The following is a 72,089-nucleotide window of genomic DNA, read 5'->3' as shown; positions in this document are numbered from 1 at the left end:
AGATGAATGATATGTCTGTCACCATAAGGGTTATTCATGTTGTCCTTCTCCAGCCACACTACTTTCCTCGAACCCCCAGCTCCCCATTAAACTCTCATAACCATCGATTGTTCTCTATTCCCATAAATCTGTCATTTCAAAGATATTATATACATGGAATCATAGCATAGGTAACATTTGAGATTGCTTTTTTCACTCAGTATAATTCTCTGAGATCATGCAGATGGCTATGTGTATGGATAGTATGTTCCTTTCTTACTGCTGATTAGTGGTCTATGGTATGGATATAATAGAGTTTATTTGATCATTAACAATTGAGGGACATCGAATTATTTCCAGTTTGGGTATATTATGGATAAAGCTGCTATAAACATTCATATATAGGCTTTTGTGTGGCCATAATTTTTTTTTCCCCCTCTGGCATAAATGCCCGTTAGTACAATTGTTTGATCACATGGTAGTTGCATGTCTACATTTCAAGAGTGTATTTCAAATGCTTACTGGGAGTTATTATGCCATTTTATATTTCCACCAGTAATATATGAGTGATCCAAGTTCTCTGCCTCTTCATTAGCATTTGGGGTTGTCGTTTTTTTAAAGCCATCTGATAAAGATGGAGTGATAACTCATTGTGATTTTGATTTGCATTTCCCTAATAGATGGTGATCCTGAATATCTTTCATTTGATTATTTACCATCTATTTATTCTGTTCAATAAAATGTATTTTCATATCTGTTGGCCATTTTCTAATTGAACTATTTGTGAAGTTTGCTGTTCAGTTTGGACAATTCTTTGTACATTCTACATATTAGTCCTTTGCTTTTATGATTTGCAAATATATTCTCCAACTCTGTAGCCTGTTTTGAAAAGAAAATTGACTAGGTTTTTCCCTTTTATTTAATATGAGAAAACTGACACTTGGCGAGGTAAGATGATTTTTCAATATACATGAAATGAAGTAGCTGAGGTATGGTTTGAATTAAGTTCACTGTTTTTCCACCTCACAGAGTTCCCTTTTGCAGAAGTCCTAAGGGATAGATAAAGAGAGAGATGGGGAGAGAGTACTTTCCGTTACAATTCTAATCATTACCTATAAAAATTTCATCCCCATTCATAATCTGAACAAGTCGATATCAAAACACTTGGTCCTCAGCCCTGTCTGCTTAGTTGAAATAACATGTTCTTTTTGGTTTCTATTATTTTCAAATGTCTAAATTAAGAGATCTAATAAATATATCCTACAAATCGTTAGTTATTGATAATATAGTGTGTATTTAAGCACATACACCCCCTACACATACATATGTATGTGTGTACACACACACACACGCACACAAGATGCAAAAAATGTATACACATTTTAAGAAAGGAAAAAACTATATTACAATTATGCTGATGGTAACCACTTTGAGCACCTCTTGCAACTACAGAAGTCAAAGGTGACTTGTATTTATCTTTTGTTATCAGTATGTATTGAGTATTACAGTACGTACTGAGTATTACAATATATATATATACACACATATATATATACACATCTTTTGTTATCAGTACGTATTGAGTATTACAGTACGTATTGAGTATTACAATATATATATACACACATACATATATATATATATATATACACAGACATATATATGATTTTTTGGTTCTGATAAAGTATTTTATATCAAAAAGCAAGATACAAAACAGTGTAGTACATTATACAATATTAGTAATGTAAATAAAATAATCTGTGTGCACACTGGACTATGACTCATTTTTTCTAGAAGAAATCTTCATGAAACTTTTTAATGATGTTTATTTTTGGCGAGAGTGAGAATTGCATGTCTGTTCCTTTCTTTTCTCTTTGGATTATTTTCTAACCATATTCACAAATTACTACTACTCTGTAAAATATTAAAAACCTAAAAATATAAAACATTGCATACGTAACGAGCAATAAATATAAACTGCATTTCTTAGCATCAGAATTTTTTAGCATAACTTTACCTAAAATGTGAATTTCTGTTAGATGAATCTTTCAATAACTTTTGGAACAGAGTAGTGATGAGATGTATAAGAACCAGTATGTTCGGTGAACACTAATGGTAGACCCTTAGTTTATAAATGAGGAAACAGGTTCAGAGTGATCAGTTTTCCCTATTCACACTTGTATTAAATTATAGACTAGAAACTGTGCCTAGATCTGAAGGACTACCCAGTTCCTGCTCTTTCCTATTTCCCGCCTTCCATGAATCTTTCACCTGGAGTGATGTGCTTCCTGTACAGTAACTTTACCAAGCGGTGCAATTTTCCAGTTGTTTACAACTGTCCAGCTGATATAACTTACAAGAATCTTACCAGTTCATCACAAATGGGCCCAGGTTCATCTTTTCCTGTAGCACTGTTTTTTTTTTTAACCTAAAATTATATGTTGTAACTGGATAATTTCACATGTTTATTCATCTACAGAGGCATTTATTCTGAGGCAGTTTCAACGTATTTCTTCGTTCTGTGGTAATACACACCGGGGATTAATATATTCCCTTGACATTAGATGGAAAAATGCAAAACTTCTGCATTGAGTTCTACCCAGGAGAACTGCCCTGTTACTAATAGACAATAGCTCTGGACTACATTCATCTTCAAACATTTCTCAGAGTAGAGGATAAAACACTGATCCCCTCTGCCTTACTGTGGTTTCCAGATTTAACAGTTTTATCTTAGATAATGTGGGAAAAGATTTACAACTGTTCTTATTTAAAATTTATAATTGGGAAATACATATAATTTTCCTCATTATATGGAAGAGTTAATGCAAAGGATTAGGTGACTTTTCTGAGACACTAATACTAGATCTTGAAATTTGTCCCAGCTCTCTTACTTGCACATTAAATTTTTCTCCAAATTAGCACTGTTCAGACTATTGTTAACCCAATATTAAAAGTTGGTAATAAAGCAGTGCAATTGCTGGAATACGTATGTGGACTTATTTGTTTAGACTTCGTGATGTCGGGTTTCTCTTTGTCTCAACTGCCAGATCACTTTACCATGTGTCTCAGATGGGAAATGAGAAGTTCAGATTCAGCAGAAGATTGCAACTTACCTGTGTTATAAGCTTAACCTATAACACATTTTGAGTAAACTCATTTAAAAAAAAATAAAAAGTACAACTTAAATTTAAATTTAAAAACTGTTGCCTTCACATTCAAGCTCTTTCATGTATCAGCATCCCAAATAATAAGAAATGAATTTCAGTTTATTACCTCTTAGACTTCAGTTTATTTTCTCTCTACCAGATGGAAATGCCACGAGATAAAGGTGCTAACCACATGCAACATTAGTATGTGAATGACAAGTAATTATTGCTTTAGCTCAAGTGCTCATATAGTAATGAATTATCGACAGTTACTGATATCATTATAATAGAGCAGCAGGAAAAATTGGTTCCAAAATCCCATATTAGATTGGCTGCAATGAGATATAGAATTACCTCCAAGGATGAGATATATCATTGTCACCCTGGCCTCTTATTAGAGTGTGAACACAGGAAATGACACACATCAAGGGAAAGTAAGAAATAACCCTAATGTTTGAAATATCTGTACAATGTCTATATGCTGAGGGAACCAAACCAGAAGATTCTTGATAAAATATTATCACCTATGTTTTCACCTATATTTGAAACGTGGAACTCCATATACTTGTTGGAACCATTTTCTTGTATGCAGCTCACCCTGTGAACTTCAGGACACAAACCTAAATTAATTAACAGATATATGAAATTAGAAGGAAATGTAAAGATATTCCCCTTCAATTCTGTCATTAAATGAATGAGGCTGCTTTGTAGTCCCATCCTATAAACACTCTGAATTTATACCAGTGCATGGCAGTTCCAAGACCTCAATCCTAAATTCATCGCTTTTGAAGTAGTTGGCAGGACTTCCTTGTCAACTCCTCTGTGTCTCTTTTGTATTGTTGTAGACTTTTCATTTTTGTCTTTTGTGACCAGATTTCCTGCGAATCTGCGTCCCCTACTGGCTCCTCGCTAAGGAAGCGGATTAGAAATGGGAAAGCATCTAATCAGGCTACACACTATTTATTAGGACATATTTGTTAATAGATCAGTACATAGATGCTGTTTCCTTATATCTGCTACTTCTGGGAATGGAATGTTCTACGACCCACTTTTTATGTTTGTATCTTATTAGAGGAACTTTATCACAGGTTTTATATTTTAGGGTTATATAAAAGATTTGTTAATTATGTATATTAATGGGAACATTTATTCCAAGAGAAGATGTTTAGAATTGCATTGAATTGGCAATTGTTTGAAAGCCCCAGTATAAAAATGGAAGGGAGACATTGTTCCACAAATGATCCCAAAACTTAGTGGTACTAAACAACAATTTGATTACGCCTACTGATTCTGTGAGTCAGGAATTTAGTAAGGACACAGTGAGGTCAGTTTTTCCCTGCTTCGATGTATCCTCAAATGATTGAGGGTGACTCAACTCCTTGGGGGCTGGAACAGCAAGGACAGTGGATCTATTTACTTGGTGGCTTTTTTCCTCACATGGCTGATGCCTGAGTTGTAATGGCTGAAGGATGGTCTCAGGTGGAACTCTTAAGCAAAGCACCTACATATGTTGTCTAGGGTATGGCAATCTCAGAATAGTTAGACTTGCTACTTAGTGGCTTGTCAAACTCCAAGAACAAATTTTACAGTAAACGAAGTCAAAGCTATATGACTTTTTATGATCTAAGTTTGGAAGTCATCTAGCTGTATTTTATGGACTGAGGCAGTGATGAGACCAACTAGATTCAAGCAGATGGGATAAACATTTCATCCCTCAACTGAAGAATGTCTAAGAATTTGTTTAGCTATTTCGAAACCTTCACAGACATGTAGATCTTATTCACAAAAGAAACTCAAGAGAGAGAGAGAGAGTTTGTGGGTGGATAGATAGATAGATAGACATTATATGTAGCTATATATTGGACATGCTGATATTAGCAATGCAAAATAAATAACTCATGACAAACTATACACGTTCATGTATGATTACAGTGAAAATTATAAAAGGATAAATACCACACAGTTAAAATATGATTACTTATTGGTGTAAGGGACAGAAAAAAATTTTTTAATAACATTATAATCAAAAATGAAAAACTTTATTGTATTTATTACATTAGTCATTTCAAAGTGGTGATGCCTAATGAATCTTTGAGTGTGGCCATTCACATTAACTGATGAGTGCTGATGAAAGTGATCATTAGCACAACTCTTTTAGAAAGTGAGTTTGCCAGATAATATCCTAAAACAGCCCTACATTTTGTCTCAATAATTCTGATAATATAATTTTAATATAGACATTATTTAATGTACATAAATGTACATTACTGGTACATTATCTATATTTTAAAAATTATAACCAACATTTCAGATTCAGAATGATGGTTCAATAAATAATTGTAGCTATTAGTAGATAGCATAGTCATTAAATATAATAATTATGAATACTTTTAAATCACATGGTAAATCTCTACATTGTAATTTTGTACTGTTTATTACAGTAAAAGACACATTGCCATTCATCTCCCTCAAAATACTCCCCCTCACTTTGAGCACACTTATCCCATTGTTGTTGCCACTTTTTGAAGCAGTTCTGGAAGTTCTCTTTTGTGAGTATCTTTAAGAGTAACTTTCGTGTAACTTTCTTGAGTTACGCTGTTGTGATTGCCTGATTGTACTTAATTGATTCAAAATGTTTATCTTTCATGATCATTTTGACTTTGGGGAAGACCAGAAGTCGCACAGTACCAGATCTGATGAATAAGGTGGATGAGGAGGCCCCGTAATATTTTTGACAGAAATGCCATATACCAGAAGAAATGTGTGACACGGAGCTTTTCTGTCGTGATCAAGACATATAGTTAATACTACTGCCGAGTACCATCCAACAGAAAGGCAGGGGTCTTCAATATGGGAAGCAGCATGTGGAACCTTAGTGACAGTGTGTGACAAGTTTCAACTTGTTCGGTGCAGTCAGTCAGGTGTGAGCTATGGTTGAGAGAAGGTGTGTTTTAAAGTGTGCCGTAAATCATCCTTCATCATGACAATGCTCACATATGACAATGTCATACATCACTTCTGGTATAGCAATTTATGTCTACTAAAAACATGTTGTATCCTCATCCACCTTATTCACCGGATCTGGTACCAGGCAACTTCTGACTCTTCTTCAAAGTCCAGATGATTCAGGACATCGGGGCAGCCGCAACAGCGCAACTAAAGCCACTCATGAAAGAGGACTTCCAGAACTGATTCAGAAACTGGCAAGGGCGATGGGATAAGTGTGTTCAAAGCGAGGGGGAGTATTTTGAGGGGGATTAATGACAATGTGTCTTTTACTGTAATAAATTGTTGTTGTTTTTTAATTCAAACATTCACCATATATTTTGATCACACCTCATAATTAGAGAAATTCAGATAAAGGTACGTATATAAATAGGTAGGTAGGTAGGTAGATGGATAGATGATAGATCTATAGATAGATAGATGATAGATTTAGTTATATGTATGGCAGATGATTTTGGTTGTTACCATTGAGAAGAATAATTCAATAATAATTATGCGTCACCTCCAGAGGGTATTGCTAAGACATGCTCTATTCCTGATGGGGAAGCTGACGTAGAATATATCTAAGTTGTTTTTTTTTAATTAAAATCTATGTGAGGTCAGTAGGGTGACATTATATCCATGATAATAATTCTGACTGTAACATGGGTGGCATATTGCAGCTATGACCAACTACCTAAGAATTTTAACAACTATCTTTGAGTTCATTATATTTCAGAAGCAAGAGCATCTCTTACTATTATATGCTCTCTGATACGTTCAGCAGATTTTGTATAGAGATGTTACTATTAAAATATGAGTTACTGAAACAAGTAATTCATTTTTGTATCCCCAGGACCTAGCAAAAATATCCCTGGGATAGGTTTCAATGAAAGCTTGATAAATAATCAATGTTTTGATGTATTGAGCAACTGTTGAGCCAATGGACAAATTTATAGGTCATCTTGGATCTACCTTAAGAGTACCCAACATCATTCACTAGTCTGGTATGCTATTTTGTTATGAAGGCAACTATATTATAAAACTTTCCTTAAACCACGAGCATGCTTTGAGCTTCCATTCAACACTAAAACATTAGTTCTACTAATCCTGAGTTTATTTATAAGGGATAGATAAGTGAAATCTATTCTGTTCTCTTGCAAGCCTACTCAAATCCTCTAAGCACTGGTTACCTAGATCACACTTGTGGGTCTTGAGCTATTATTAATTCCTGATATTTTGCAATGGAAACTTCAACTAGACAGAATCTAGAACCCTTTTACATAAAAAATGCATACAACATTTTATTTGAAACACCAGAATCACCTGTGATTTCTGATGATTATTTGTCCATTTGGGCTCTGTCTTATTTTAAAAGGAAAAAATATCTGTTTTCACAGAGATATTTACAAAAGTGTATAACCAAAGCAGACCCTGACAACTAATCAAGAAATTTAAACTATATAAGATATAAAAGTCATATATTTAATAGAACAAATTAATCTGTATGGGAATATTTTTTTGAGTGTATAGACTAGTCTCATTTATTAAGTCTTAGAAAAACATGTCAGATACTTAATACTCTAATCATATGGACAATGTTCATTTTTTTCTTAATTGTAAAGGGGGTTCACAGTAAAAGCTATAACTTATAATATGGTTTATTATAACTTACAATGTAGTTTAACTTATAATACAAACTGGACCTTTTCAATTCTAGAAATACATATTTTTATACTCAGCCACATAACCCAGATCAGGGCCCTACAGAATTTATGTGAATTTTAGTTTCCTGTTTCTTTAGTTTGTTTAATCACACCAGTACATAGGTTGTACTCTTTTCATGGGATACGTAACAAGGATGCATTCCCACCACTCTCCCCTTTCAAGTTGTTCATTGTGAATTAACTATGATGCACAGATGTCCCTGCCTTCACTCCACCAGTGTCAGCATGGCTTGCCATACCCTGAAATCCCAAAAGGTACTATGCACTCAATGTCTTCTTTTGTATATTTCTTCTTTCAGTGTCTTTTTCTGAAATTTGTCAAACGATAGGTCATGTTTTGGACACACTCTAAAATTTAGCTCCAGGCTTCATCTAAGTGCTTCATCTTAACATCCTTCTTCCCCAGATGGTATTCATTTTCATATCTAAGGTAAAGGACATCCCTTCCTTTCCACTCGAAACTCTGAAACTCTGAATAAATATTATTTGGGGTACATTGGGAATGTTTTTCTTTTTTAAATTACTTATATATAAATATATAAATTACATATGTATAAATATATATGTAATTTAAATACTTTAAAAAATATACATATATTTTTATACATACACATGTATATATACATACACATGTATACACATGTATATATACATACACATGTATACATACATGTGTATGTATGTATTTCAAGCCACCACAACTCATACCTAATTTTAAAGTTGACTTCATGTTTTTTGGCGGGGTAGGGAGAAGTCTGTCATTCACAAGCTTTATTCATATCAGTAACTAACATCGATATATCTTCAAGAGCTGAAAATATATAAACTCAAAAGCCCAGAAATTCCATTTAATAATGTTACTCAATGAAAATTCATGAGTATATTTACGAAAACTTACATACCAGAATGTTCACAGCAGCATTAGTTATAATTATCAAAACCGGAAACACTCGTATACCCGTTAACAGCAGAGTAAACACATGAATCGTGCTTTCTGTACACAGTAGCATACTCCAGGGGATGAACAAAAGACAGCTGCATATTTACAGGTTGGTATTAGAGATGCTGATTAGATCAGCCCTTGAGGAAAGAAAGTCAAGGGAGGAAGCAGGATTCGATAGAGGATTAAGCTTTGAGCCAGTCCCTACAGATCCCTTGACCAACGTGGCAAAGAGTTTTAAAGAAAGGATGGCCCATCAGAGATTTCTAGAAAGGGGCAAGAGAGCTGACCCTAGGTACACCTACATGGGTCAGTCATTGGATGCTGGCCACTTTGGAGAGTGGCCAAGGCCAAAGGTGAGGTGCCTTTTCTCGGTTGAGTCAATTTCGGAAGGAAGCTAATGGCTGAGGGTTGTCTGCTGACAACACTCCCCCAGCTGCTTAGATAATAAGCGTGGGTTGTGCATCACAGGATCCACTGCCCTCATGCGACAATATCGGTATATCTCAGTACACTCCTGAATAAAAGGCCTTGGGTGCACATGAGAAATACCATATAATTTCATTTACACTGAATACATAAATAGGTTAAATGATTGTATACTGTTAGAATTCAGGATAGTGGTTAATGCTGAAGTTTAATAAACAGAAGGTGCATTCAGTCAGTATGTAAGCACTATTTGAGCTGTATACCTAGGATTAATGAATCTTTCCATGTGTTTCTACTGGGGCAAGGTTGGGATGTTTTCTATAGGAAGGCAGGAACGTGTACCTTTTTTTAAAAATTCTGTGTACTCATCTCCTGATCTACCATTTAACTATAATGTGTGCATGTGTGTACTACGGGTGGGAAGTAAAGTGTTTCTTTTATTTCTACTCTTCATTGATATATTTTTAAACTAACATTTACAATGTATTCTGCTCTTTCTGCATTTTCCATTCTTAGATGCAGCCAAACCAGAATTTTCTGCCCTGCATACTGTTTTAGCCTAAAGTAGGTCAATATCAAAACTGAGAAAAATTATTTAGGATTAGAAGAAATTCTGGTTCAAATTGAAAAGATCATCTCCAAAACTTTGAAACACATTCTTCCCTAAAGCCTCACCTAGGAATAAGTATGTAAAAGAGAGACTTCAGGATTAGAGAGATGTGAATAATATCCCATATTAATTTTCCTGGATCCAGGAAATCATTATATGTATGCCTAATTTTACAAATGCACAAACACACATACACACACACATACACACATAAACACATATGCACATTATGTAGTCTGTACATACACTAAAGAAACAAAAATGAATATGTTTTATAGTTGAATAACCCTTATCCGTTCTTATTCTCTCCCACAGGTGAGACAGATAGGTAAAGAGATAATTATCATATCATAGAAGAACATCTTAATCTGAAGTTTACTGACCCTTAAGTGGAAAGGAGGACTCTAGCTGCCATCTGTGTTTTTATCAAAATATCATATTAGCTTTCTAAGAAGTCTTGCCATACTACAAGCAAATCATCTGTTTAGGTCATAAATATTTTGCCTGTCTTCTAACCCTCTTAACTGGAACACACACACATACACACACACACACACACACACACACACACACACACATACACACAGCATATAATGGTAAAATGGATTTGGGAAAAATTGGTTCATGTAGCATTACATTACTATGTATAAATCACAGCAGATCCAAATCGTAACTCAGACTATTGGAACGCTTTCTTTGTAACTGGCCTACCTCTATAATGCTTGTCCAAGATACTATCCATATATCTCAGCTATCTAAATCCTGTTTGTAGTTCATTAATATGGACAACTCTAAAACTTTAACAAACACAAAGCCTGTTTACTGGCAATCTTCTTATCAGTGCCCCTGGTAAATATCACTAATGATCAAGAAACACTTGTTTAGCCTTAATATACTTTCAAAATCCTTTTCAACTCCATGCATTAGTTAGGCCCAGCCCATTGATCAATGTTGGCCCATAATATGCAACCTGTTGACCATTACTTTTATTCATGTAAGAAACATCGGGACTTGTAAATAATTTTTACAAGGTTTTATTTGAGCCAAATTGATGACAATTGCCAGGAAGCAAGATCTCACGTGCTTTGAAGAGTGACAGTTTTGCAGTTTCTTTTATGCATTTGGAATTAAGAAGGGAACATAAGGAAGATTATATGAATGTGGGAAAAAGCAATGTGGGGATTGGATTATGGGATAGTTAACAAGATGATGTGCAATGTGGGGATTGGATTATGGGATAGTTAACAAGATGATGTGCTCTCTTGGTTCCAGCTGATGTCAAAGGTGTGTTAGCCTAGATGCACAGAAACAATTGACAGGGCTTGTTTTAGGCAAAGGTAAGCCTTTTACTAAAGAAGTTATGGGCCTGGGGCATGTCTACCCACCATTTCCTGCCCATGTAGGAATTTATGATCACATCCCTCCAGGAGGTTACTTTGCATAGAACCCCTTTTTCATCTACACTTCTCAGTTCTGGGATTAAGGAAAGCAAATTCCACCTTTAGGAAGTGAGTATGGATTTGAGAATGAATTATGAGTGGATTATCAAGTAAGCATATTCCTTTCCTAGTAGAAAGAAAACATTTTTTGAGCCCCAGATGTTTGAGGACATTAACTTATAGGAATGTATTTTATAAGCACTAAGTGTTCTTTGTCATTTCCCAAACCTCCACGATGTGTCAGGCACTATATCAGCTCCTGAGCAGATGAAGAAGAAAAAAGCCATGCCCATGACCTTAAAGACCCACTGTCTCACAAGTGAGGCAAATAAGCCCATAATCATGAGTCAGTGATATGGATACTTTCAATATGCATTGGTAATTATGCTCTGTTATGCACTGATGATAATAGGGTGCTGAACCCTGTCTAGGGGTGAAGATTTTGTTGGAATCATTATGGAATACTTTACAAATTTGACTCCTAAACTGTCTTGAGAGTTAGATAAGAGGATAGAAAGAGGGAGGGAGGGAGGAAGGAGAGACGAGAGAGAGAGAGAGAGAGAGAGAGAGAGAGAGAGAGAGAGAGAGAGAGAGAGAGAGAGAGAGAATGGAGTCTAGGCTGAGCCTGGAGGCAAAAGGGGGACACGGACATTCAGTCAATCATTCAGGAAGACCTGGATGCAGAAAACTTGTCTGAGCCCACAAATTTATACTCAGCATAAAACTTGAGAAAGTCACCCTACTTAAAGCTCTGAGTACATGTCAAAACTGTACTTCGACTTCCTTCTCCTGGACAAGTTGTCTTTTCCCCAGTGGCTGAAAAATTACTTTCTACAGCTTTCTTTCTTCAGTATTGACAAATGGTTAAATGGAAAGGGAGGTCAAAAAAGAAAATCGATGTGATTTTACACAGTCCTCATTACTAGGTCAACCATGTCTTCTCTGTGCATACTCAAGCTGGTTTCCTTGCTTTGAGGAAGGCTTTTAAAAGGTGGCTTGCTGGCTGAACTGTCAGCGCAGGGAGAGAAAAATTAGTTTTCAAGATCTAGCTACAATAAAAAAAAAAGTAAAGGAAAACTTTCTCCACCACATCTATGATTCTATTTTTAATTATCATCATTAATGCAAAAATAAGGAGGAAACACTAATTGTCTTGGTCATTTCCATTTAAAATAAAGAACCCTAAAGATTTGCAGTTGAAAGGGTCTTTAGGGATCATCCATGTCAAAGTCGTTTCTCCCTTTATTTTATAAAAATGGAAATCGCTGCACCTGCACGGAGAAGTCAAGTGGCTTGCCCAAGGTGACAAATTAAGCTAATGGCTGAACCTGAGCTTGGTCCCAGCAGAATGAGTTCAGGAGCTAAGGCATTTGTGTCTACAGAGCAAGGGAGGAGAATTCATTTTGAATTACAATTTGTTTTTCCCTTAAAAAGAAAGCTTTATTTAGAATACTGCTTTTAAATGTGACTGTGCCATGGTATCTAGTTATTTGTGGCTACCTCTGGGTACATATTGGGGTGGAGGCCATATACTCTCCATTCTTTAGAAACAGCATTAACAACCTAGTGGTTCTCAGCACAGGCTGCACATTGAAATCACTTGAAGGGCTTAAAAAAAAAAAAAAAATCAATGTCCCGTCTCCACTCCCTAGAGATTCTAATATAATTGGTCTAGGATGGTGTCTTAAGATCTGTATATTTAAAGTCCCTTAGGTGATTCTAATGCAGATTCAGTACCAAGAACAAACGCTCTGACCCAGTATCATCATCAGGATTCAGTTGTTCATAAACCTCCCCATATTCATTTGGTGTCTCTCCTGTTAACTATTTAACATTTTCCTCACATTGACTCATATTTAATGTAAGTAAATTTATTTTTAAAAATATAAATTTTGGGGCCGCTCAGATGGTTAGAGCTCCACTCTCCTAACTCCGAAGGCTGCCGGTTCAATTCCCGCATGGGCCAGTGGGCTCTCAACCACAAGGTTGCCAGCTCAATTCCTCGAGTCCCACAAGGGAAGGTGGGCTGCGCCCCCTGCAACTGGTAACGGCAGCTGGACCTGGAGCTGAGCTGTGCCCTCCACAACTAAGATTGAAAGGACAACAACTGCCTTGGAAAACAAAAGTCCTGGAAGTACACACTGTTACTCAATAAAGTCTTGTTCCCCTTCCCCAATAAAATCTTTAAATAAATAAATAAATATATATATATATATATACACACACACACACACACACACACACACACACACACACATATATATATATATAAATTTAAAAAAAATAAATTAAAAATTTAACTGGTAAACTGTTAACACCTATTTAAAAATGAAATAAACATGACATATAACCAAGAAAATATTATTAAATATTGGGTAGATACCTTTACTTCTCTGAGATTTTCAGCCTAAAGCCTACTTCTTTGCTAAATGTGTGTATAACACATATAAGGGAAATGTTTCAGTCAGTAATGGGACACCGAGGCACCCTTCCGGTTATAAATGGACAAATAACAGAAAAGTAAGGGGTGTGCTTTTCAAAAAGTGCCTGGCTTCTGTTAATATAAAATCATTCTACCTAATACCAATGACAAATGTCCCATACTTCGAGAATCTCTGAATATACACAAGGAAGCATGGGATTTTGACTTTATTTTTTGCACATGCGTGCATAACAGGGGACTCACCTGCATCTTTGTCTTCTCTGCTGCTCTCAGTGGGGTATGAGACACACTGCACTATTTAAGGTTTGTGATTTCTGTGCAACACTTAACTCCCTGGGTAAGTGGGTGCCTCTTTCATGAGGAACCTGTGGCAAAATGCGGTACAGCATTTCCACTCTTCTTACTTCCCTATACCTCTAGAGTTTCCAAAAGTGGCCCAGTAGATTCATCAAGTACATGCCAAATGGTTTACAGGTGAGTTTGAGAAATTCTAGGGAATACAGTAGCTGAACACAGGAAATGAGAAGTCAAGTTTATAGCTAAGTTGGCTCTTTTCTGCAGGATCAATTGAAGATATTTAATGAATAGGCCTCCAATAAGAAGGAGGAGACCTAGAATTAAGATCCTACTAGAAAAGGAATGCCAATGAATCAGTCACCAAATCCTAAAGAGGAGGGAAATGATAGCTCAAGTAACTTGAAGGTGTTAAGGGGAGGGCAGTGTCAGACACTAGTGGAGACATGTCACATACATACATCACAGTTATACTCTCAAAGCTTTTTGGAGAATGAATCAATAATGGAAGTTTTGTACTTGGAGAGCCCTTCTCAAGGCAGCTGGTCAGCAGACCGGCCTCCTTGTGGCTGCAGCTAGTCTGTTCACAAGACTAGTCATTTCCATACTCTTTGTGGGTTGTCTTTTCTTTTTGTCAGCTCTCTCTCTCTCTCTCTCTCTCTCTCTCTCTCTCTCTCTCGTGTTTTTACTTTTGTTACTTATCCAGTTTCCAAGCCTATCTCTTGCATATACAAACAATTGAATTGCCTCTTGTTACCTTTGAAAGACATATGTACATCCTCACCCTAAAAGTCGCCCCTCCCCCCACCCACTCTTTCACCATCAAAGACAAGATCAGACCCCCTGAATCATTCTTTAATCCTGTAGGAGCTGTTGTGCATTGTGAATGGTGCTCCACAGGCTTAGGGTGGGCCGGCAAGACCGTGTCGTTTCAGATTGTGGGGAGCAAAGTGGACAAGAACGTTGGGACCATGTCCCATTTACAATGGTAGATATGCCATCACATAGCTTTGTTTCCTTTTCAAACGTCCCTCCAGGTAGATCCTCTGGCTTGCCAGTTCCTCAAACTCTCGAACTTTTTAAGTAAACAATCTTTACAAGGATACAGGAGGCTGAACTCCTTTTAAGGAAGGGGACCATCTCACTGCTGCCAAGGTACTTGCCTCTAGCTTGGGGCACTGGTTCTCCACCTTGGTTGTATGTTAAAATTACCTGAAAAAACATTCCTAATAACTAATGATTCTAGCTCCATTAGAGATATATTCAGTTTGCATATTTTAGGGCACAGCCTCGCTTAATGTATTTTTAAGCCATTCATGATTTAAATGTGTCATAAGTTTTACACCTACTGTGCTTTGGAATAAACCTCCATTATTACCCATTGAGTCCATTTATTTATTTATTTATTTATTTGGTTTTCTTAACTTTTCTTTTTGGAACTTGAGGACAATGTATGGAGCTATATGGGCTTTTTTGTTCTAGATTCGCAAGAAAGGGCTCGAAGCATTATATTTTGAATGTATAAATAAAATTTAAGATCCAGTGGTGTCCTCTGCGTTTGGAAAATCCAGTAATTTTATGTGATCTATTTCTCCAAACTCAGTTCATATTCCTTTTTTTTTGTTGGGCTCCAAACATCTAGCGTTATTTTATTTTGTGGAAAACTAAGCACCATATAGTTTTAAAGACATTTTTCATGCTATCCCATTGGTCTGGATAGCTACACCATCCTATCCTTCCTAAACACACACACACACACACACACACACACACACACACACACACACACACACACACCCTTTGGATGATCAGAATCATTTTCCAAGTCTCAACTTAAATATTACTTTCTCAAAGGTCCACCACTGTCCCCATGTTTTCCTAACAGTAAATTACAATATGAGTAACAGCAATCTTTCTCACTGTATCACATCCCAATATTACAAGCATCAAGCACAGAAAAACTGTTTTATAGATGTATTTTTAGAAAAGGGGTAACAAGCATACTCCATAGGGAGAGAAAAAGAGAAAAAAGGAAAGAGAAAAAAAGACAGATAGAGATAGGGAGAGAGACAGAGAGAGAGAGACAGAGAGAGAGAGAAGTCAAGCAAGCATATTAGTGGAATAAAGTACCTACCCCAAAACAGGAAATCCAAAATGTCTTTATAAAACACAAAAGCAACAAAATAACACTTTATTTCCACTACATCATCTATTCTGAAAACGTGATGTTTTGGGGACGTAACAGTAAATCTGTATAAATCTCCACACCCAGACATTTCAATAATGCAGTCAGAGTTTTGAACTTAAAATAGTTTTGAATATTTTACATTGATTTGATTCTTTATTTATGGTGACCACTATAACTATTGCTTCATTTTTCATTCATTCATCCATTTTGTAATACAGATGATAGATAGATAGATAGATAGATAGATAGATAGATAGATAGATAGATAGATTATATATATTACACTTTATCACATGCTACTCATACTTAACAGATATAACTTTAGCTAATAGCATTAAATCTAATAGCAAATTTGGGGAGAATAAAGACAGAGAACCAAAGTGTTTAGAATCCTTTCATGATAAATAAAGGTGGTAGTATATTTGGCTGAAATACAGGCAAAGGCAAGCTATTTATTAAAAATCTGATACGTCATATGGCTTAAATAAAGAAAAGAATTTTGATGTTGATACTTATTCATATGTTGGCCAAATAGTCATCAGTACTGATGACCTGTTACTGTAGATAAATGAAAATATTAATTGGCTTGCAGCAAATTGAAGCATTCTCACCAGTAAAGTGAAAAATAAAGCATAGAAATACCACTTTCAAATATTTGTACATGGGAAGGGAGAGTGATGGGGATTGCCCTGTAGGGACAAGGGTTTGCTAAGGGAGGAACAGCTATTAAATGCAGTGCTGCAATTCTGTGAAAATATTTTCACTGTGAGAGAAAGATGAGCAGGTTTATGGCATACAGAAAAGCAGCTCTATTTTTTGTTTCTTATAAAGAAATTGTACCACTAATGCTCTTTCCCCTTGCCGTCTGCCTCTGAAATCCCCTTATCCTCTTCTGATAGACAGACACAAATTGAATTACCAAACAAGCTTTTTCTTTTTCTTCTTTTTTTTTCTTCTTCCCTAAACCTAAGCACCAAGAACCTCTATCATCAAACCCTGTCTTGCCACTGCCATCTTGTGGGCAGGATGCTACCATGCAGTTCTTCTGGCCAAACCAAGAACACAAAGTTACTGTGGTGTCTTCTCAGGAGTGAGAGTTAGAAACTGCTAACCAATAGACACTCAGAATGAACTATGGACGCCTCTTCTGCTGAACGTCTACTGAGTGGCATCAACTATTTATATATATATGTATGTATGTATATATATATATATATATATATATATATATATATATATATATATATTTATTTATGAACTTATATATATATATAAATTCATTAAATTTATCATAAACACTACAATATGACAATATGAAGTGATGTAGTATCACGTTACTTTAAAAATTCCAAGAAGCTATATGCCTAAATATTGCTTGTGATTTGATAAGGGTAGTAAGATTATTGGTGACTTATTTTTCATACGTAAAACTGCCTCATCACCTCTCACCTTAGTCTCTTCTCCACTCTTTTCTTTTCATCCTACCCCTGTTTCATCCTGTGTACCAATTAGATAATTTAGACTAAACTGTCAACATCTTGTCTATGGGGAAAATGTCCTGGTTCCCTTTGCCTACTGAAAGACATATTTAATTTCAGAATTCTAAACCTTCCATCTCACCTTAAGCGCACTCTTGGAAGTGGCATAGCCATCGCACATATTAGACTCCAGAGTGCGGTTTCCTCACAGGGGCACTGTGGTCATTTTGGATGAGATAAGGCTTTGTAGTGGTGATGGGGCTGTCCTGTGTACTGCAGGATGTTTGACAGGATGTTTGGCCTCTCCTACTAGATGCCAATAACATGCCCATTCTCATCTCCAGCATGATGACCAAAAATGTCACCAGGTTCTGCCATATGTCTTGGGAGGGGGTGGGGCAAGGAGGTAAACCATCCTTGGTTGAGAACAGCTCTTCTTGAAAAATGAACTTACAGCCATTTTCTTAATAGATCCAGTTCTCTTCTTTATTTTACCAACCTCTCCTTGTGTTTTTGCTTACACTTTTCCCCTCAACTTCAATGCAGAAACACTTAATTCTTGAAGATCCATTAATAGCCATAGTGTTTTTTTATAGAACTTAATAGTTGATTGTATATTCTTGGAATATTTTTGTTTGATTTATTGGGGTGACAATAGTTGGTAAAATTACATAGGTTTCAAGTGTACAATTCCATACTACGTCATCTATATATCACAGTGCTCATTTCTCTTGTTAGATAGTAACATTTTTATGAACCAAATAGAAAGAAGAAAACAAAGTTGGGGGAAGACTTCCTCTTTCTCCCTTTTTTCTAAAGCGGCATTTCCCAAAATTTATTATGAAGCCCTGTCACTAACCTATTGATATTTGTCAGGTTGTTGTGTGTACCCATGTGCACGCTTGCACTCATGTGCGTGTAAAGATTTTTAGAGTTTGAAGTTTAGAACCCCCCCATTGTGGACTCTCACAGTGTACAGTTATATATAAAAGACTGTAGAAATACTTTCATTAGCATAACTGTTTAACAGAGTTGTTTTTCCCCCTCAAATCTATTTGATTATGTCTATGGATAAATAAATTTATCAGAGAGGTTTGATTAAAGTGTATGCTAATTCATATTTTTTTCTCTTGACTTCTGAAAGATCATTAGAACCTTTTTATTTACATTATATTCATTTCTGTTGGGTGAGAGCCATGGGTCACTGAACAGGGAAGCAATTCCATTGCTACTGGTCACTTACAGTGCAAGATTAGTTTTTAACCATGACTGCATGTGTAAAGGAGATAATGGAGTCATAGGTGGGGTGGAGAAAGAGAGGATGTGGAATTACTGAAGGTAGTTGACTCTGTCCACATGTGAAAAAGAAATTTCCAGATCATAGGGTAGTGGGAAAAAGATTAGGACAGGTGTCCAGATAACTTGTTTATAATGAAAACTCTGGCTACGAATGGGTTAATAGTGGGAAAAAACTTTTTCTGGGGGTTTGCCATCTATACTATGAAGAGATTGGAATGATCGTTAATTCAAGCTGTTCTGACAGGAAAGTTGATGTTGGGATGTTTGAGATGGGAGGACAGTTTGCCCGAATAATTCTGCCCTTTAACTTGTGTTTTCAGTCTTCGTGAATCACTGAATGGGAATATTCTGCACTCGTAGGAGGTAACTTTACATTCAATAAAATGCTATAGTGGGCAGATATTTGAGAAAGAGACTGTGGATAGAGGGAAAAATGAGAGATGTGGTACTTGTAGGTGTGGGGTAATTAAAAACTGGGATGGAGTACACCAAGCAAACCTGAGATGCAGCTACTTTTGTCTTCCATAACCCCATCTTTCCATTTAGATAAGAAATCTCTATTTCTTACCAAAACTTGACCTGAAAAACATATGTCTGGCTAATAACATTAAAGGAGAAGTCAATAATATTAGTTTACGGGGACTCTTCTTACGTCAAATTAAGGCTGAAAGTTTTCAACTGAAGGGGGCAAATGACAACTGGTGGATTCTCAAAAGAAATGGGAAACATGTTTATTGAAGTAGGAAAATTCTACTTCACCTGCTCAGCCCAGTAATTACAACACAGGAAGGAGATGTCTGTATATTCTGTGTTTTTTTTTATGTTTTTTTTAATGCAATTCTTATCTCTGTTTTCATCCAGGGACACAATGAAAATGGGACACAATGCATCTTTGGTGTCACTTGCAATTAGTACTCTGGTGAATTGCTCATGATGCAACTCCAGCTCCAAAGAGGCCTTTTAAATAAATCTAAGAACACATCACATCTTCACACATTGCTCTTATAATTAATAAATACATATACATGCATATGAAAACGAAATCTGCAAATAAGTCCTGAGCAGCTACCATGTGCAATCTGGGTTCAGTGCTAAGAATGAGGCAAGCAGGAAGTCTTATGGTCCTGGAGGTCACGGAGCTTATTAGAATCAGATACAGGATGTCTGACAATAATATTGAAATAAGGAGAAACCAAGTTCTGTTTAAGGAACAGGCTCAGAGTTGATGACAGGACAGGGCATATCAGAAGTGTGATTGATCATTTCTCACAGATGGGTCAAGCTGGTATTTGAAGGTGTACCAAGATTTTCATAGGTAAAATGGGCAAAGATACGTATTTGAGATAATGGAACTAGTTGGAACAAAAGCAAGAGGGTGTAAAAGAAGTTTGAGGAATAAGAGAACCCCTCTGTGAGTCCACAGAATGCTAGAAGTCATTTCATAAATGGTGGAGCCAAAGAAAAAATTTAGGCCTCAAAATAATTTTGAAGGAAATGTTGCAATGTAGTGAAACGTGGTCCATAGGCTTTTGTAACTGATTATAATGATTGCAAAATGGAGGTCCTACCCTGAACCAGTTACAACATAAGGAAAAGGTGAAATCATACAAGATTACATCTTAAAGTTTCAATGTTGAGAATCCCTTTGGATCATCTCTCATTTCAGAGCTGCATTAAATTAGATGGAGACATAAAACTATAAGCAGGGCTGTCCAATAGAAATATGTGAGACAATAATATAAGTCATATATGTAGTTTCAATTTCTGTAGTAGCCACATTAAAGAATTAAAAAAAAAGAAACAGATGAAATTTAACTGCAAATTTAATCAATAAAATATATCTAAAATATGATTTTTTTACATTAAATAAATGTGAAATCATGAAATATTTTACATTCTTTTTTCAAAGTAAGTGATTGAGATCCACTGTGTGTTTCACACAGTGTGTCTTGATCTAAACTGGCCACATTTCAAATTCTTAATAACCACGTGTTGCTCTTGATTTACTGAATAGTACTTGCTCCTGATAGTAGAGAAAAAGTGATCAAAATTCACTATTCGTGATGATGTTGACTACATTCATCTTTTCCCTTTATACACTTAAAGTTATTCTATTCTAAATTTTGAAGAAATATATTTCCAGAATGAGGATAGTTTTGCTATAAATGAGTGTTGAATTTTTTTTAAAGGTTTTTTCTCCCTACGTCTGTAACTGGAAAGTCCTTCATTTGCTATCTTTTCCCCTTTAAGTGTTTGATAAAATTTAGCTGAGTTATAAAAAATATTTGTAATTGTGTACTCTTTCTCCATATTAGGGAAATGTTTGGGTAAGATCAGTACTATTCCTTCCATAAATAATTGACATGGATCACATATGAATCTAATCTGGGATTGGAGTTTTCTTTGTAAGGTTTATAATTAGACATGCAAGTTCTTTAGTACTATTATGATCCCTTTTATCTTATATTAGTTTTGTTAAATAGTGTTTTTACAGAATGTATCCGTTTTCAGACTCTGGAAATGAGTACTATGGCTTATTCATTGTAACAGGCACCATAGTCAACCCCCTCTTTTTTTTTTTGAGATTGTCTATCCATCAATATCCTAGGACTCCATCACCTTGGACCAGGCCCATCAAAGGCTCTGTTGGCAATGTCATTGGGACGATTTGCAACCTAATTAATCTATCTTTATGGTGCTTCAAAACAGCATACCCACCTCCTTAATTGCTACAACCTCACCCCCACTGGGGACCACAAACAGAGAATAAGCAGACTCTGATGCACCCTGCAACTCCTGTATTAGCATCATTTACTGAAAGATTAATGAGAGAAGCTGAGAAAGGCAGAAGTGCGGAATAAAACCATAGGTTTGGGTTTTAGAAAGCTTCTAATGCCACTTAAATAGAGCAACTACTAAACTCTTAATATAGTCCTTCGGATAATATTAGGACTTCTATTTTTCGTTACATCAGATACATTTCTTATCTCAATGAACTTTACAAAGCTTGAAACCTGAAAATAGCATTGTTCAAAATGAAACCTTAAAATTGAAAACTAATTTTTCTTTAAATATTTAAAGTACAAGTTTATGTAGAGTAATCCAATCCAAAACATACATATATATATTTATTTTGTTGAAGATAAAATTTATTATGTTTAATATTCGTATGTCAGATGTACTGAAAGAATTTTAGATCTTAAACATTTCTTAAAATAAATACACTAACAAATGCCATGGCAAAGAAGAAAATCATTAACTACACAGTAAATTCAACCAGAAAACACCTACAGACAAATCAATAACAACAACAAAAAACCCACAAAAAAACAACAGTAAAATTTTCGAGTACTTGACTTGAAATCCAGGCTCCTGGAATGTGAACTATTGTCATGTCAACATTTAAATCTTGTTAAACTAGCTGTGTGTGTGTGTAAAATACTAAAATAAATGTGATATAAAATTGTACATACAAAATACACAGTATTATAACATAATACTGTATAAACAAAAACAATATAAGTATGTTTCAATTATTCCAGTTATCAAAAAACAGATATTTGTACTACATAAAAATGTACTTATTCAGTCCTCGAAATAAAATAAACCCTTATTGTAGCATGATTCAATTTTACTTGTGAAAAGTCTACGACTTTTTAAGGAGCATATACAGAAGGTGCCAAAAAACTGTATATACATTTTAAGAAAGGAAAAAAAACGTTATCAACATTATGCTGATGGTAACCATTTTGAGCACCTCTTGTAATTGCAGAAGTCAAACATGACTTATATTCATCTTTTGTTATTGGTATGTATTGAGTATAACAATTTTAATACAGTTTTTTCCTTTCTTAAAATGTGTATTTTTTTTGGCACCCTTTGTATACAGAATAAAGTAATTTCACATGTAGATTGCAGTTTGCAGACGGAGTTTGAAGAATACAGGATCCAATGTTCAGAGTCATGTGTTGAACTGTAACTTAGGTTCAGATCTCTAATGTTGTTTGAACAGGCAGGTAGAGGAGAAGGGATCCTATGTCTCCATAAGGATCACATGGAGAATGAGGGCCGATGTAATTTGAAACCATGGGGTCATTCAAAAGTGGCCATTGATTTTTAAACCCTCTTGATTCCTCAAATGTACACAGATGGAGATTAGACCCCACCTATTATCAAAAGTATAAGTTAACATAGGTCAAATGATACTAATCTGTAAATAAGATTAGATGATTCCAGTGGTAACTTTTAAGATGCTTATTATTTGTTTTTCATTATAAAATCACGATTATATGATATATACAATCTCTGAAAGGTAAATAAAATAATAAAGCAGATTTTTAGTTCTTAAATTATGTGAGCAAGACAGTTAATAATCAGATTTAATAAAGTATGGAAACCTTGGAGGTTTCCACAAGTTTTGTGAATGTTTGTGGAGACCAAACCAAAGCAAATTACAAGCCCTTATGAAGAAAAAACAAAGAAACAAAACAACAAAACCAACGTAACAAAAAACAAACAAACAAAAACAACTAATATAAAAGAGCTTATACTAACAGAGTTTCTTTGTATATGCACACAAACACATAGAAACACACAGAATTACTGGTGAATCAAATTAAGTACGGTGTTAGATTTCATTGAGCTTATAGACAAGTGAGAGAGGGAGAGCAGAACAACAAATGATGATGATTTTCGGTGCTTTAAAAATATTGAGACAGAATAGGTCAAGTCCTTTAAATTTTAGTGACTAAAAAGAGGGATGCCATGTATAGTGAAGAGCGCGTTTCAGTGGATAGAGTAGTACTAATGATGGTGCTTGACAAATTAGTGATCTATTTGAAAATAGGCAAGGAATTTGATTTGGCAGGAAGGAGGGCCTAGAGGAAGAGTGAAGATTGGGCAAGGAACTTAATGTAACAATACAGTAGGTCTTATATGGTATTCTATGAACTTAGTAATCATATTGTGGTCAGAAGAAACCATTAAATGGCCCCAATACCAGTTTCATGTCTGGTAAGAACATTTTTGTCTTCTCTGTGGAGCAGAGATTTGGATTAATAAGACAGAGAGATACAAGATTATTAGATGGCTATTTCAGTAGTTTGGATAAGAATTGATGTTTCTCAAAGTGATAGCACACAGTAGGATAGAGGTTAGCAAATATATGTGAATTAGAATGATCCATAGAACCTAAACAATTGGATACAGGGTGAGAGATGAATTATTAAAGATAGCAAGCACATCCATCCCTCTTCTGAAAGAGATCCTTTACATGTTTGATGAGACTACAGGTACGCGTTCGATTTGGTGATACTCCAACAAAAAATCTTCTGCTAAATAAACACATTCTCTTTGAATTAAACCAAAAATTCTGAAATAGCTGTACGCAAAACTACATCCTCATGCTGGCTTACAAAGGTGATTTCCTCTCTTAGAACTAGAGAATCCAAAGCATTTTTTATTGAAATTACTGACCTTTGCCATAAATTGTTTTAGAAAATAATCAGTCCTCTAAAAAAAAGTTGTTTTTTTTTTCTATCTCTCTGTCTTTCTTTTTAAATGCAGCATCTTCTGAACACCAGCACAAAAATTACATGTCCCATATAATGTGGGTGTTCTGACAATACAGTCAAGGTAAATTGTAATAAACAAAAATTGTCACTAAAGCTCTCAGCTTATGCCATCTAATACTGTGTGAATACATTTTATTTCCTAACATTATGAAACAGCCAAGAGTATAATAAATTACTTACCTAAGCCCTTTGAGGATTTTTGCATAATTTACCAAAACAAATTGATTTTAGTGGAAAAGCTGCTAATTTACATGAGTAGGAAGTGTTTTCCTTGGTGTGATGAATTTAATTTCAATTTCCCTGTTTGCATGAATTCACTCCAGTAATTCATCACTGTTAGATTAAACTACAACTATGTTTTACTTGATTAGGTCCCTAATATTGAATATATAGGAATGAAAATAAATTGCCTTTGTAGTACGGCTATATAGTATATATAACACATGATTGTTAAGGTACCTTTTTAATAGAATGAATACACTTTAAAATTGATAAACAATGACATGTGTAACTGTACATATGAGCAAAATAGTTTTGTATTCTTATAAGTGATATCGTGTGTATGTATGTGTTTATATATGTGTATGTGTATATATATTTTATATATATATATATATATATATATGAAGAAGAAAGAGACACATTTATACCAACTTATATCCTGGATATTTCCCATGTGTCATGTTATTTTTCTAACATCTCTATGAGTTAAGATTTATTGGTCTCTTTTGGAATTAAATGGATCTGAATTTAGGAAAGGAAAAACTCTTAACCTCATTGTAATAGAATTGGAGACTCATTGAGTCTTGCCATCTGTCTGTCTTGAGTTACATGGCCTGTCTTTGCTCAGATAATATATCAGAATACTTACCATTTGAGGTCCATGAAATACCATTACACATATATATGCATATTTATTAACACACACGAGAGTGTATATTTGTATATATTTATATATACATTGATATACCTTTTTTTTATAACAAAATATTATTTAGACTTCATGGATCATTCTTGGGGAATGATAGACCTTGAACACATTCTTGTGACATGTCTCTTAAGACTGATTCCTTAAATTTTTACTCTAGCACTATGCTGGTTACTGCTAAAATCAAAAACAAAAACAAAACAAGACAAACACACTTAAAAGTTAGTGGCTTAATTCAACCAACATTTATTATCTCACACAGTTTATGGGAGACAGACACTGGAGTGGCTTAGATGAGTGGTTCTGGTCTAGAGACTCTCAGGAGATCGCAGTTAAGCTGTTGGCTGGAGCTGCAGTCATCTCAGGCCTTAACTGAGTCTGAAGAATTAACCGCCACGTTCATTCTTGTGGTTGTTGGCAGGTCGTTCCTCCCTGGCTTTTGGCCATAGACCTCTGTTCCTTGTCATGTGAGCCTCTCCATAGGAAGCCTAAGTGTCCTCATGAGATGGCAGTTTTCTGCCCAGAGTGAGTGATCCAAGAGAGCTGCATCGCAGGAGAGCATCCCAGGCAGAAACTGTAGTGTTTTATAACCTAATCTCAGAAGTGACATACTATCACTTCTGCTGTGTGTCATTGGGCACACAGACCAATACTGACACGATGTGGGAGGAAACTATAAGGAGATATAAACACTGGGAGCCAGAGAGTACTGGAGGCCATCTGGGAGACTGGCTACCAAAAGTACCAAGGACATGCATTTCCACAGCAAAATAAAAACACCATAGCTAACATAAAATAATCCATAAGAAGAAAGTCTATCTCTAAAACTGCCAGTCTTTAGTGGTTTAGAAATAAAGTTGGTCTCACAACATGTAAGATCGGGACCATAAACGTAATGTCATTACTGAAATGTGTGACAATGCATGTTAGCTCTGAGACAGACTTTTGACCCCAAGAGATCCAAGTTTTCTAGAGGCTCTGTTCGAAATACTTCATAAACTCAGTCCATCGCTTTCATCACCTTGATGAGCACAGAGCATTTTAGATAATTCCGATGGTACCCTCTTTCCCGGAAAATAAGACCTAGCTGGACCATCAGCTCTAATGCATCTTTTGGAGCAAAAATTAATATAAGACCTGGTATTATATTACATTATATCATATTATTATATTATATCATATTATGTTATGCTATGTTATATTACATTACATCACATTACATTATATTAAAGACTGGACTCATATTATAGTAAAATAAGACCGGGTCTTATATTACTTTTTGCTCCAAAAGACACATTACAGCTGATGGTCCAGCTAGGTCTTATTTTCGGGGAAACATGGTAATACGACTTCACTGTCAGGGTAGCTCCACCATCATATCAGGGAAGAATGCTTTTGATTTCAGCTAATGAAAAACGTACTTACAGTGGTTTAAACACCTAGAGGGAGACAGGTGACTGTTGGTTTGGGTTCAACTTTTGATTCTCTTCAATTATCTTGAACATTTCCCCAGGGCTTGTATTTTCATAATGTCCATCTCATCTGTTACAGCTGCAGGTCTTTTCAGATTCACTGCTGACATTGGTGAGGCAGTGTAGTGTCAGCTACAACTTTTGATCATATTAGGAAAGTGAAAGCTTTTTTTAATGTCACAGCAGATTTCTAGTTAATTCTTCTTTGTCAAAATTAATAACAACAGCGAATGTTATAATAATAGCTTATATGCATACAACACATAGCATGTGCCAGGCACAATTCTAAGCATGATGTATATAATAACTCATTTAAATATCTACCTCACTGTAACCATGTGAAGTAGATACTCTAATTATATCTATTGAACTGAAGGAACTGAGGCACAGGGAAATCGTTACTTGCCCAAAGAGGCACAGCTAATGAGTAGGAGAGACAGGATTTAAACTCAAGAATTTGCTTCCAGAATACACACTGTTAATCATAATACTAGAGAAATGTGTCATTTCTTTCTGGCTGCAGAGAGGGTAGGGCTGTGTATATTAAGCTTTTCCAGCCTTTTAAGATAAAAGATTAGAGAGAATGGGTGTTAGGTCTGCCAAACAATATTGTCTGGCACTGTATATTACCTATTACTTGTGTGTCTATTAACTCTAGTTAAGATTAGATTTTTTCATATATAAAATGGTGAAAAATGAATCCTTTGCCATTTTTAGGTCATAGAATACTTGTTATTTTCAGGTCCATTAGGAGCTGCAAACTAGTTTTGTTCATTGTAACACTCGATATAAATCATTCTATGGTGCTATTCTGAAAAGAATTCGGAATATAACTGGTTAGTGAGAGATGATTAGAATCCCTTAATTCCTTGTCAAATCAAAATACTTGTACTTATAATTGCATCTGCTTTTACATTTTAAGTTCAGTAAGAATTGCTTTTTAGGTGTCCTTTCAATTTCTCTCTGTGTCACCTCTTCTATCTAAGTGTCAAGCATTTGGTGTCCGTTTGGATATAACTGAACTAGTGAACAATAAAAAATTGTTTTCCCTCCAGAAGGCTTTCTTCTTATATGCCAGCAACAGTTCAACCACTTGCTTGCTGAACTCTAGTTACAACTATTAGAACGGGCGTCCCCCTGGCTTCCAAAACAAGTGTAGTGACACCCTCACTTGTTAAGGACTTATTGAGAGGCACCTTTGGTATCTTCCACCTATTGATTAAATGGCTTTTGATCTCATTATTAATTACTGGGGCAAGAGAGAAATTATGGGGATATGTGTTAACAACATGAACCAAGTTATCCGATACTGAGTGTATATGAGATCTGACAATTAGGTTTGCAAACTTGTTGCAACAATGTTGCTAACCTTTTTTTCTGATATCAGAGGGATTATTCATTATGAATTTGTACCAACTGGACAAGCAGTTAACCAAGATTACTATTTGGAAGTGCTGAAAAGGCTGCATGAAAAAGTTAGACAAAAACAACCTGAACTTTTCGCCAACAATTCATGGCTCTTGCATCACGACAATGCACCAGCTCACACGGCACTGTCTGTGAGGGAGTTTTTAGCCAGTAAATAAATAATTACATTGGAACACCCTCCCTACTCACCTGACCCAATGATTTCTTCCTTTACCCAAAGATAAAGGAAATAATGAAAGGAAGACATTTTGATGACATTCAGGCCATCAAGGGTAATATGAAGACAGCTCTGATGGCCATTCCAGAAAAAGAGTTCCAAAATTGCTTTGAAGGGTGGACTAGGCTCTGGCATCGGTGCATAGCTTCCCAAGGGGAGTACTTGGAAGGTGACCGTAGTGATACTTACAAATGGGGTGTGTAGAGCTTTTTCTCTGATGAGTTCATGAACTTAAGTGTCAGACTTTCGTATATATAATCACTGACCCGTATTGTTCATCTTAATATCCATGCTTCCACACTGAACAGCAGAAGGCCTTACTCTCATGGAGCTAATATTATTAGGACTGAGTTGTGATTAAATACTCAGTGGAAGAGGAGAAATACTCAAAACTCAAAAACAGTGATGCAAAAGCCCCAGCAGTTTCTATGCTCACTCATAGGTATTGTGGCATGCAGACACAGTTATAGAGGCCTTCACCAAATAAAGAACATTTAGTGAGCTCTGATTTTATGCAGGATACTAAGTTGCAAGAATATAAAACATATTTCCAACTCTATCTGGATCTCTGAGAATTGGAGTGAGAAGGAGATAGAGCAAATGCAGAGTTCTTTGGGTCTCATCATGTCAAAAATTCACTGAATACACCCTTCCCCAATCTCTAGGTGCCCAGACGCACTAAAAGGTGTAACCTGTGTTCTAGAGTAGAGTTTAGAATCTAACAGGGGAGAGAAAAACAATTAATACTGTCTGAAATGTGTTATGTGAGAGGATTGCCTAAGCCCGATTCAAGTCTAGCAGGAAAAACATCATGGGCGCTAGTGTCTGCCGCTGTGCCCTCCGTTCCAAGCATAAAGGTGGTTCTCAGTAAATATTTGCTCAGTGGAAACATTAATCAATTAATCAAAACAAACAGTGAAGAACATAGTATCAGGGCATAGATTAGGGGCATTTATTTTAGTATTTGGGGTAGTAAGGGGAAACTTGTAAAAGAAAAAAGGAGTGATGGTTATCATGCCTTGATAGACAAGTAGAGTGACACAGGTGAAGTGTGGAGAAAGCAACCAAGGCTGAAGGAATACATACACCGGGTGAGGCATACAGGTGAGGCAGCCCCTTCTGGGTTTGAGAAATTGGTTCCATTCCAGAAATTAGTATTTGTGTCTCAGCCTGAAAATAATGGAAAAAGTATTCCTATTTATAAATGGTAAAAAAGAAATAATTCATAAATGATGGCTTACATTAACTATTAACAGAAGGGTTTATCTCTATATGAGGTTATAAATAGATATATTATTCTATAATTGGAGAGTAAATGATTTCTACTTCTCTTTCAGTTAATTCTCATTAAATTCACACAGGACACCGCATTTCAGGGTACTCTTCACTGATGAGAAAAAGATTGGGCTAGTGTGGATAGAATGGCTGGGAATATTTTAAATTGCCATCAACTATTTCAAAAATCTAAGATCAAAGCATATTCCTTTAGTCCTTTGCATACTTAGAAAATCATGTTAATCCTGTTGAATATAGTGCTCAAAGGATATTTGAATATTATCCCCAAAACAGCACCTATTATAATCTTTATCAATAATATGTCTTAGATATTTAGCAACAAAGATGTCACACAAAGGACCTTCAAATTGCCAGAATTTATTCAATGCCTATTAAGTTTTCATGGGGTTGTAGGGAATGCACCATTTAAAAATGAGTGACAATAGGTTGAGAGTAGTAAAGAAATTACACTTTTGCAGTGGAGGGGTTGAGGATAGCATTACAAAGCCAATTAATAACAACATATTGCAGTAACTGTTATACCACAGGTAAGTGTAAAGTGCTAAAGAAGAAGTCATAAAGAGTGAGGCACAAAATATCTCTGAGGGAATCAGGGAAGCAGTCATAGAAGGCAGGATGTTTAAATTAGATGGGAACGATAAGTAAAACATCAAGAGGCAGAGAAAGGAAAAGACATTTTCAATTAAAGACTATTGTACATGCACTGAATAAAGACAGAGAAAGGCTTTTCAACAAGAGTTAGTGATATGAGTTAGGTGGACTCCAGGGTGTTTTAGAGCACGTGCGTGGTAGGAACAGACACCTGAGTTTGCAACATGAATCTGCCTGCGATGGTTTAGACACAGTGATCCTTAGAAGCAAACGTTTAACAAGTGTAGTCTAGTCCTCAAAGTCTTACAGTATCTCACCGCCTTCCTGTTCTTAGTGTCTGGAAAGACATGATACATTTACTTCTACCAGTGTAAATCAATCATGCTTGGAAGGGTACTAAAGAGAGATGATAAAGCAGCTTGATCTCGTTCACATAGCTACCTTGCACAGAAGCCAGATCACACGCATGGGATATGCTGACCACTGGAATCAGTCACATCAATTTGCTCCAAGTAGAGTAGTGAGTGATCATACTGAAAAAAATTGCCAACTTGCTAGTATTTTTGACATAGATCCCTATGCATGAAAAGGTTGGAAATAACTTTTAGGTAAAAAGAACCACCTGTAATAACTTAATCTGCACAACACTTCTGCACAGACATGTAATGAGATGGGTGTTTGCAAAATGCTGTGTTTATTTAGCTTTGGCCTCATAAAGAAACAATCATTTGCATATTTCTCTCAATTAAGTATTGTACTGACACACTTAATTAAAACTATAAAGGGCACTGACAATATTTCATTCTTTTAATGAAAGAGGAGACATATTATGTAGTTCAGACTGTTTCTGTATTTAATTTTCCTGACTTTTTTACTGTTCAAACTGTGCTCCTTCTATGAATGTTGTCAATTAGGATGAAAAGAAGAAAAATTAAAGCCTCTCTTGAAAATGCACTTGTGTTTGTTTGTGGAATCTGTGTACATTCAGAAAGTTGTGATTTGCATATTTCATGTATAATTAAGCCCAGGAAAAGTGAACAGTAGAGAAGCTAGGGCAGTTTCACACTCTACTCGTGTCTTATTTCTCGTCATTGGAGATTCATGTCTGAAGACATGGTCTCTACTTTAAAAACATTAGACTTATTTTTTTCCCTCATAAAAATACTGTCAGGATTCTTTAAATTTTTTACTGTGTACATTTGAATGTATTTATAGGCATACATTATGTGACAGTGCTGGGACAGTGAGTGTTGAGATCAGCATTGTATAACAAAATATACACGGGACTTGAATTCTTGAAAGTTCAGTTTGAATCACAGCCCTTCCATGATGTTTATGAAAGGTTTCCATAACTCACAGCTATATCATCAACAAAATGGAAATAATGGCACATATTCCATTTATTGAAATATCAAATGGAGAATGTCAACCACTTAATGTACATGTGAGCACTTTGTAAGCTGTTACACCTCAAACAAATGTGATAATATTTTTTCTGAGGTTGTAATCTACTTAAATCAAGAAGAAGACAAAATAAATTAACGACTCCTGTCCAAAAGAGACTTATACGTCTAGTGGGAAAGACAAATATATAAGCCACCTAATTCAAATAGAATGAAATGTGTAATGTATGAGAGAAATAAAGCAAGTACATAAATATGGCAAACCTGCCTATAGTTCATTTTATTTTTGTGAGTGGACCTTTTTGGCATAAGACCCCTGGGGCTAGATCAGGACCGGATGAAGTAAAATTTCTTTCCCAAGGAAGAAATCAGGAATGTTTTCATTTGAACCCAGGATTGAGGAAAAATGGGATATTAATATTTCCAGAAAAATTAATTTAGAGCTGGGTTATCTGACTACATCAGCAGCAGGTTTCTATATGTCTGTTTCTTTTTCTATGTCAGCCCCTGGTAGAACTGTCATGAATAGTCATGTGTAAAACATTTTCAGTAAGCTCTATTAAAAAAGAAAGGGATATTATTTGGTCTCTCTCTCTCTCTCTCTCTCTCTCTCTCTCTCTCTCTCTCTCTCTCTCTCTCTCTCTCTCTCTCTCCTTTTCTCCTACCCCAACTCATATCCCCTTCTCTAGTTATCTCTCTTGTATGCCCACACATACATACATCAATTGTTCATTTTTTTTAAGTTCTAAGTTCTGTAAAAGAGGAAGATGAGACAATTATTTACTTATTAATGAATTTAAAGGAACTCATTAACACAACAGGTTCTGAGTGCCACATCTTTCAACTAATTAATACCTGCAAGGGATTTATTTTAATCACTTAGCGTGCATTCTTCACTTTTCCCCTTACTTTGCATATCTGTGTGCATGTAGCCAGCTTTATTGAATTTAAATGAAATTTGGACTGTTGACCCATGTGGTTCCTTCAAAATAAGAATACATGATGCTGTCTATCAACCTTGGACCATCATTGTGTATTTAATGACAGCACGGCCTGTTGTCATATCCTTCAGATGAGCAATACTGATTGGGACTAGGGATGGTGTATGACTGAGGCACTAGACAAGGAAAGGTTGCCCTGGTCTAAAATCTGAGGGCAGAAGCTGGCGTAAGACATCCCCTGCATGAAGATAAGGAGCAACACACACACGTACACACGACAGTCCAAGAATGAGTTGTAATTTAACATATGGGATCAAGAACGTGATCAGTTGCTGAAACTAATAAGAACTGAAGTCAACACTTCAAAAAGTAGTAGACACAAGTAATAGACAAGTAACACGGGGATGCTAAATTATTGGTAGCTTTCAACTACACGAGGAATCATAATTTAAGGTTAGCTGGACCCTGTCTGGTGTTTGTTTGTTTGCTTTTTGCAGTGGGTAACAGACAAGCCATAACTGAAACAGCTGGGGTTTTCAAGCAACCTCAACAGGGTGTTCACCAATACTGTCGCCAAGCTGTTCCAGAGGTGGAGGATGACCTCTTTAAAATTCTACCATTTATTCTTGTCTTCTTACTAAGAATGGTTTTGACTCTATTCTCAAGTGAAGGCCCACAAATTCAAGGGAGCGAGTCTAACAGATGATGTCAGTGGTTGGCGTGTGAAATGGAGTGGGACCGCCAGGGTCCCTTCACCAACCACCGCAGCACGGCAGTCACTAAGCAACGACTATGAGGTACTGTGCAAACTGATTTAAAGAAATCGCTCACTTGATACACAATGAAAATTAATCAAGGAGAGTCTACTGCTCGTCTCATTTCACACACGAGTAAACCTGGCCTTGGAGGCATTTTTCCATAATCAACCAACTAAGATTTTATTGAAAGAGTCACAGTCCAGAGGGGAGTCTATATTCGATCATGCACTATAGTTGGCTGTTTGGTGACTTGATGATTCCTACGGTTTTGATCCGAACATGTAGAAGGATTCTGATAGGACACAGGCTTTTTGAACTACCTTTCATTTTTGTTCAACTCCTGATGTCATAAGATGCCACCTGCTTCCTTTTTCTTTGCTGGCACCCGAGGTTCCCAGGCCACATGCCAAGGTGCCCTGGTACATTATAGGAGTCCACAGAGGTCCTGAAGGACATTTTACATCTTGAAGCCATACTTGGCATTTGGTAGACATCCCCCAAACTATAAAACAATGCATCCAAGGTAGTTCATGGTTTCAACATTAGATTATTCTCTCGTCCTTTCTTTTTTTGTTTATTTTTATTTGTATTTTTTGTACTGCCCTGTGGGATTAGGGGAGTCCCCAGAGGGAACGCCGAGGGAATGGGCCCTGGGGGAGAGAATGAGAAGCTTTCCCACTGGAGGAGAGTTTGGGACATATATAGCTTTTGATGAAATCATATCTTTGCATAAGTGCCATGAAAATCAACATGGGATAGGAAACAAGAATGGTGGTATACAGTTTAATTCTGAGGCTTAAAAATAGTGTAGCACACATCCTATTAGTAAATTGTTGTGATTAGTTAAGGATAAAATTATAATGTTATATTTTCTTTAAATATAATGCATTTAAGAAAATTACCACTAAGTTCTTTGGACATAAATACTTATTATGTTGTTTGGACCTAACTATGCAATAATATGAATTGTTAGATATTTCTTTTGGCATATGAGCTCCATGGAAAGAATTCTGAGACAAGGGCACTGAAACTGAAAGTGTTTGGCAACCTGTAACTCACCTTGTTTCTCAGTTTCCTAAGGTGGATTAGTGCAAGTTGAGACTTTGTACTCACTCCATGTGCTAAGTTCTAGCCATGTATAAATTGCCTTCATTACTTGTAGACTTCGGTACAAATTCACAGGTCTTGATGGGTGGCACTAGAAGGCATATGACATAACTCATAAGTGCAATGGACTCCATTCTATGTTAAATAAACCTTGACCAGTAGTAAGTGACAGATGGGATAGAGCCATGCAGATACATCTCTCCTCCTTTTTCTCTTCCATGTACTTCTCTGAGGCATATTTTTTCTTGTAGCATTTCCAAAGTTGTGTAAGCCACATGTGGATACCCACTAAGTGAACTGCTATTTCTCCTTGAGGCTCTCTGAGAGAGTGGGCAGAATACAAAGCATGGCACTACAGAGCTTCCCATCTTTGCTTGATTCAATTTTCTTTCTCATGGCCATTACTGTCATGGTTTTGAACTTTTACCAATACAATGTCAGCACTGTAATATTTTCCCAGGTCTCACATTCTAGATGACCCAGGCGAAGGTATCATTATTCACTTCAACCAATGAAAAAAAACATTTCATCGAGTGAATTAACTGATAGTCATTAGACTATTGTTTCTCAAAATATTAGGATCAGAAAAGAAGTTTGGGTATTTTCCAAATTTTCTTTGGGAAAAGATTCCCAAATGTAATTTTTCTACCAATCCTTGGAATCTTTCCAATAACATGCACACTTTCATAGACACGTTGACAAATTTCAGGGACATCAAACTGATAACATTCTGATATATCTCCACTTCAATTTTTTTGTTTTGGTTTGGTTTGATTTGGTTTGTTTTTTTAACCTGAACAGCACAGTTGCTAAATGGCTATTTGTCTTCAAATTAGTGCATTAAAAACAATAAAATGGATCAGGTTTCAAGTTAATTTATTCTTCTGGTTTCAAAGGAATCATTACATTTTATTTTATTTATTTATTTATTTTTTTTAGTATTAGAAATGTCCAGATGAATCCAAAAGAAAAGAATGTAGCATTTGTTGAGCTACCTTTTCATACCAAGTACCCATGCAGGTACTATAATTTGGTTGTTACATTGATACTCAAGACTATCTTATGAAGTAGGTACTATTTTCTAAAGGACAGCCCTGACCTCAGTGCTCGTGAGTTGCAAAACGAATACTTCAAAACTAGGAAGTGATCAATTTGGCTTTCTACCCTGATTTATCTGACTATTTTAAGACAGGTTTATATACATTGAGCACTTTTGTAGTTATTGAAAGGTTACAAACTTTAAATTGTTACTAATCTGCTTGTGCAATGCTTTCTAATAATGAGTTCCTAATGATAAATTAGCTCATTCATTATATGGGAATGGGTCTGCCACACAGGGCAAAAAAGATACAGAGGCATTCTCCTTATTCATTGTTCCTGTGGATTTTCTCCACATGAGAATCCCCACTGACTTCAGAGGCACTGAACATAGAGAGCATTAAAAGACCACAATCTGATCTTACTTTACCCCCTGCTGTGCTAATCTGAACTCCCTTGAAGCTCCTGTGAATTCAGTATGAGCTCAGAGTTGAGTTAATCTTCTCCAGGAGAAAGAATGTGCTGAGAATTTGGACCTCAGTCAATGGTTCTTTCTATACATCTTCTCGGTAGAGTTCATCTCCTTAAAAGTTTGAAGTCAATATGTTTGAGCCTGAACTTTTCAATTGCCAGTCCATATCTGTCTCTCTCGTCGTCTCTCTCTCTCTCTCTCTCTCTCTCTCTCTCTCTCTCTCTCTCTCTCTCTCTCTCTCTCCCCTCTTCTCTTCATTCTAAACACCCTTCTAAATTGATGTGCTGTTGCAACAACATTTATCCCCAATTCTTTCAGAAGTTGGTTTGGTTAATGATCCTGATTTAAAAATCATTACTGCTAACAACCACTGATATTTTACTCTTCACGTTTAAGCTTTCACAAGTGTTTAAATGAAACATTTTATCACCCAAATGACAGTAGAAGTCCTCATTACAATCATTGACTGGATTCTCAGACTTTTGTGTGCTGATCTATTATGGAGTCTGTCTCCAAAGTCATTAAGTCATTCTTTTTTTGTTGTCAAATTTGGCAGAAATGGGATTTTTGTGAATAACATTCAATCAACCAACACATTCTTTTTTGCCATCAGTTAAATCCTATCAATCATCCTCAGTAATGGATATATGACCTCTGTCACTATTCCTCTGTAATATTATTATATTTTTCTCTTAAGAATCAGGCTTTCTTCTGCTTTTGACTCTGGATATGGCAACACTAAGTTAAAACAGATTAATTTCTATTATGGTTAGTCCACTTATGTATAGAGTAGCTATCCTAAGCTATCATACCCATGAAGTAACTGCTCTGTCTATATACCTGTGTCATAATTATTATCCTTGTTACTATCATTCCTTCAGTTTATTTGTTTTGTCCCCCAAACATAGGCAGGCATTGTGCAGGGCCTAAGTAGCTGGAAGAGGAAATGTTTTTATAACATAGCTGCTTTAGGAGGAAAAACCCACAAAACTGAACTTAAAACAAAATTAAACAAACAACAACCTGCCCTCCCACCTCTACCTTGCAGAATTTCATTGACAAAAATGACCTACAGGATTTAAAGAAAGAGTGATATTATTAAAATTTACACCATATGTGTTGGGCTCTTTCAAATATGTTTGCTCAGATGTGATCAACTTGACTTTCAGGCCATTGTAGAAGTACGGTGTTATGGACAGAATATTTATATTCTCCTGAAATCTGTATGTTGAAGTCCTAAACCCCAGTGTAATGGTATTTGGAGGTGAGCCCTTGTGATGGGATTAGTGTCTTTAGAATATGACACTGAAGCTCCCTCTCTGATGCAAGACACAGAAAAAAAAAATGGCTGTCTGTAAGCTAGGAGGAGGTCCTTCATCAGACCCCACCAGATTGGTATCCTGATCTCAGACTTCTAGGCTCCAGAACTGAGAAAAAAAAAAAAAAGTGTTGTTGAAGTCACCCAGTTCATGGTATATTGTTATGGCAGCCTGAGCTGAGTAAAACATGAAGGAATGAGATTAAGAATGCACAGAATGGCTCCTGGAGATCTAGAACATTAATCATCATGTTACTATTCCAAGGACTCCATAGCACTTCCAGTGACCACAAGGAAAGCGCATATTACTACAACACCAGAGAGCTTAAGACTATGAGTTCTAGGTTGGACACCAGATTTGAATCCAGCTTCGACAACTGTCTAGATCAGTAAAAGGGAGTAAGTTACTTAATGTTCCCAATCCTCATCTATATAATGGTGATATAATTATAATTTTTTGGGTTGTCTTGAGTCTTAAATGAGATGATACATTTTAAATTGTTAGTCTGTTGAATGCAATATAGTTTGTATTCAATAAATGCTAGCTTTTATTATCATTGTTTTTTGGGTGAACTAGTTTATATTTATACCTGCTTTTCTCTATATGTTTTGTTTCCTTCATTTTCCACATAGAATATTCCTATTAGGAAGATTTTGTGTACAGGTCACCCCATGGGCTATGCTCTGGGGTGATTGTATGCCCAAGTTATAAATCATTGCCTTAGTTATGTAATAAAATGTGGTACACTGAGTTGAATCCATGAACCTAGAACCACTTGGAAAAAATAATTTTGTCCTATGCAAAAGGTATTGGCTGATAACTTCTCTTAGGAGATAGAACCAGAATTTAGAACTTCACAGATGGCCTCTCCAACGGAATCATCAATTCTGTTGGATGACAAATATTATTGATTTTTAGCACATTGATGATAATAACGAGAAGTTGCAGTCTTCTCCCAGTATTTTTTTGCTATGCCTAACTTAAAGAAATCTGTGTGAAGAAATAAAGACTATGGGATAGAACCTTGAAACACTTTGAAAAGAGAGCCATGGAGAAAATTAATGTTTTGTTTAGGAGGATGAAATGGTAACAAAGATAAAGGTTATGTACTCTCTACAAAATTGTAAAAAGAAAAAGAAAAAAGAAAAAAGAAACAACAATCATGATAGACAAGGCTACCACATAGAACAAGGCATCCTTTATCCAAATAGCTGAGTCAATTCATCAATCAATGTCTCTCCTAGGACCAGATCAGTACCAGGCAAAATATTTATTTTTGTGAGAGAGACAAAGACTCTGTGTGTTTGCATTTGGTATGTATGTGTGTGTGTTAGGAAAGAGACAGAAAGAGATAAAAATGACAGTGTTCCTTTGGACTGTCTTTAGGAAATCACCAAAAGCTCAGTTGCTTTAAGTCCATATTTGCTTCAGTGTCTATGAAATTATTTTTAACCAATTAAGAAGATGGAAAGAGCTAGAGTTTAGGAGCTAAGTATAAAAGGAGCATTTTAAAAATAAATAATCCATGGGGATGTAATGTACAGCATGATGAGTATAGTTAATAATACTGCATTGTATATTTTAAAGTTGCTACTAAGAGAGTAGATCTTAAGAATTCTCATCACAAGAAAAAAATATTTGTGTAGCTATAAGTGGTGACAGATGTTAACTCGACTTATTCTGGTGATTATTTTGCAATTTACACAAATAGTGAATCATTACATTGTATACCTGAAACTAATATAATGTTATATCAATTATGCCTCAATAAAATTAAAAAAGTAAATAAATAACATACACAGGATTGTGTTAAAATCTAATACCACCATTAAATGAAATTGTTTTTGCTCAAATACTAAAAAAGGTCATCAATATTTTACATGCAACTCCAACGCTTTCTTACCTCATATTGATTTATTTTTCTTTCTCTATTCATCAAATATTTTGTAGTTACAAATAACAGGTAAACATGGGTATAGAAACATGAATAAGACATTATTTCATAACTCAGTTCAGCAATGACCTTATGAGGAATGAAGGCTTGTAATGACAGAATAATTTGATTCAGGCATATACAGGACGCTATGGAATCATGGAGCAAAGAGAGCCTTCCCTTTGGAACTCATAAGTGTTGGTGACATGTTGCGTACCTTTAGTTTTCCCAAGACACTTTTTTGTTTGTTTGTCTGTTTTTCCTGTAGTTCATTGATTCTAGTTTGATCACATGAGTAGGGTTGGTCAAAATGAACAGTCTTCGTATTGACTTGAAAGATGAGTGAATTACTAAAATTGATTTTAGTACCTTCGTACTTTTAATACATAGCTATGGGAGGGTGTTTGGGGGTATGTTTTCCCCCCTTGGAATGTTATGTAGAGCAGTATTGAATTGGTGCTGAAAATGGCGATCTTCATGAAATGCATAGGATTTCTTTTAGGGTGTGAAAATTAGAGAAACATAGAAGTATGCAGAGGAGAGAAAGAGACAGAGACAGAGAGAGAGTTGGGTTGGGGAGAAAGAAGTTTGTACCACAGCAAATCTGATTTGATATCAACTCATAATTGCTCTATTTTTCTAGTACGCTGAGCTGAGCTTCAGATACTTTTAATCACAGGAGTTCTGACTGATACAACATTGATATATTTTCTTTAACTAAATTCAGGTCTTTATTTGGGTTCCACCAGTTTTCCACTGGTGTAATTTTCCGTTCCAGGGTCCAATCCAGAATATCATATTGCATTTACCGAGCTTCTAAAGAATACTATACATCTATAAAAAGCATTCAGGGACAGGATATCATAGTCAAGTTATCATTGTTAACCCTGCCCTTATCCAAGATCTCAGGTTTCTTTAAATCACAGAGATAGGAGACTTCAGTGCCAAATCACTTGATGTTCTTTATTAAAGTCGTAAGCAAATACATATAATTTCAACAACATAAAATAAAACAATTATTTCAAATGTTTGTTCACTTATTACCAATCTGTTAGTGTTACCAATTAAAATCTATTTCTTGTTAGAAATACTTCTTTAAACATTTAACATCACATTATCAGGCATTAAATAATCTGAGAAACCACTTTGGCAAACTTCACTTCTGATGGAACTCCAGAACTCAGATCTTGACATAGGACTGGATTTAAATTTAAAGCCATTAAGGCATGTCTCCAATTTATATTAGGGTTTTAATTTAATATTTGTCACTAAGGAAACTGATTTGCATTTTAATGGGAAAATCGCTGTGCAAACGTTTGAAACATTTTCACCTAGAGGTTGACAGCAAAGGCAAAAGAATTGAGTTCATAACTTTAAAAAAAATGAGTTAAATTAAATAAATTGGGATTATTTTATTTTTCAAATCATGCCTTCTATTGGGAATTTCACTATAAACTAGTAAGAACTGACTTTGTCTTTAAAAGATATCTTTGTTCTACACAATTGTTTGTGTGTTGGTTTTCTCACCCATGTTTTTCATTAAAAGTCCAAGAGAATACCTGATGTGTAAGTATGAGTTTATATGGAGCAATGTCTTTTTTTTTTTTTTCTGTACAGTGACATAAATTTCAGCAAAGAAAAAAGAGATTATTAAAAGTCAAGCAAACATAACACTGTTGATCGATTTTCTAAAAGAGATCTATAGCACTTGAAAACATTGGGCTTTAACATTTTATTAGTAGCAGAAAAGTAGTCATCAGTTTAAATGTAGAAAATTATTTTAAATATCTAAAGCAGCATGTTTTTCAAAGAGCCTTGGGTACTTAGATAAGTTATTCCTCTTCTGAGCATTAATTCTACCTTAGTATCCATATCTTAATACTTCATTCTCAATCTTGGTACAATAATTTATATTATTTCTATTTCTTAGTTACATATTTAATTTGTAATTGGCATCTTTCATGACATTTTGAAAAATATAGAGTCGATCTCATGTAGAATGTTCCGCAGTTTTGGGTTGTTTAGTGCTTCTGGGGATGAGAGTCCAGTTGTGTACGTTAGGTTACGTTAGTTGTGTATGGTTAGGTCATGGCACGATAAGGCGGAATCATTTTTCATGTATCACACACAAATGAGGTACATGGTATCTGACTGTCCCTCGTGGTGATGTTTGTTATGGTCTCCCAGTCTGGGAATTGCCCAGGTTTTCCACTGTATACTACTATATTTCTCTTTCCACATAGTAAACAATTTGTGGGGAGACTTTTGGGGATGATGCAGTATTGCTATCATCAACCTGCTCTCACCATGACATGTGTCAGGAACAGTTTTAACTATGAGAATTGCAAAGTGGTGATTTTCCAACTCTACCCATCACCTCATCTTTAAGAGATATGTGAGTGTTAGGATATTTTCTTCTCTCTCTCTCTCGCTCTCTCTCTCTCTCCATATGTGTGTGTGTGTATAAAATGTATTTATCTGTAATTCTGTCAAAGTGAAATCACACATTCTCATTTTATGTCAAGGGTTATAATCTTTTTTTATTTGGGGGAAAATCTATTTTGAAGATAAAATTGTCCATATTTGTCTGTGGAAACTCTTTTAAGCTGGCCATCAAATCTTTTTGTCATGTTTGTGTCACATATGTGCTCTTTCCTCCTTGTAGCACACCTAGATTATCCAGGCTCATTTTGTAGTCTTTCTTTCTTTCTTTCTTTCTTTCTTTCTTTCTTTCTTTCTTTCTTTCTTTCTTTCTTTCTTTCTTTCTTTCTTTCTTTCTTTCTTTCTCTCTCTCTCTCTCTCTCTCTCTCTCTCTCTCTCTCTCTCTCTCTCTCTCTCTCCTTCCCTCCCTCCCTCCCTCCCTCCCTCCCTCCCTCCCTCCCTCCCTCAGCCCTTCCTTCCTTTCTTCCTTCCTTCCTTCCTTCCTTCCTTCCTTCCTTCCTTCCTTCCTTCCTTCCTTCCTTCCTTCCTTCTTTCCTTCTCTTTTTAAATTTAATTTTAAGTGTGTTTTTCCAGGGCCCATCAGTTCTAAGTCAAGTAGTTGTTTCAATCTAATTGTGGAGGAAGCAGCTCACTGAGGCCCATGTGGGGATCGAACCGGCAACCTTGTTGTTAAGAGCAGCATGTTCTAAGCAACTGAGCTAACAACCAGCCTCCCCTTGTATTGTAGTTTCTTTCTCTTAGGCCTGGAATCAGTTATTTCTGCAGAATTCCTGCTTCCTTTTGGTAATGTGGGAAACTTTGAAGCCGAGATCTGGGTGCCTGTTATGCTCATTACTACCAGAATTGAAGTTGCTTCTAGGTCTCTTCAGTGAATAGAGCTAGGAGAAATAAAGGTATGCACACATGCATACATTCTTACATTCATAATATATAAACACACACATACACAAAGACACACACACGATCACGATCCCATATATTTGCACCTACTTCCTTCCTTAAAGAAGGCCTAGTTTCCAACAAGAGCCACAGTTTTCCTCATGTAATAAATTGACACTACCCATGAAGGAGTTTCAGAATTTCTATGCATGCAACATGACAACAATAAAGCACATTCAAAATAGTGTATGTGTTATTTTCAATTATTTCTTTTCTATAGAGTTTAGTTGTTTTCCTTTATCCTTTTTGACATGTAATAAGAAAAGTCTGGACGCTGATAGTAAGTGCTTTGAGCACCTCTTGACGTTGCAGAAGTCAAACTTGCATTCATCTTTTGTTGTTGGTATATATTGAGTATTACAATTTTAATACAGTTGTCCTTTCTTAAAATGTGTATACATTTTTTGACAGCCTCTGTATATGAGTTCAGACAATTAAGTTAATGAACTTGTTGCAACGGTGTTGCTAAACATTTTTTTTGATATCAGAGGGATTATTTATTATGAATTTGTACCAACTGGACAAGCGTTAACCAAGTTTACTATTTGGAAGTGCTAAAAGGTCAGTGTGAAAAAGTTAGATGAAAGCAACCTGAACTTTTCACCAACAATTCATGACTCTTGCATCACAACAATGCACCAGCTCACAAGGTGTCTGTGAGGGAGTTTTTAGCCAGTAAACAAGTGTATTGGAACACCCTCCCTACTCACCAGATCTGGCCCCCAATAACTTCTTTCTTTACCTGAAGAAAAAGGAAATGTTGAAAGGAAGACATTTTGATGACATTCAGGACATCAAAGGTAATAGAATGACAACTCTGATGGCCATTCCAGAAAAAGAGATCCAAAATTGCTTTGAAGGGTGGACTAAGCACTGGTGTTGGTGCAGTTTTCTAAGGAGAGTATTTTGAAGGTGACTGTAGTGATATTCAGCAATGAGGTATGTAGCTTTTTCTACGATGAGTTCACGAACTTAGTTGTCTGACTTTGTGTTTCTGTGTGTGTGTGTGTGTGTGTGTGTGTGTGTTTAGTGACAGATTCTTAATTTAGTAATAAACTTAGGAAGTTTTTTCATATTAGTTCACAAACATCCTTAATTTCAAAGCAACATCATACTTTGTGGTATATATGCAAACTAGTTTATTCAACAAAGCCTCTTATGTTTGGGCACTTAGATAATTTTCAGTGTATTGCATTTACATATATAATGCTGCAGAAAATAAAAGTATATACTTGTATTTTTTATTACTGGGTGTGTATCATCAGGATAAATTCCTAGAAGATAGATTGCTTGGTCAAAGGATGAATGTACATGTAGTTTTTCTAGATGTTGACAAAGTATGCCCATAAATTTTGTTTTGTTTTTTACCATTTGCACGCAGGCTGCATTGTATATCAATGCAGTTGTCTCTAAAGCCTAGACAAGGGAGTACATTATCAAATTTTTGGAGTTTGGTCAGTCTGATGGGAAAAATGTAGTATCGGAATGTTACTACGTTTCAATCTGTTTTTTTCTCTTATTATATATGAAGTCTTGTCATCAATTGATATATTTTATGTCTATTTTTATATCTTTCTTTGATATTTATGTTATTTTCTCATTTTTATGCATGATTTGAGGGCTATTCTTTTTTAGTATTTGAATGATCATTATACATTAGGGTTATTTTTCCCTTTTCATTCTGTTTATTTTTTCCCAGTTTAATAAGGAATCTATTATGACATTTCTAGCACTTGAAGAGCTTCCTATTTATCTTCTCATTCCTCCTCTTCCTTCTTCTCCTCCTTCTTCTAGGTCTCTAATTTATTTAGGATTTATTTTTGCGTACGGTGTGAAAAATAGATCAAACATAATCACGTTCCTAATTGCTATCCACTTTTTCTAGCCCCATCTCATTTAAAAAGGCCAACTTTGCATCAATCCTTTGACATATTTAATTATACTAGATTTCATATGTAGTTATGGATTCTTATGGACTTTTTGTATTTCACTGGTTTGCCTCATAAGTGATGGCACGATATATATTTTTAAAGAAGCTATGCAGTATGTTTGGAATGGATATGGACAGGATGCCCCCTCCCACTTATTATTCTTTCTACACAGGGTTTCCTGTAATTGCTAAGTTGTATTTAGTATCATCTTGCTTAGCCCTAAGAAAATAAATCCTGTCTGTATTTGTATTGGAATCAAAATAAATTTAAAAAATTATATTGGTGAGAAATGAAATGTGATGTGTTGAGGCGTTCCAGCTAAAAGCAGGGTGGTTATATTTTCATTTGCTCAAGTTTACTTCCGTGTTTTGGGGGTATTTTATACCCCCTCCCCCCGCCACACACACACACACACACACACACACACACACACACACACACTGGAGATGGCATATGTGAATAAAGCTCTTCTTCCTCCTCTTTATTTCATTTACCTCATCCAGACATTTCTGTTACATGAGCTTCTTGTAATGAATAGCACATTTGGAGTAAGTCTCAGAAGGGTCTCAAAAGCATTTGATAGTGATACAATATCTACAATATGCCACGAATGTTACCACATCCTTTGAATTATTCTAGCCATGATTTTTCCTTTCTTCAAATTGGACAGATAATTTCTATAATTAGGATGTTACACCACATAGCCGGAGAGATAATTTCCAGCCCCAGCGGCTGGTTCTATGGTTCTAAATGAGAATTCTTCAGCAGCAAGATTCTGGGTTCTATTCCCCTTACTTCTTCATTTACTTAATTTCTCAAAGATTCCAGACTAAGAAACACAGGATATTACAAAGAGACTTTTATAAGTGTTAAACTATTGCCTATTTTGCTGTTGAAATTGGTGGTTAGGTTTCAAATATGTGTTTTTCTTTAATTTACTGAGAGAATGGATGGCATTTTCTTTAAATTAATAAACATAGCCTGCAGGGGAATCGCTAATTACCCTAAATATATTTTAAAACTCCCAAAAGGATATACAGGAAAACATTTTTTCAAATGGGTCTGTTAAAATAGCTTAAAATTCCTTTGATAAATTCTGGGATCATTACAACGGTGGGATTTATTAGAACCTTTTTTGTTTGTGTGGCTCAAAGAAAGAAGTCTATTATCCTGTGAAGAAACCTGTAGCTGCAAGGAGGAAAAAGACCATTTAAATGCAAATCTTCTAATCCGAAAGATTCACATTCTAAATAGAAGTGGGTCTTTAGGGTGACTCATGGAGTTAGCAATATATGGACATTCTTTTGGGATTACTACTTATATTAGGAAATCTAATAACCTGCTTTATTATGTGAGGATACAAAGGCCTACCACCCACGTATCCCTTAGACTTTCCTTAGTTACTCTTGCTCATAATGTGTGGGCTTCCTGGTTGTTAAAAGTTTCAGTAGCTCCTTAAGTTATAAATCAGGTGCCAACAAAGCTCTAGTTCCAGCTTCAGTCTTAAATTGTCTATGGTAATTACACAGTATATATTCTCCTGTCACAATTATTGGAAAAGCGTTGAAGAAAAGTATGTTAAAAAGACAGAATGGGGCAATACAATTTCATAAGAACAGTTCCACTGTAAGATATACACCTGAGCTGTCTTTCTACAAATCACACTGAATATTCAGTTTTAATTTCTTTCCCTATATTTGATGTCATCGTAAACTATTTGTAAGCTGTATTTATAACGCTGAAAAATACAAAATCAGACTTAGACCATCAGATCTGGCATTCTAATTTCAATTGCATTTCCAGAATTTTGGTTTATGAAAAGTAACCATTCTCTATATCCACAGTTTTTCCAATATCCACTTGTAGATTATCAATGACTCAAACTCATAGTAATTTTGGAGGTATGGGTACGATTTTGAGCTTTAAATGGAATCCATTGCTTGATGTAACCTTTATTTTAGTCATATAATCATGATTGGAAAGGCCAGGACTGACTTTTTCCTCTGCTAAAACCGACAACATGCTTCAAATCTCTAAGGTACAGAGATGCCAGGAAAGGTTCACAAAGGAATTTGCATCTGAACTTGATTTTGAAGGAAAATGGACATGCTTCTGATTAGGTGGTGGGGTGTTACAGGGATAGAGGGGAGAAAGGCATTTGAGTTCCAAAGGGTGGCATATACAGATCATGGGAAGTTTAAAACCCAGATATGATGGAGACAAATGACTTGTTGGGTAGAACTGAGCAGAGGCGAAGGGGTCAGAGAGAGAAGGGGTTGGGGAAAAAGAGTAAATTCAAATTATTTAAGAAATGGTGTTTACAACATCAAGGAGTCTAAAATTTTTATCATAAACTGTTCTGAAAGAAGTTTATTTACTCTTTTTATACAGCAGAGGAGAACATGATGTGTGCTGTAGAAGATAACTTTGCTCTGGGAATACGAAGTAGAATAAATTGGAGAGGAGAGAACGAATATATTTAATATACCAATCCAGTCAACAGATCACAGATTATGAAGTCTCACCATAGCTGTTAAGATAGAGGAAAATGACTGTAAACATAAGTACAGACAATGGGATCGCCAGGCTTGCTGAGTAATTCAATGTAGACAGGGAGAAGTCACAGATACTTACGTCTAACTTTGAGGACTGCGTAGATAGAGCATATTTGCTAAATTAAATGATTATTCATTCAAACTTTATGTTGAGGACTATGTGAAAGGTGTACAGGAGGTGGTGGACAGTTTGGGGGGCAAAAGATCAGCACCCCACCTGACTAGAAAAAGGCAGCATGCTAGAGGGTACCAGAGCTTGTAGGACAGCAGACATGTCTGTACACACAGCCCAACTGGATTATCATGTTTCCAGCTCAGATCTCAGACCTAGGTTGTACACTGGGATTACCTGACAGTTTAACATAATACCAATGTCCTGGACCCTGTGATTCTTTGAGCTTGTGTAGATCCCAAACTTTGGTATTGTTCTTGCAAGTTACTCACAGACTCTGGCATGAAATAAGGGTGAGAGTCACTGCTGTAAATGGTAACTGAGAAGAATGGATAAGAGTCTTATTTATTCTCTTCTGTGACCTTCACCTACATAATTATTTATTGAGTATTTGTCTCGCTCACTATACCACATGATGATGGAGCGAGATGTGTTTCATTTCTCAAAATTTGTTACTATGGCATGGACGTTTTGCACAGTCATGCAAACTGTTGACTTTCCCACTCACTGATACCTATCTACTGAGCAAAGCTGTCCGTGTGCTGCTTGGAATACAATAGAAAGCTAAAGTCTACCCCATCACTGACTTCCTGGAGTTTGCAGTCTGTATAGAAAGCATATAGGAAGCAAGGAAGGAAAGGAGGGAGAAAAGAAGGAATTTAAAGTCTATCTCTTCTCTGCCAAGGTTTATTCGATTTTATGTCTTATCGCTAATTATGGATGCATAGAATTTCAAGGATCATTGAATAAATGAAAGAAGTATTTAAATGGCAAAAGACTTGTCTGTACAATGTGCATTCCGTAGTAAAATCTGCCCATTCACTCCTCTTCTACATCTTCTTCTTCTCCTTATCCTTCCCCCTCTCCCCAGTCCTCTCCCTCTCTCTCTCCCCCTCCTCCTCTTCCTCCTCCTTCTTTCCCTGTAAGGCTGATCTGACAAGAACTCCTAATATTCTAGATAAGAAGATAATGCTAAGATGTGTGTATTTGTTTTTGACAGGTAAAAAAAGTTAAATGTCTTCTAAGGGCAGAAATGTTTTATGTTGTTCTGAATCTGAATCAGAACTGATTATCGTGAAATAGACTAGAATCCCTTCCCTTCAGAATACCTAAATAATAATACTTCGATTCTCACAATGTTCTCAAGGTATAGAACCCACAGGTCATTTTAGAAAGGATAAATCCACCAAAATCTTGACAATTAGATCACCTAGAGAACAGGGAAAAGTTACGTAAAGTCCACATTTGTATCTCTAATTCTTTCATACAGAGGAAGATTATTTGGCCAAACAGGGTAAATCACATGGTGTATAGTGAGATAACTGCAGTTAGTGTTTTAGACCTGAGTAGGAAAACAATAAAAGTGCCGTGCTGAGGGTTTGCTTGCTCATTGTTCAGAACAACTGATATGAACATCTCTGTGGGATTCAGATCTTTAAAAAAGAATATCTCAATTTAACTTAATTTTTTTAAAATCAAATATAGGAGATGAATCTTAGGACAATTATATTTAGTTGGAATCAGAGAATTTGAGACCTAGTAAAGTCCTTTCGGAATTTATCCCAACTTGGTCAAATTTTATTTCTGTTTTTGGTTAACAGCTTAATTGATTTTCAATTTCCAAAATAATGAAATCCACCTATTTTAATTGTCCAATAATTTTTCTAAATTTAAAGAGTTGTACAATTATCACCGTAATTCAGTTTTAGAACCTTTCAATCATTCCAGACCATATCTATCTATCTATCTATCTATCTATCTGTCTGTCTGTCTGTCCGTCCGTCCGTCCGTCCGTCCGTCCGTCCATCCATCCATCCATCTATCAAGATATCTATTATATCTATCGAGATATCTATCTACCTATCTACCTACCTACTAATAGATAGATAGATAAATAGATAGATAGATAGATAGATAGATAGATAGATAGATAGATAGATAGACAGATGTATATACACAGTCTTTTTTCCCCACTCTGAGCCCTGGTTAACCACTATTCCTACTTTCTGTCTCTATAAATTTCCCATTCTGCACAATTTATGTAAGTGGAATCATACAACGTGTTGTCTATTTTCTCTGGGCTTCTGTCACTTGTATAATGACTGAGTTTCATTCATATTGTAGCACATATAGGTGATTTTCTTTTTATTGGTGAATAATATGCAATTGTACTAACTCTTTGGATTTAAAGATGAAGACACTGAGATCAAGTGAGGTAGCATGACTATTTCCAATTCCTACAGCAAGCCTGCGGCTCTTGAACTTGCCCTTTCTGGATATGAAATCGTATTCTGACACTGGATGATAAATGCCCTGACCTCCTCCTAGCTGGTTCTGTTCCCTGGGGAGAGAAATCTCTATGTACAACATGCAGGTGAGTCTGTGTGGGGGACTTCTCACATTAAGTTCAGGGCAATTGTCACTCAGCTAAACCAGACAGCTTGATCCTTGCTATTTCCCAGTCCTTTGCTGTAAACTCTCATTAATATGCATCTACACTTCTCAACATCAATTTCTTTGGGAAAACAAGGGCATTTGTTTTGGTGACTATTTCTGAATTATTTAGCTATTTACTTGTCTTTCTCCCTCAACTGCCTATGAGTACTTTTATATCAGGGAACTTTCCAAGGCATAGGGCCATAACTGACAGACAACTCTTTGGCTGAAAACCTACTTCCTTCCAAATGCTGTGCCTTATAAATAGAGAAAGTAACATAACGTAAGTCTTCTGAGTTTCTACAGGTAGAGATAAGTAAAAGATCTATATTTTGTTCATTCCTACACATGGAACATTTTAGTGACTAAAGATGAACTTCGTGTTTTATCTTTTCTTGGATATCCAGGAAAATTAATACCATACTATTTGGCAATCTCCAAGGACTCTAATGAAGGCTATCACTCTCTCTAATTAGTCCCATTTGATTTCCGTTTTATTAAGAACAACTTGGTGACACATACTTGCCTTCCCACTTGATTTTAATTAGGTCTCATGAAACACAAGTTGGTGAATCTGGCTATCACCTCATTATAAAAAGAGACAAATTATCCTAAACCAGGTTTCTAATGCAAATAAAACCCTTTTTTTCCAGCCAGAAGGCATTATCTGCCCCTAGATATTAAATATTTGCAAAATAGACATAAGCCATTAATTTCCAAGGACTCATCAATTACTCTTCATCTCAGATTTTTTACAATAAACAATTTTTATGTATTTATATAGTGATCTAATACATAATACACTTAGGTCATTAAAACAGGTAAGCAAAGAAAGAGTTAAGATTGTGGAGTGGTAAAGCACACAGTGTCTGTCAAAGACCCTGGGTTCAAATCTGCTCACTTCCTTTTGCCATATTTATAACCATAGGCATGTTCCATTACATTTGAACTTTCATCTGTAAAATGAGAGCAATAACACTATCAATTGTACTGAGTTGTGCTGCAGATTAAAAGATATATTGCAAATAGAGCATGCATAATAGTTATTGATGTGGTAAATAATATTTATAGCTATTATTGAATTGAGATAGTTTTTTTGGATTTATTTTCCATTATTATGTTTAGATATTTTCATAGAGCCTGGGATTTTTGTGAGACATCATGTTCCAAATATCCTATCCTTGGTCCATCAACATAAAATAGCCCACAGTGTCAATCCCAGACTGCTATTGCTTTTTGAAGAAGCACAAATAGTCCTTTTTCATCCATGTGCTCAGACTTTCAGATCACACTGTGTGGCATATAAGTAAGATATCTGATCTTATAATTAGATTTGAACCTTCAAAACTTGTGTATCATGCCCCATGGCACTTCTAATTGCTGTAAATGAAAATTGGAGAGTGTCATACTATTTCCCAAATACAATTGTAAAATATCGTCATTTACATCATCATGTGTCTTAATGATAAAGTTTAACTGCATGAAAATGTGGGAAATTCAAGTGGGAATTTCATAATCAATATGGATTATGAAATACTGGGGAGAAGAGCATGAGAAAGAGAGATGGAGAAATGGGAAATTGATGTTGAGTGGATATAGAGTTTCAGTTTTGCAAGATATTAAAGTTCTAGACAACTTTGCACAAAATGTGCATATAGTTAATGATGCTATATTGCACACTTAAAATAGTTAAGATGGTAAATTTTATGTTATGTAATTTTTTACTGGGAAAAAAAACACATGCTTTTTGGCCAAGGGGTATCCAATTATACTAAAACAAGTATACTGCTATGTGTATTCCAGATTAAAACTGTGATTTATTCACACATTTTGGAATGCAGATCCTGAAACAGAAATGTCCCTAAAGGAACTGTATTTTTTTTAATTGTATACATTTGTATAACCCACATTTTATCTTCTCTGCAATGATATAGATAATGGATAACGAAGAAAACATATAAGCATAATTTTTGTGTTACTCATCAGGACATTTTAAAAACTGAATTGTTTTTCTATCTCTGTTACTCCATGTGGATCTTCAGAAGAGTCAGATGATTGTATTTTCCTAAATGCCAAATTAAGGATTTGAGAAAAAATTATTATGTGTGGCCAAACAGCTCTTACTACACCCTTTGAATTTCTTGGATCCAACTTGTTTATGTCAATCATTCAAACCAGAGACATGTGTAAACATATGTAATGTAAATGTGCTCTCTTCTCTCTGGCTTATTTAGATGTACTTTAGATGTACTTATTTAGATGTACTTAGAGAAATCTGAGAGCTGTCACCTTCCAAAATACCATTAGGAAGCTATGGAACTTTCTGTCTGAACCCAAGTTGGATTATAAAGCCCATGACCTTGCCACTCTATAATTCTCTCTTTCAGAATTCCCTATATCCCCTCTTGGTATGCCCATTAATCTACCTGGAATGCAACTTTCAGGTTCAGTCATATAGTGATTTACTTGAGCAGTATGGTTCAGAGTGCACAGTCAAGAGTTAGATTTCAACTCAATACAGAAAGAATTTCATAATAGCAAATACTTTTCAGCCATGAATGAAAAGTTACTGCAAAGGCTACTGTGAAATGTTCTTTCAGCAGTCCAAGTAAGATGCAAAGAAATCTCTTAGGAAAGGTGAAATGTTTGGAGAAACGTTTCTCTTATCTTGCAAACCATATTTTACAACTGGGTAATTTTCCTCTAGTAAGAACAAGTTTCTCTCACAGGAGGTTGATGACCTCCTTCAAAGAAAATCGGGGAGAAAAAAACAAAGATATAACAATCCAGAAAACCATACACACAGCAGCACAATTTTGTTTTCTTCCTACACACCCACACCCACACCCACCCACCCACACACACACACACACACACCAGTTAAATTATTAATACAATTGACATTTCAAATCCTATATAATTATGTTCACTTTAAATAAGTCAAACAAATCTTCATTGTTCATCTTTTTATTCCCTCTTTGACCTATCACCTATTCATTCTTTAGTTTATCACCAAGATCAATTACTTGTGAGTTTTTCTGCAACCGTACAAAATTTCAACTTGCTAAATGATTTGCTCTGTACTTCTTCAGTGAGTATTAAGTTATAGACCTCATTTAGATATCTAGAAATGAGATAATAATTTTAAAACAGATTTTCAATATTTAATGCCAGAAATTTTGCCCACAATAGGAAAGTCACTCATCTGCCACAGCTGGGGGAAATGCAGTCCTACACATTCTGTCATTATAAACCTGTGTCGTATCATTCAACACAGGTACCCAGAAGTCATTTCATATTTAATGAAGTGGTATAATGATTTATTAACCCTATGAAGAAAGCATTATAGCTCTGAGCTGTCTGTATCTCCAACAGCACAAAATCCTCTAATTTCCTATAGTGGATTTATGTACAGCGATGCCATATTTTGGCTATAAAGATGTACATACACACCTCATTAGAATATGAATCTCCATAAGCATTACTTTTATTTTCTTGCATACAAACAGGTTCGACTCTTCAGCAGGTTCTTTTCTTCCTCTTGTCAAGCTTTCTCTAAGCATCTGTCATTATTTCAACATCTGGAGGGGCAGATAAGCTGCTCCAATTGGAACGCTGCAGTCAGCAACTTTCTCCAGAAAACTAAATTTGTCACTTCTGCACAGCATCCGTCTTCTGCCAGCTTTTGACTTCCTATCCTCAGGCCAAACTCGAAAATCAGGCCTCCCAGTTTGTAAGACTGCTGTGCTATGAACTAATTCAGCTGTGGAGAAAAGGATGACAAAGGGTGGAAAGACCGTGATTAACTCAAATTAATTTCTGGAACAGCAGGAAACCCATCTAAATATGATATAAAGATTTAATCTTAACCTGATGTCTCTCTAGCCATTACACACGGCTTCCTTCTTAAAGAAGTATTGAATGTAACTCTGCATTTTTCTCTAACAGTTGCTTGTACAGTTATTGTGCCTCTTTGATTGAAGGAGAGGTCATATTTTCAGATTAACCAGAAAATTAACAGTTGCTAATTTGAAGTGTGATATGGAATAAATTCACAAGTCATGCATTCCTTATTCTAATGATTCAATTACAGTGACAAGAGAGCTGCACAAACACAAAATTATTTTTAAAAATGAATCTGATCAGATTCTTTCTCTTATTAAAACTGTTCACTGATTTCCTTTTTCCAGAGACTATCTCAATACTTTTTTTGATTTTGTCAAGGTGAGTTGTCTTCTGGCTCTTGCTTGATTCTCCAGGCTTGTCTTTCATTGTTGTTCTACCGTCTGACCACTTGAAGTTCTCTATGTCCATGCCTTCTTGCCAATGTGTATCTTATTCCCATTTCTGAGATGTCTCCGCTGCCTAGACGGGTGCTTCTCAAAATCAGTGTGCGTTCAAATCAGCAAGGAATCGTGTTCAATGCAGGTTTGGATTCACTAGTTCTAAAGTGGGGCCTGAGAATGTGCATTTATAACAAGCTTCCAGGTGATGCCACTGAGACTGAGATGTGTAGTGTAAAGTGGGCAGCAAGGCCCCACAGCATGGTTCTCAATCTGGTCTGCAATTTTGCTCCTCATGGCCATTCGGAAATAGCTAGAGATGTTTTATCATAACTTGGGGGTGCTACTGGCCTCTGACAGACAAAGGCCAGGGATATTACTAAACATTCTACAATGCCCAGGACAACCTGCGATGACCATGACTTATTCAGGCCAAAATGCCAACAGTGTGAAGTTGAAAACCCTTGACAAGAGGCCATCTAGTCTTTAGAAATGAGCTCAATCATCAACTCTTTTCTGAACAAGTCCCTAACTCACTTAAACAGCCCTGATCATTTCTGGCTTCTCCTGTCCATCCAACTCCCACCCTCCACTCCCTCACACTCCAAACTGAGTACATGGTATGGTATTTCTGCTATATTATCAGTTACGTGTGTATGCGCTTAGTTTCCCTTTAATTTTTAAGCATCTTGAGTACAATTATATTTGTGTCACATTCTACAGCATTTGTTTTGTTGCTGTTGACATAAGGCACTTTTCTATGTGATTCATATAAGATGTGAAAGGGAAATATTAAAATTTGTGAAATTTAATTTAGCAATCTTAAATAAAAGGTAAAATAAGAAAGTGCCATTTTGTTTAAACTATCAATACGACAGAAAAATCTATGGCTGTGATAACGGTTGAGGAAGTGGATCTCCTAACTACTCACAGGATTGTGACTGGTTTGTGTTACTCAGAGATAAATTGCAGATAGTCGTTAAAATAGACACGTTCTTTGATTAATCTCTAATAGGTCACTCTTCACTCATTGACTTAAAGTCCAGTCAGCCCGTTGACCTAGAGAAGAAATTCTTATCCATGGTTTCATGATAGAATTCAAGGCTTTGTGAATTCAGAAGGGAAAAATATATATATACCTTGTTTAGCATTTTATGTTTAATGTAAGAACCAGACCGCAGAGTCATTAATACATTTTGTCATTTGTGACTACCACAGATTTTTTTTTATTACAGTGTTTTAAATATCTTAAAGTATTACTTATACCATGCTATTTAGAAATTACAGTAGCGAAGCGATACTATTTTATGAGTGTTAATGAGTAAGCACCTCTATTTCTATGTCCTGATTAAAACTTTGATAATTTCATTCAAGTATAATTAGCTTTCTTTGTCATCCTGTTTATGTATTTTAAAATATTATTTTAATAGTTGATCTGTTGACTGCATGGAACACCAAAATGAAAAGTTAGAAATGAAAACCCTAACCCAATCCTCAACACTCCACTTCAAGCTCTGTCAGTTTGACCGACTCATGTATATGAGAACAATATTTCATGACTATTCTTTTAGTGTAGAACTTTATTAAAGTTCTTTATCATTGGATATTTAGAAAACACGTGTAATGTCCACTTTGCAAAAGACAAATGAAATATATAACAGACTATATTAGTTTTCTATTTCTGCATAAGAAATTACCCCAAATTTACTCGTTTAAAGCAACACAAATTTATATCTTACAGTTCTGTAAATATGAAGTCGGTTACAATGTCATCAGCTAAATCAAGGTGTGAGCAAGCTATGTTTGCTCTGGAGGCTCTAGGGGAGAACCTGTTTCCTGCTCGTTGGGTGTTGGCATCATTCAGTCCCTGGGGTTGTAGGAACCAGGTCCTGTTTCTCTTTCTGCTTATAAGATGAAGGTTGTTTGTAACTTTCCTTGGCTGATGGCCCCTTCTTCCATCTACAAAACCACCAATGACGAGCCTACTCTTTCTCATACCTCTTTTCTCCCATCATTTTTTTTTTCTAATTTAAGAGCTCATATGTATAGGATAAATCTACCCATTTCAAAATATGCAACCTTAATCTCTTTTGCGATGTAAGGCAACATATTTGCGTGTAGTGGGGATTAGGATGTGACCATCCTTGGGAATCCATTATTCTCTCTATAATGCATACTCTGATAAGAATTGCCCATCTCACATCAGCTTACTATCCTTTATACATCTAATCTTAGGCTTATGAGAGCAAAATAGTTAGCCTGCATGCAACTAGTCTAGGTGCCTACAAAATGTCACAATAACTAGAGACATTCTTTGTTTCTGAACTTCATTAGTACCTCATTATTATTAAGTGAGAGTGCCTGAAGCATATGCCAACCAATGAAAATTAAATTAATTTTGTTATTTATTAATGTAATATATGTAGAGCAATTATAATCAGTTCTGATATAAAATTCTTATTAAAGAGAATTTTGAATACAAGAAATCAGAATGATAAGAATTATCACTCTTAATCACTACCTTGCATGGAATATAAAACGAATAAAGCCATGTAGTGATTATGTGTTACGTTTATCCAAACTGTTCAGTGAGGGAGAACACAACCACACTCAGTGGAGTTACATACAGAGTGATCCAATAAGACCTACATACTTTGAATAAATTCTCCATTTAATTTTCTATCTCTTTTTTTTAACACTAATAAATTCCTGGACACTGAAAAATAGTATATATCAGTTCATACAGAGGGTGCCAAAAAATGTATGTGCAGTTTAAGAAAGGCAGAAAATATTAAAATTGTAATACACAATATATACCGATACCAAAAGATGAATGCAAGTCATGTGTATACATTTTTTCGGCATCGTCAGTATTTTCTTGAGAAAGTACCACCCTGTGAAGCTATCTAGCTACCTCGACTGCATAGAGATAATACATTGATAGACAATTCTTGAACTTTAATCCATGGATATGTATAATTTTATAGCTCTCGGCATCTTTTGCATATTGAGCTTTTCAAAATATCTTGGCATTTATGTACAGTGTTATCACAGAACATTTTCAGAAATAAAATTCTGGAAATTACCTGATAAAATGATTTTGTTTTATTATTTTGGACTGAATTTGTAAGAACAATTCTATAAAATTAAAATGATTGAAGAACATTGAGTTAAACAGTAAATTATCCATCTCAAAAATTATGTTTATGGGGTGAAGACGGACAGAAAATCAGGGGCACATGCCGACTGGATAGGTAGAATATATAAATTCATGATATTAATATTAATATTAATAATTGGTAATTAAAAATAATAACGTTATAATGTAAATAATAATTAATATAATTAATAATAATTAATATTAATAATATTAATATTTATAAAACCCTAATTTTTACAATGCTGCCCTAGCGAACTTGACAAAATAGATGATTTAGAAAATTATGTCTTTAGTGTATTTGGGTCAGAGTATATACTGGCCACATCTTAAGAGACAAAAAAGAAACAACTGTCAATGCAGAGATATTCAATTTGTGGAAGAGTTCCTTCTTGGGGAACCACAGGTAAAAGTAGAAAATGAAATGAAATACTAGTTACAAAAAAGAAATGTCAAAAGCAGTTTATGACTTTCTGTAGGAAACAACACTTTAGCCACTGCTCACATCATTCCTTTCACTTTCCTGCTTTGTAAACCAGAGAAGAGGCTAGCTAAAGGATCTTTCGAACTGAGAGCAAGTTTCACTAATGAGTCTCCTGATGCCGTCCCAGTAACGGGCACGGCAGAATTCCATCAATAAAACATTAAGATAAAGCATCCACAGCCCTCAAGGTAGCGGCCGATTCTCATTCCAGGGACTTGCATTTTGTGTCAATTAAAGAATAAACTTCAAGAGATGAAATTGACTTTGCCCAGGCTTATAGGACACCTCTGGCAAACATTAGCACAGCAATCACCATCATATTTTTTTGCACCTTTCTGGGCTGTGTGCAGTGACTCTTCTTTCTCATTGGTACCCTGTTCTAATTTACTCATCACGATTTGCATTGAAGTGCCAGTTTAGCTTGTTGGACACTGAAATGGAGTAAGGGAAACAAGGCTTTTTCAAACCTGTAGTGGTTTCTATATTTATTAGTAAACCTCTCAAGTCATGTGTTTGCCTCCATTTGGAGAATTTCAAGACAACTCTGAGGTGAGATAAGGATTTTCTTATTTATGAAACTAATGCTTCTATAAATAAATTTAAATTCTGGGTGCCTTCTGGGGCATCTCTTTCTCCTGTGTTTGGTTCTTGAATTCCAGTAAAAGCAACAGTGAAAGAAGTGGTATCAACACTAACTCACGGTATTCTTTTATTTGTTATAACAGCAAATAATTTCAGGATGTTAATGTTAGGATGGAATTTACAATGAACATGTCTGTGTTTCTTATCACACCTAAATTAACTAAAGGGTTTCTGATAAAAGGATCTCTTCTCTTGATTAAAATTTAGTTAGAATCATAAATCCTGTGGTTTTTACACTCGGGAATCTCATTCACGTAATTTGCATAAACTGCCATTTTGATATCTTTCAAGAATAAACAAATTTACATTTTTCTCATATAACTTGCCTCATCAGAAAACACTTTGAATATTCAGATCCATATAATTTGTCTTGGTTGTCGCATTAGTTTACGATGTGATTTACATGTCATTCCTAAGATAACTAAGGATACCCTGATTAAATAAACATGAAAGTGATAGACCATGGAACATTTTCATTTCACATAAAGAACAGGTGTGCAAAAGTTAGAAAGCACCTCCACTCCCCCAGGAATGTATCAAATTCAAATACTGTCCATAAGATTCCAGTTCAGCCCTTTTCCCTAGAGACATGGCACTGCCAGGAGCAACCTCTCATTAGCAGTAGGTCTTTTACTTCTGACACTTCCCAAAGTCCTGTCACCCTCGGCAAGAATTGTCCACACCCGCATGTGCTCCTTTTCCCTCTTGCCCCGTTGTTCCAGTTACAAAACAATTTGAAACTTGGGAGATTTAGAACAAAACAAGCAGTGTCTTTGTTATCACTATGACAGGAGCACATTTTTCCTAAGCACTGAAGGTGCCCAGTGATTTACATGATCTAAAGAGTCATTTGGGGGCAAAATCGAGTTTAGGAACCACATTTCCTAATTCTCGATTTAGAATGTCTTCTAATACACTGTTATGCATTTTTGAAATTTCGAAGAAAAGCAGATCAGCTTATTTTATTGTTAGTGAATGAGAGACATCAATAGGTTGTAAATGGGCAATAATGAAGGAACATAATTCATTTCAGACCTAAAACAGTTCTTCACAAATCGTAAGTTAATGCCTCTTCAGCCTCTACATAACAGAACATAGGAAATCATTCCATTCAATATTTTCTGCATATAGAGAAAAAAAATAGGTTAGAGGAGTGTTCTCCAGGTCATGCTTTCTAAGAATGGTTTTATTGATTACCCACCACTCTGGGCCTTGCATTGAACATGCCACCTACGTCAGGAACGAGGTATCTGAGCACATGCTCTGTGTTTTGCTGGGAATCCAGCTCTGAACAAAGCAGAAATCATCTTTGTATTCACAGTACCTTTAGTCTAATGGGAGGGGAGAAAAATTAAAGATATGTATATGGGTAAATATCTAATTAGAATTTACAACTGTGGCATGTTCCCTTTGGAAACAATTACCAATTGAAGTGAGATAAGAAAGACGTTGCCAGAGCAGATCCAAAGGTCAAAAGAAAGTCCATTTTGAGGAATTGCTGTTTAACTAAAAAACCTAGAAGTTAAAATAAAAATTGACCAGACCAAAGAAATAAAGAGGGGATGATAGGAAAGTGGTCCAAACAGAGAGGGCAGCCAATGTGAAGACTTGAAAATGGTAAGGAGGACAGCGTAACTAAATAATTGGAAGGAGGTCAAGATAGCTTGAGAGTTTTGAGAAACATGAAAAATATTAGAATATATCAGTGACTAGTACAAAACCACTCTATGGAAGACCTTACTTCTAACATTGTTCCTCTAATTCCAATTCCCTTGCTATGGTTTGTCAATTCATAAAATCATTTTCCATTTTTATGCAACATGACATAGAAAAAAAATGGAACTCATTTCCATGTCCAGGCACTCCACACATAAATCTGATGCTCTACTTGAAACTTCCATTTTGATTGTCTAATCAAAACCATTGGCAGTTACTGCCAGCTAAGTAGAGTTAAGCAAATTAAACTATATTACATCAAAACATGATGCTCTCAGCCAGCAGATAATCCCCTCTCATCAAACAGTTTGCAGTGAGCATGTATTTTGCAAGTTTCACTATCTCAATCTATATTTGCCCTCAAACCTTCCTCAGGCTCTGTCTACATTGTCAAATGAGGAGTTGAGCGATCACCACGGGAAGGGTATTGATGGAGACAGTTCAGGTTAAATGAGTCCCCTCTTCCTAGATTCTGCTCTATAATAGCCTCATGTCTCCTCTTCAATTTGCTTTTATAAACAGAGCCTTAGGGCAACTGTGAGACGAGTAGATACTCCAAACGTGCCTCAAATAATATTACAGATTTTAAGGTCTTGTCTACAAAGCACATTTGACCCATAACATTTCAGTGCTGAACAAGAGGGTAGAAAGATTCTGCTCTAACTTCTTTGGTATATGTAAGGAAACTGAGGCTCAACAATGTTTATTCGTTGGGGCTATTGAATGTTGCTACAGAGACACGCCCTGGCAGAAACAGGTGAAATACACGTATTCTGACTCCTAGTTCATTTGTTTCCCTGGGCATCCCGACCTTGTCATTGGGACCCACTCATCCCAACAACCATTTAGCAAGTACTCAATATTTATCAGTCCCTGTAGGACTCTTGGAAGACAGATAACCATAGATAAACATAGTAGTGTGTGCTAGGAATTATGCTCAGAGATTTACAGGTAATTTTTCTACTTGCCATACTATGTCTATGTAGGAGGGAGACATCATTATTAACCCCATTCTACATAAGAAAAAACTAAAAATTGGACATTTACATACTCCCCAAATCACTCAGCTATTAGGTGGTTGATAGAGCTTCACTCCCAACCTGAAGTCTTAGGCATATGCTCTTCTGCCTCAGAAGTAATGATTTCGATATTCTTTTGTGAGGAAAATGTTAACTTTAACATATTTAATTCAATAAATACTCATTAATTTCCACTGTGTTGTTTCTTCTACTATTGTGTTTCTTGCTGAGGATGCTCCAGGGAACAGAATACACACATTTCTTTCATTTGCTATCTAGTAGGTGAAGGGGCTACTAAGCAAAGAATGACACACATATATTTAAGTACTAAGAGTACTGTTAATAGTACTTTAAGTACTGTTAAGTATGAAGGACTATAGTTATCAGGGAAGTCGTTGTCAAGATGAGGTTTAACAAAAGAGAGGGAATTTACAACATGAAAATAGAAGAGACGAAAGAAGGTAGAGGAAACATTGGGTGCAAAGATGCTGGGTTGGGAAACTGCTTGATGCATTTGGGCACAGAAATGACCACTGTGACTAGAATGTATCAAACAATGAGATACATGTGCAAAACGGGGCTGAAGAAAAAAGTAAAGTGTGTCAAGGGCATGCAAGTCCTTCCAGGATGGTGAAAAATTTTGGTGCTTTTCCACAAACGTGTTATATGGCTATTGGGAGTTTTACTCTGCGTGTGTGTGTGTGTGTGTGTGTGTGTGTGTGTGTTGGGGGTAGTATGATAAAATTTTTCTTTTAAGAATAGCTTATTGCTATGTAGTAAACAGAGTACAGAGAGGTAAGAGTGGAGCTTTTCAAGCACTGACATTTTATTCACTTACTAGCATGTTGGCAACCTGGGATACAAATTGAGAAGGGCAAGTGTGTTTGGCAAAAGCTCAAAAATCACTGCCATTTAAAAATTGTAGGAAAAAAATGGGCATGTTTCCTTCCTTTTCTTTTCTTTTTTTTCTTTAAGAGAAGGAGATAGAAACACGGAGTTGGATTTCTAAGGAGACATATTTCAGCTCAATAATTTTATACTCAGAGATAGTCAATGAAATAAGGGGTAGCTCTATGGCATTGTTTTCTGGCTCTGAAGACATTCAAACGGACATTACATATCTCCACTTTTCAAGTTGTTGTAGAACTGGCTCCATAATGACAACAGAATTTTTAACATGGTGCTCTCCTCCAAAATTGGTTCAAATGCTAAGATTCTTAATTTGGTGAAAATCTGAATGTCAAACAGCAACCTATTGCTAGAGAAAAAATGATATTTGTGTGTATAATTGAGATGGAATTTTGAAGTCTTATTCACAAAGGCCTAATTTGCCTTCAGAATTCTGAGGGATTTTTTTACACAAAAGTCATGATTGCCTCGATTCAGCTTTGTACCTACTTAAAACTGGTAACCAGCCACAGAATTTACCATACACTGATAAGACGGAGTTTCCATTTAAGATATATCTTATTCTTTTTCTGTTTATATTCTACCAGTGATTATGCAAGTCAATAATCCCTTTGATTATAAAACTTTTTAAAACATTAGACCTTTAAATCCAAAGGAAAATGTTTCTTCCTCTGCTTTGGTTCAGTTCTCATTAGCTGTCACTTGACCTATTTCATCCTTTTTCTCTTCCATTCTTTCTCTCCTCCCCACTTATACTTGTCCATATTACTGCTAGAGGAAGTGTCTTATACATACATCTCTTTGTGCCATTCATAGGTTTAAGATGCACACACGCATTACATTTCTCTCTTTACAGTGTTTACACTGTAAAGTCTGTGTAGTGTTGTTATCTTGATGTAAATCACCCATTGTAGCTTTTATGGAGTGCACCTGATCATTCTTACATGCAGCTCTTCTTTTTATACTCCTTACAGTGTTCATTTATTCAACATATATGTATTAAAGGCCATTCTCTGGCAATGATCCAGGAAGTTGAGATAATGCAGTCAACAAAACAGGTCACGTCCCTGTTTCGTGGAGCTTATATTTCAATGAGTTGTAATATTAATTTTAGGCTATTATGACATACAGATATTGTTAAATATTAATCCCCTGCCTTTTCTATCCTCTTTCCTATCCTAAAGTCTACACATAATATAATTTGTCTGGTCAAAAAGTATAAATAAATAAAAACCCTCTCCATATGTACCCCCGAATAAAATCCAGTTTCTTAAATAAGAGGCATGCCTTAATGTGCCTGTTAAGAACAGTTACAGATCCCAAAATAGAAACGAAGGTTTTTAACCTTGTTTTGATTCAGGAACTAACATTGTCAAGGAGGTATGCCAATTGGACTCTATCTTTGAAGCCTCACCTGCACCATCTGTATTCATTTTAATGTCATGCCATTGATGTGTCTCTGGGAGTGGAGATTATTTCATTCTTAATATAGTCAGGTAGCATAGAATGCCTTTTACCCAGGGAAATGCAAGAAGTGCAGAACCAGGAACTTTCTGGGTGGAGAACAAAGTCCAAAGAAAACCCCTGGTGAGACTGTCAAAGGCAGACTGTGAAGAGGTATGAGAAGGTGCCATATGTTATCCAAAAGAAGGGAGAGTGATTGGCAAGGTCAGGCTATTTGCAGAGATAGCATTTGAGCCAGTTCGATTGAAACTTAAAAGCGTAGATAAGTCAAAGGGCTGTGAGAGAGTGGAAAAAAAAAAAAAGAGTCAAGCTTTCTCTTATAAGAAACTTGGTTAGGAAAAGAATCACCTGCATTGGAGGATTTATATAAATGGAAAGAAAATTGTAAAAGAAATCTAGGGTATACAGTACTTAGAAAATATTTCTAAAACACGCACAATTTTATTAGGTTTACAAAAGGATTATGTGTGGATTTATGCAGGAAGGGACCTATTTTCAAAATAACCAAAGAGAATATAACCAGCTAATATTAATAATTATGTTTTTGTTCTGTTTTGTTTTTAATTCTCATCAGGCAGTGCCTTTTAAAAGTGATCCTTGAATCAGAATCACCGGGTAGATTTGTAACAACCACCACCAAAAAAGGCAACTTGCCCTGTGTACCCAACTAAGATCTGTGAGGGTAGGATTCAGAGGTAGGCTTTCCCAACAAGTTCCCCGCAGTGGGTAGGAGGTGCGCCTTCTGTGGTTGGTACGGACTCTCTTTGGTTCTTCATGTCTGGCCTGTCCTACACCCACTCTCAGCCGTATATCCTGCTTCTGGGTGCTTTTCCATCATGGGTTCACTAAAGCCACACGGACGTATAAGCGGACACCATACTCTAGATCTTTCAGGCTCCACAAACTTACATTTTTTTCCTACTCTGCCTGTAATATCTTCTAAGCCCCTCTTCTCTTTCTTTCAAAAATTGAACTTCGAGTCACTTTCCCTGGAACGTCTCTAAACGAGGAGCTGTATTGGGCAGCCTTTCCATGTGCTGCTGTCTCTCCTAATGTGAATTAGTCGATTGAGAAATCTCCCTAGTACCTCTCATTCTGGGTTGCACTAATCCACTGGCACGTGTGTCTTTCATCTGTTGGGTAAAATCTTGTGAAGGGTCGGCTTCCAGTCAGGATGCCGGCCAGTAACTACACACGGTGTCTAGAGAGGCAGATGAACAGTAAACAGTTACAATACAGTGGAATAAGTGCTATGATAGAAATGTAGGATGCCATAGGACAGTGCCACAGGATCCCATACTTCCTAGACTTCTCTGCTGCATAGTCAAGAAAAATGACTGCTGATCTGCAGAGACCACCACTTGATTGCTTGTCTCCATGCCTCTACATACGCGTACACTTGGGCATCTTTCAAAATAGGCTGCTGATATGAGAATGAGTCAATACAAAATTGCCTTCAACTTAGAAAAAAAAAATTCAGTTCTAATTTGCCTATGTTTGGTGTGGAATTAGGCATTGAAATCCCCTCAAGTTTCTAATTTTCAACCTCCTTTCACCCAAACAGCCTCATAGCTGTGCGTTTGTTAATATAATGAATTCCCAGGTAATAGCTAACAAGGGGCTCACTACACAAATATTATCACCTGGTATTTTTTTTTTTTGTAAAAATAAAACCTAGGTCAAAATGTGGATACTAGTAATCTTATGGGTCTATATTTTAACAGAATGATTTTAAAAATTATTCTAATTAAATACGTAGCCATGGCCAAGTTGTAACAAGTAGAGATAATTCATTTGATGTAAAGAGAAGGGATTGCTAAGTTACGTACTTGTCACCACGGGACTATAGCATTGGTGTGATTCTTAAATAGTATCTAGTCTGAACAATAAAAAGAGCCAGTTAATAAAGAAAACATTTTAAAAAACACTTCTAGTTTATGATACGGGATTAGCACTGCTGAGAGTCCAGATTAGAACCTTCCCTTCTGCAAACCTGATTTGTTGCTCACATCTATCATCAAAACCAGATAAGCATATTCAAACATAATACATCATCCTGGGCCATACCACATGGCTAGTGTCTGGGGCTTGGAGCCTGAGACTCTATTGTAATAAAAAGTGTACCCGGTCATTCTCACGTACACCAAAGTTTCATAATATTGCTCTATGATTGTCGGCTCTTCTGTCATTCTATATTTATTCAAATCTATGATTTCACTTAAGATATTCTCATGGTTTCACACAGAGCAATTCTTTTTTGAAATGTAGTGATTGCTTTGAAATATTTCTTTTCTCACTACCCAGCCACTGCTTGAAAGAATAAGCCAGAAGATGTATCCATGTGGTTAGGTGTGTATATGTAGGCTAGAGACAGTGAGTAACATATTCTTGTCTATGTCCTCTAGTGTCTAGTGCAAAGTCTGAGGCATGGCAGCTATCCAGTAAAATGTATGGAATGAATTAACTTTTTTGAAAGTCGGTGACTTTCCTCTTAATAGGAAACGTGTGGAGGTAAATCTTAGGTCCTGAAGTAAAGCCTTGAATGAGCTCAATAATAAACTCTGCAGTCATTTCTTGATGGGAATGGGAAGTAATACCATTATAGACTTTCTGTAAGAGGCTATATGTACATGGCAATGGTTTGGTCATTGCTCAGGTTACAGTGTGATTTCTTGTGTGTGAAGGATGGCAGCGTACCTCTAGATGGTGCTGCTGGCTCATAACTAAGCAGCTACACAGTCAAATCCAAGGCCTAGGGAAGAGTTCTGACCTCTGAGGAACCATCTCTACGTTTATGCCTCTGCCTCTTGCCAATTTGCAGGAAGCACTATTTTAAAATGCTTCCATTTGGCCAGTTCTGATTACCTTTCCTTCCTATTTCCCCTCATTATCTTTGATTTCAAATTAAGAAAACTGTTTTAAGATATTCTTAATAGAATTTCTGATTGTGTTTATGCTCTTTTTATTTGCAGTATGCAGAATGGAAAAGCAGAGCTAACTGATTCATGTTACAGAAAAAAAAAAACACCAGTGTCTGTCTGGAAACATTCCATGGAAATTAGTATTTACATACTCCAGACGTAACCTTTTCCAAGATGTATACTCTCTCTGAGTCCAAGTTTTTTTTGTTTTGTTTTATTTTTAAGAAACAGCTTAATGCTAGAAATATAGCATTAGTGAAAAACAACAACAAAGAACAAACAAACAAAAAAACTCAGGGTTGAAAAATATGTGGTATAGACACACCTGCTTTGCCCTCTCATCCCAGGACAGACACCAACATTTTTTCATGGTACTCTTCCCTAGTTAGCTAAATCTGGGGTCACAATTCATCCCCAACACAGAGACGGAAAAAAAAAAAAAAAAGTAAGTGCACATATTTAAAACCATTCACTAACCCTGTTCTAGGGTAATGCTAGAAAGAAAAAAAAAAGTAAAGTCAACACATGTGAAACAAAAACAAAGAAGGGTTTTGACTATGGGGGTGAGAGGGCAGATCATTTGATTTCCTGAATCTAGAAAGAGTCTAAAATTCAGAAAGAGCCTGGAGTCTGGAGGTAAAGACTGGACATATACGCACACAGTCACATGAAAGAGTGACGCCAGAGGCAGGACTGTTCATGGTGGATGGTCTTACATAGACATGGTGGATGGTCTTACTCGAGTTGTGTACCTGGAATTACTAGCAGCAGACCCATTCCTGAGTAATTCTATCCCCAGTGTTTTTAACTCCAAAGGAGCATTATAATCAAATGATTTTATCTAGAATCATATTTTACAATGAACCATCGTATTTCTCTCTCTTCCCTTTCCGTTTTCTGGATTAAAGAATAAAAAGTAAAAAAAAAAAAAAAAAAAAAGTTAAAAAAAAAGAATAGAAGGTACAGTTCATTTACATAAGAATTACTACTTTAAGTGCCTTTATATGCTTGTGCATACTATAAACAGGCAAGAAACTGCCAGCCTGAGCATCCTCAGGCCACAGGAAAGGCACTGCAATCAGTCCCTTGAGATCCAGCCACTCCATCTGTGTCACGCCCTGTGGGTTTCGGTAACATCACTGATTATTCATTCACAGACCAGCTCATCCCATCACCACTATGTACTGGGCACAATTGCTCATTGTTCTCCAACTGATTAGAATGCTGTGATTTATAAATGTGATGCAAAAGAAAAAATTAGACCAAGGCCATTACCGGCAGGTGAATATTTCTAGTTGCTTGATTCCTGGGTAATCAGTCTTCTGTGGCGTGTCTTCTGTCCACTTACTGTTGGGCTTTTTTAAAGTGACTTTCTACACTGACAACTGGACAAAACACCATGTATGTTCTGTTTTAAAATGCAGCTGAAATATCACTTTTTTCTTGACAGTACATGTATCTAATTTACTCTAAAGTTGTTTTTTTTTTTTTTTTTTTCTGTGAAAACTATAATCTTTGATTCTAATACTCCAAATTGCCAGACAAAAAAGGCCAAGTAGAAAGTGTGGCAACTAATATATCAAGTTTGTCACCCCTAAAACACTCAAGCTGGCTCAGGTCCATTAATTGCTCATGGGCAAAAATGTAGACAGTGCCAGTTGTTCAATTCTACTGTATAACTGGACTAGTTTTCAGAGTTAAAACTGTCTTCAAACATGGCCGTTCGTAAGCAGCTCCTCTTCAAAGGCAAAGAAGACAGATCAAGAAAGGACAAGTTGCACAGTGTAAGACAGGAAGGAAAAGTGTGCTTTCTTAATTTCCATCTAGAGTTTGACCCAAATAATTCTCACATTCTCTTAGGAGCAGGATCCTTTTTTTGTGGACCCTGGTGTATCACATAGCACACGACACAGGGCCGTACACAAAGCAGCTGCTCATACATAATAAGTACAACAGTTATAGCATTCATAGAGCCCTGAAGGACTAGGGAGGTGGGGATAAACTACAGTCTAAACAGAAGTGGGAATCAGAAGAAAATAAAATAAAAAGAGTCGAGTTCATGGGTATAGTTTCCTAAAGCCTACTCATTTCTGTTGTGATAAGCCTATCAGACCAACTTCTGGCAAAAGTGAGATTTGGCACATGAGATCTTCTCAGGTGGATGTGAACAAATGGGTCATTTTTCAATTCCATTCAATGATGAAAAGATACTTTTTTTTTTACAAATAATTTGAAAGTTCAAAGAAACCGATGTAAATTTAGCAAATTATGAATGATTTAAAAGACTTCATTTTTTGGAATCCTTCTTTTCACAAATAAATAATGTTCATGTCCTGTCTTTTTAAAACTTTGACCATTTTTTTTGCAATTAGCATCATGAATCTATAAAGATATACATCTGCTATACACCTATAAATTAACTTCTGTATATAGCTGACAATAGCAACGTGTTTATATATTAATACATAGTATATATATAGTATATGCATTTTATATATATGTGTGTATATATATATATATACATACATATATATATATGTATATATATATATAGCCCTTTCTTCTGTGTATTCTAGAAAAATTCAGAAAGAGTTTTCTCTCAAAAATTGGAGAGTAAGATACATACCTTCACATAGATACATATTCTGCAGGATTACCGGAATTCTCAGACTGGCAGAGACCCCCAGTTAGAGTTACATTTCAGTAAACTAGTAAACTAGTCCAGTGAACTAGTTCGGAAACCAGATAGCTGTTTTCTGAAATAAGGATACTCTTCAAATAAAAGTCTAATTCTTTGGGAAAAGATTATGAAAGGGGATCTAAAGGAGAAAAGAGCTGAACAGATTCCTATAAATTCTCATTATCAATGATGACTTTAAATTCTATGAAGTTGAATTGAAAAACAGTAGAAGTTCAAATTTCCAGAACATAGCCCCCTGCAACCTTTCTTAGCAATAAAAATGGCTTTATTTTTAAAATTTATTTTAGGACAAAATGGTAAAATAGAAAGAGGAGTGGTTGTAGTGAAAGTAATTAATAATTATCTTAAATATTACAAGAAAAAGAAAAAGTGTCAAGCATTAACCCATCATTCAACTCACTTTCCTATATACTAATCACCTGTGTTCATGATTGTAGGCCTAGCAAAAGCCCTAAGGATCACAGGATTAAATTCCTTTTAAGATGTATAAAAAACAAAACAAAAACAACAACAGCATAAATTGAAAATGTCCTTCCAACCAGAAAATTAAATTACTAAAGTACTTCTCAGATTCATCGGATAATCCCAAAAGCCTATCCAGATAACTCTGAAGCATAGCCAGATTTGGGGTATCATTGGTAATACCCACAATACTGTTGAGAAAGCATTAATTGCAGGAGTCAGACCAGGCAGAAAAAGGCAAAACTCTCAAATATGTCTTTCAGTGCCCTGTGCTAGTCAGAACACTCCAGTTGAAGGGTTCTGGGTTTATAGAAAGTTTTGACTTTGATGATACGGAAAATGAACTAAAAATTAAGTACTTAATCAGGGAAGCCAGGGTTGCAGAGAGGGGTAAGAGGAGGGAGGTAATTTCACTAGACTTCTTAAGAATAAGCAAGTAACCTCGCCTTTATTCTGTACGCTAAATATTTTTCACAGAGGTGGCTACTATTTTTGATTGTTTGCTAGTTTAGTTTTTGTTTATGTTTTTTGTTTTAATTTCAAGAAAAGAACATGGATGTGTTTTGTTTTGTTTTATTTTTTGTTTTGTTTTTAAGATACAAATAATATAGAATATAGACTAAAACCTAACTCACCACTCTTAGTCTTTTGGACCACACAGCCCTGGCTCATTTGACTGACACGTTATTCAGGTAGCTATAGTTTGGTATCAAACATAAAAGAAACAAAAACACTTCTATTCATGAATATATGTTGCAACTGTAACATAGTCACACTGATATAGTACTTAAAGAAGCTCATACACTCAGTCTAATCAGGTGATACACTTTTCTTAGTGAACACATCTTTGAGATCTTTATGCTATGATGTAGGGGAATCTGCCTCTGTACTTGTAAGGCTGACGTAAAATTCCATTGTATGGGTGCACTTGAATTAACTGTTCCTCTAAAAATCCCTTGAGGTACTTTGAAGTCTTTGCTATTTTATAACCCACATTCCTATTTAATATTCATAGTTTACAAATAGCTTCTGATACTTTTTAGAACTAGATAAGATATGTCTTTTGAATAATTGAATAATAGCCTCCCTTCCCTGGACATAGTATATGTTATAGAAGAAAAATACATTCTTCATCTTATACTTTAAGAACGTGATCTACCTCTGAGTCTCGTCTTTTTCACTCTTGGCTGTGCTACCTTAGAGAATTCATTCATTCCAAGGTCCATTCGTTCATCTGCAAAATCCTTCGAAAGTTTTGGAGGCATTGAAAAAAAAAAAGTAGTGGTGAATACGCTCTTATGGAATAGCACTAGTAAAATGAAATACTTTAAATATTGACAAAATATTTACAAATAAATACATTACAGCAACCACACTTTGCTCTTTGGAGTCTTGTCAGTGGTTATTGTGGCAACTACCAGGCCAGCATCAGAGAGCGTAATGGTCCTTATTCTGTCTGGTGGTCGAAAGCAAAAAAAGTGCCCTCCTGTGCTGTTCCAGACTCAAGGCATCTTAGCTCACAGATGGTCCAGGATCCATCAACAGCATCGCGTGGGGATCATAGGTGTGTCCTGCCAGTAACAGAAGCCCAATAAGGATTTGTCTTCAGAAACGTTCTCCAAAGCATTTAGTTCTTCATCTGCAAATTGGTCGGGCATTTTCCAGAGGAGGTTTGGTAGAAACATTTCCAAGACTCAGAAAGAGACTGTCTATAAACTTTGTAAAACTTGACCAAATAAATTTGAATCAGAAAATTAAGGGCAGTGGTATGATTTTTTTTAAAAAGAGAGAACAAGAGACCTGGTATATAATTTATCAACACACCAGAAAACAACAAAATAAAATAAAACTTATAAGTGGACAAAGCTCATGCTTATGGAAAATACTTTCATTAGATTGGCCAAGTTTATGTTTTTTTTGATTAGTAAGTTGTTTTTTCTTATTATTTTTATTTTCATCGGAGGTGATTCTATTGGAAAGAGAAATACAGCTTGAAGCATATATTGGAATTCAAAATTATCTTTCCTTAAAAATGTTAAGATCTTATTGACATGAAGGTTTTATATTCAGATGTTGTAAGGCAAATCTTACTGCTAGCTTGAATCTTTTAACTAATCCAACTGTCACCTAATACATGGTACAGAAATTCTATTATTTTCTGCTCTTCATAGCAGCTTGGAAATTGCACCACCTACTTTAGCATTCTTTGGTCTTTAACAAGTAAGAGTGGGAATTGAGGAATAATCAGTAATGGTTATCTGAGTTTTCCTATTTAAGAACAATAATGGTGCTCACTCATCCCGAACAAGGCCATTAATTAATCATTGTAGCTATGCAGGTTGAAGTCCCAATGTTATCATCATTGAAGCATTGAAGTCATATAAACTCCTGCTTAAGTGCTTTTGTTCTGTGAAATAAATCTT

This window comes from Rhinolophus hipposideros (assembly GCF_964194185.1).
Source record: "Rhinolophus hipposideros genome assembly, chromosome: 21".
Classification (NCBI taxonomy): Eukaryota; Metazoa; Chordata; class Mammalia; order Chiroptera; family Rhinolophidae; genus Rhinolophus; species Rhinolophus hipposideros.
The sequence above is the reverse complement of the archived record's forward strand: the minus strand, read 5'-3'. Positions refer to the sequence as shown.